General features: G+C 44.5%; 1 protein-coding gene and 2 long non-coding RNA genes across 3 annotated transcripts; 1 reads left to right on the forward strand and 2 right to left on the reverse strand.

The window, feature by feature from the left end:
- Nucleotides 1–10,693: 10,693 nt before the first annotated feature.
- LOC122465633 lies at nt 10,694–27,880 on the reverse strand. The gene is made up of 4 exons (XR_006290617.1): nt 27,811–27,880; nt 26,644–26,823; nt 14,768–15,018; nt 10,694–11,991 (listed from the first exon to the last, which is right to left on the reverse strand). It is a non-coding gene; the product is annotated as an uncharacterized LOC122465633 (long non-coding RNA).
- Nucleotides 27,881–28,855: 975 nt separating this feature from the next.
- Nucleotides 28,856–32,599, reverse strand: LOC122465384. Its single transcript, XR_006290187.1, has 3 exons — nt 32,511–32,599; nt 31,709–31,805; nt 28,856–28,974 (listed from the first exon to the last, which is right to left on the reverse strand). It is a non-coding gene; the product is annotated as an uncharacterized LOC122465384 (long non-coding RNA).
- A 7,167-nt stretch (nt 32,600–39,766) lies between these two features.
- NKX1-1 (NK1 homeobox 1) lies at nt 39,767–47,945 on the forward strand. The gene is made up of 2 exons (XM_037896441.2): nt 39,767–40,736; nt 45,997–47,945. The coding sequence occupies exons 1-2, from the start codon at nt 40,271–40,273 to the stop codon at nt 46,770–46,772; spliced, it is 1,242 nt and encodes a 413-aa protein (XP_037752369.1). The 5' UTR covers nt 39,767–40,270; the 3' UTR covers nt 46,773–47,945.
- The last annotated feature ends 9,440 nt before the right edge of the window (nt 47,946–57,385 follow it).

Below are 57,385 nucleotides of genomic sequence, written 5' to 3' on the forward strand. Positions count from 1 at the left end.
CTGGTTTCCAAAACAAGATAAGAAAGGAAGAAAACAACAGGTTAGGGAACTGGGACAAACTGATGGGTTGGGTTTTAGTGAGATGTAAAGAGATGTGTAACTTGTAAAATCATCATATAAATAATAGCAGCTGAAATGCATAACTTGGGGAGCACAACTTCTGCATCAAGTGAATGCAACATTTCTGCATCGGACCTTTTTCCTGTATCATATTAATATACCTGACTGACATTGGTTATTTGGTTTCTTGAGTGTATTTCAGAGCAAACCAAAGTGTGGTCGAGCAATTGACTCTACAATTTATAAACAGGCCTGATCCAAAGCCTATTGAAGTCACTTTCCATGTCTGTAAGGTACTTTGAGATCTACTGATGGAAAGGTCTATATAAGAGCTAGTATTATTAAAGTATTAATTCCTATGCATTACTATGACAGTAATAAACTATTTCATTATCATACTGCCACATTTCAGACTCTCCTCCACCACAATGCCTACAAAGCACTACCAGTTGACAATGGCTAGCTAGTAGTAGTAGTGAGTTCCCACTAGCACATATTCACCCACTACCAATCTATTTTATCTCGTGGTGCTACAACATTTACTGGTAATGGATACAGCTTTACATTGATAAGAAAATATGTTTTATTGCTGTAATTGGGTTTTCCCTTATTTCAGACTAAATAAATTAGTAATTTAAAATAATAATTTTATCATGACTTTTTAAACTAGTCTTTATATACTCTTCAACTTAAAGGAATTGCAGGTGAGATCTCTTAATTAAGGCATCATTTCAGCGAGATATGTACAGCCAAACAGCGAGGCTTTTACTCAGTTATTACTCCATTTTTACTCAGACCACAGACTCAGGCAGACTCTTATGGAGTGGGTAAAAAGGGAGTAAAAATGCAGACTCCGTACATTAGAAGTAGTATTTTCACAAGTGCCAAAGGGAAAGTCAATGGGAATTAGCAGCCTAACTCCCTTGGGTGCTCTTGGAAATCTTCTCTTAGTCCAGTTTCTGGTGCTCAATCCACTGACTAGAGAACTTGTTCCCCTTACATCTGTAATAGAAGGATGAGTTTTCAGGGAGTTAAGTGCACCTGGGAATGGTCCATGGAAACGTAATGGAATGTCCCTCCACAGGGGGTGCTCTCTGAGAAATTATCTTTGACTAATGGGGCTATTGACCTGATGAGTCCCTGTCATAAATATAAAGGGAAGGGTAAACCCCTTTAAAATCCCTCCTGGCCAGAGGAAAAATCCTCTCACCTGTAAAGGGTTAAGAAGCTAAAGGTAACCTCGCTGGCACCTGACCAAAATGACCAATGAGGAGACAAGATACTTTCAAAAGCTGGGAGGAGGGAGAGAAACAAAGAGTCTGTGTCTGTCTGTATGCTGCTTTTGCTAGGGACAGAACAGGAATGGAGTCTTAGAACTTTTAGTAAGTAATCTAGCTAGGTATGTGTTAGATTATGATTTCTTTAAATGGCTGAGAAAAGAACTGTGCTGAATAGAATGACTATCCCTGTCTGTGTGTCTTTTTGGTAACTTAAGGTTTTGCCTAGAGGGATTCTCTATGTTTTGAATCTAATTACCCTGTAAGGTATCTACCATCCTGATTTTACAGAGGTGATTCCTTTACTTCTATTAAAAGTCTTCTTGTAAGACAACTGAATGCTTTTTCATTGCCCTAAGATCCAAGGGTTTGGGTTTGTGGTCACCTATGCAAATTGGTGAGGATTTTTACCAAACCTTCCCCAGGAAGTGGTGTGCAAGGGTTGGGAGGATTTTGGGGGGAAAGACGTGTCCAAACTACGTTTCCCAGTAAACCCAGTTAAAGTTTGGTGGTGGCAGTGGAAATCCAGGGGCAAAGGATAAAATTAATTTGTACCTTGGGGAAGTTTTAACCTAAGCTGGTGAAAGTAAGCTTAGGAGGTTTTCATGCAGGTCCCCACATCTGTACCCTAGAGTTCAGAGTGGGGGAGGAACCTTGACAGTCCCTGATTAGAGGCTGCTTGAGTTCATGCTAATTGATCACATTGCTGCTTCTGAGCAACTTCCTGTTCTTTCAGCTACTTCCTTATGTTCCTTTAAGCACATTACTCCATCCCAATCCTCCTCTTCCTCCCCCACCTCACATTGGAAAGTGAAACCCTGAGTATACTTTAACAATCTGTTTTCACATTCGATAGCTGTGATTATAGGGTTTAGTTCTGTGGGCGCCTAACACTGATACTCAGAAAGAGAGAGGGCAAAATGTAAGTGTAATTAACGAAACACACGTGCAAAAGAATAGGTTTGATCTGTCTTATTTCTAACACTAAAACATAAAGACTCCTTCAATGATTTGCAAGAACTTTACAATGAATATTTGTTTCCTGATGACGGCAGCAATCTTGCTACAGGGCGGTTAGCTCTATCCATCTCTGACATTTTAGCAAAATTCCTGATACAGGCCCTGAGCCTGCCACTAGATCAGCACAGTCCTCCTGAAATCAGGGGGACACGGCGTGGATCAAGGGACTGCCTGTGAAGATCCAGTCGCTGAACAGGGGTCCACAGAGGGTGGGGATCGCATAACTCAGGCATATTTTTCACTACTTGAAGCCAGTTGCATTTCTTCGTCCTGCACCTTGATTTGTTTGTATTCATTTGTTCAGATTTGTAAAAAGCATCATCGCTTTCTTCTGCAGGAACAGTTAAAAAACCACAAAATCTGGAGTAACTCCAAATACAACGAAACACAAACAACCTGGACATCTAGGAAGCTCCACATCCTAAAGGGTCCAGAGTAGCAGCTGTGTTAGTCTGTATCCACAAAAAGAACAGGAGGACTTGTGGCACCTTAGAGACTAACACATTTATGTGAGCACAAGCTTTCATGAGCTACAGCTCACTTCATCGGATGCCTTCAGTGGAATCCTAAAGAGTCATCCAGAGGAATAACTCCATTTACCTGCCCTGCCCCTTCAGCTCCCCCCCCTGTATTAAGTGTGCAGAGGAAAGGATGGGCTTGGCAGAGAGGTTTAAAAAAAAACCTGACCTCTGTAGACTGAGGCAGACAGCAAACTCCACACCATAGGCCCTTTCTCGATACTACGCTGCTAATAGTCCCAACCCAATCAAATGCAGAGGAAAGAGGTCAGCTCACCTGTCTCCAAGGTCTACCCCTTCAGTTGTTATGCACATCAAGAGAGGTGTTTTCCCGTTGCCTTTGCATTTCATGCCCTAGCATGCCAGTAGTCCCCTCCCAATCATTTACATTATGCTCTCTAGCAACAGGTGAGGTTTATGGAACCAAGCAGCACTGGCACAGAACAGAGCTTTATGCAAGGACACAGCCCTGTAATGCACACAGGAAGAAATTAATCCCATAGGCTGTAAAAACACACAGGGCTACAAATTGTCTCCCTGACCCTTGTTTCATTAGTGAGAAGTGATGCTGGAGGCAGGCAAAGCCGTAGGATAGAAATCTTTATTAACCAGGGATAGAGCCCAGTGTTACTTGCTGAGAGACCCATGTTTGTTTGGTAATAGCCTAGCTCTGCCCCCGTTTCATTAGCCCTTGATGTAACATCAAAGTAGGTCCCTCTTGAAACCTGAACCCTGTTTCTGCAGTTCATCTCATCTTACTAGCCTCTTTATGATACTTAAGTAAATGTCACTCCTGGTTTCCTCTCTGCCTTTTTTTTTTTTTTAATTATCATTATTCCCTTCTCACTCCCTTATTTTATGCAAATACTTCCACAGACTGCTTATGTAGTTATGGCAAGTAACTTAGGAGTCTCATGTTGGGCACCCAAAGTTTCATGACCTACAGTAGAATCCGTTCAGAAAATACTAACCTTAACTATTCTATGGGTGGGCCTACATTGCAATAAAATACCTACGGCTAGCTCACAGGCTAGCCCAGCTCAAGCCTGAACATCTACACTGCAATTTTATAGCCCCATAGCCCAAGTCAGCCAACACGGGCCAGCCACAGTTGTTTTATTGCAGGGTAGATCTACCCAATGTCTCATTTCACCCATCTGTAACACTTATCCACAAGTTTCAGAGTAGCAGCCATGTTAGTCTGTATCCACAAAAAGAAAAGGAGGATTTGTGGCACCTTAGAGACTAACCAATTTATTTGAGCACAAGCTTTTGTGAGCTACAGCTCACTTCATCGGATGCATTCAGTGGAAAATACCACTGAAAATTTTCCACTGAATGCATCCGATGAAGTGAGCTGTAGCTCACGAAAGCTTGTGCTCAAATAAAGTGGTTAGTCTCTAAGGTGCCACAAGTCCTCCTTTTCTTTTTACTTATCCACAATACATCAAAGGGTGTTGTAAGGATCAGTTTGTTACTAAATATTTATACAGTGCTTTAAAAATATAAGTGCTACATATTTTTATCTGGGAGCAGATTTGAGAGCTACAGTAGGAAAACAGCTGATCTTACTCAAGTTCTCTTTTATTTCTGTACCACCACCCCCCAAGAAGAGACTAACCTAGGTACCTATATGACCCTCATCACCATAGCATGTGAGTTCCTCATATCATTAATAGATTTTATCATCACAATACGCCTGGATGGAAGGAAGGAAGGTATTAATCCCATTTTACAGATGGCGACCCAAGACACAGCTTAGCTTAAGTGATTTGTCCAGGGACACACAGGAGGTCCATGGCTGGACCACAAACTGAACTCAAGTCCCAGTGCATGTTCTAGCTGCTAGACCACCCGTCGTACTCCAAGGACCTAACTGAGCTACTGTTACCAAATGATAATATATCTATTGTACGCTCTTACCAAGGGAGCACTCTAGGGAAAAAAGAATCTTCATACATCAATATATGATGGACATTATGAGTTGCAATGGACTAATATTCCTGAGACGTTCTGGCCATTCATCCAAGAGAAACCAAAGGAAATGCGTTGTTTCGAGTTTTAGAAATTACCTTCGATTCTGAACTGCATGTAGCTTAAAAAAAAAAATCTTCCATGCATGAGTAGAGAGGAAACAACACAAATGTCATTTAATTTACATGACAAAGTACTGCCATTATTCCCGTATGACAGAATGCCACTAAGGGCAATTTCCGAAAATTATTTAAACAATGTAATGAGTTAAATGTCAGCGTTGGCTAATTATGTTTATGCTAATTGTTAATTAGCCCCATAATGGAGACAGTCTTAATTAACAATAGTTATGTGTGTGTGTGTGCGCGAACAGAGCGTGCGTGAGAGAAAGAGCTGTGCTGCAAAAGAATGTTGCAAGTAATTTAATTTCCTGTAATCATAAGTATTTCAGTTCACACATTAGCAGGAAATTTTCGATGTACTTTAGGAAAGATGTGATTACCGTACAACGTATCCGTAAGCAGTCCCTTTTGTATTACATCAGTTCTGTCACAGTAGCAGCGGCTTTTTTAAAAACCTAGGAATTGTGTCTTGCTGTATTTGTCTCTATTTTGCTTCGTGTTTGTTCTGCGAAAGGGAAGGCATACGCATCAGCGGCATAGGCAGGATTATGACAAAGAGGTCAGTATTACTGACAATCACACACTACAGAAGATCACTAATTTCCCAGATAAGAGGAGTCACTAGCTATACATTACAGAGCACAAAACCCATTAATATATTGATACTCGTTCCTAATAGAGAGAACGTGGATGACACGTGTATAATGCCCTAAATTATGAGAACAAACCACTCAATTTTAGAAAATTATATATTATTTGTTAAGTGCCAGCAATGTATCCAATATTCTACAGAACATATTAATACACACAGTCCATACCCCCAAAGAACTTACAGCCTAAGAGTGAAGGCCCTGTTCAGAAAAGCCTTCAGACACATGCTTAATTTTAATCCTATGCTTAAATCTGTCGTTATTCAGCAAAGCACGTGAGCACAAAAGTGCTGTGCTGAATCAGGGCCTAAAATCATAAGGTTCTTTCCCAGTGTTTACTGTGTTCATATTAGGGCAAACTCCCATCACTGTCAATAGGAATTTTGCATGAGTAAGTAGCTCAGGTGCTGGTCCTAAAAAAATTAATTTGCAAAATAAAATCAAATGGGCCATTTGCTCACTGCCCCTCACCCCTAGAGCCATTCAGGAATGAGAATGTCTGTGAATGGAGTTCCCCCTCCCATGTGTAACTGGGTATGTCTGCACTGCAGCTGGAAGGTATCATTCCCAGCTCCATTGCGGACATGCCCTCAGATCCTAATGGGATCTTGGGCAAGTCACTCAGCCTTTCTGTGCCTCACTTTACTCACAGATGAAATGAGGAGAGTGTTAGTTTTATTAATTAGGACGTTACTCTGCTGTCCTTGCGCAGAAAAAATCCCCACCCTTAGTGATTTCATTATGGGAGTTTTACTTGCATTAGAATGCAGGATCATGTTATTGGGGCCAGATCCTGAGCTGGTGTAATCTGGAAGAGCTCCACTGATGTTGATGGAGCTATGCTGATTTATGCCAGCTGAGGATCCGGCCCTTAATTTTAAAGACGCATTTTAATGTCAGATGAAAGATGCTTGTTAAATGGATATGATTGCTTAAAATATGTAATGATTACCATTGCCCGCAATTTACAAGTCAAAACTAATTACAGGTACGAACAATTCTCTAACAAGTTCAGGAATGCCTCATTGTCTTCATGTTTAGTTGGTTTTTGTGCCATTCCCCCCGCACGGGATTAATTCATTATTAAAGCTGCTGTGGAGAAAAAGGCTGTAAATCTTGTTTATTAATTACCCTGATCATTTGAAAAATATTGTAAAGCTGCATTTCTGATGGATGCCAGCTCGTGGGGTTAGCATGCCAGGCAGGGAGCTGTAAGAGGACTAAATTGCAACTTTGACAATACACCCATGCTAGGGAGAAAGGACACTGCTTTCACCCCTGCATGGGCCATTCAACTCCACTACATATGGATCTGGGAATAAGGGAGTAAGCAGGCGCTGGGAGCCCAATTAATCCCCTTCTCTGGAGCCAGTGGAGTGGGGAATGGGCAGAGTTTTTTACTTGACGCACTGACCCAGTACAGCTAAGCCAGGCTATGCCACTATTTGCCACTGGTATAGGCCAGTAGCAAATTACTACCTGTACCCCAGGGCAAGGGGAAGCAGAGAGGAAATTGTGTCTCAAAGGGCAATTCCCTGGGGATTGGTCCTGCTTTGAGCAGGGGGTTGGACTAGATGATCTCCTGAGGTCCCTTCCAACCCTGATATTCTATGATACCGCTGGGATGGTGCAATTTATGCACCACTGCCTACTCAGGACCGTGCCTAAAGTCTCAGTCCAGCTCAAAACACTTTTAAAGAGAACGCACCGCCACTGCAGCTGGATATAGGAAAATAAAAGTCCACGTATGCAATCCAAGTAGTTATTTTGTTGTAAAGAGTTAGTCACAAGTCACAGAAAGCTGGGGTAGATAGAAGAAATTGGTCTTAATTGGATACACATACAATATGTGCTATTGTTCCACATTTATGTTATTAAGGAAACATATGTCCAAGGAAACCATTTTGTTGTTGCTTCCTTTGTAGGTTAGTTTCTAAACTACTCAGTTATTGTTTTATTAAGGCAGTGTATTCCCTGATTGATGGCTTCATTCTCAGGATGACCTTGTCATTGTTTTCTCAAGTACTTGTAATTGTTACAGTGGAGAACATTGGGCTTTAATTATCTGTAGTAAAAGCTCATACACTCTGGTTACACTCTGCTGATCGTATTGGATACACTACAATATTTATTTGCCGAAGAGGGAAAAATGGCAATGGCAAGTCAGTCTAAGGACTCGCACACGAGAAAGTAATGGTGGATATTACAGGTTCCTAAAATACTGTAATAGCATACAGTAATTCAAGCAACCCTGGTAATCATTTGATGCTTGGGTTCAGTACAGATTACCTGCTATTACACTGGGCAGTCTCTCCATCTTGGGAATATATCTGTTAAATGTTTACACCTTAAGGTATAGAATGTAAAAACCATGGACTGGCAAATCGTGAGTGCTGCAGAAACATTAGGACTTCTGAATCTTATTTTAAAGTAATGGATTCAGGTCATATGTCCAGACAGAGGTGCTTATTACAAGACTTCAGTTGTCGTATATACTCAAATGATTCAATTCAGATAGCCATTCTATAGAGTTTAGCCCGCATGAGCCCCCAGTTAGTCCACCCTTCTGTACACCCAAATTTCCTGGTGACTACACTGGGAGTTATACAGGTTACAAAAGGGGGCACAGATCCATAAAAACTGAAAACATTATGTGGGGTGGGGGTGTGAGAGAGATACTGGATAAGTATGTGTGTGTGATGTCATATAGACAAAATTTATTTGTGCCCTGTCCAATCCTAATCCATTGAAATCAATGGAAAAACTCCTTATGCCTTCACTGGGAGTAATTTCAGGCTTGTGGGCCCAGATCCTCAAAAGGTATTTTGATTTCCGTATAAATTAGGAGCCTAAATACCTTTGAGGATCTGGGCATTAAGCCGGATATAGTTGGGCCCTAATCAGGTTACACAGTACCTTACCCCTGAGTAAGAACAACAGGATCTCATCCTTAGCAAACAGTGAAGATCATCATATGGTATTTGTTGAATGTTGGAATATTATAGAACACAGAAGAGCAAAAGCAATTTGATACGGACATGTGGGGAAGGGGGGATAATGAATGATAGCAGCAGAAGAGTGGGGTGCGGAAAAAGAGGATTCCCTCACTATTCCTTAAATATCTAGATGTTTATCTGCAACACATGAGCAATGTAAAAATCGGGACATCTGGTCACCCTAATAACAACAGTCTGACTGCATCAGCGTCTTTGGTAACCGAACACTATGGATGCTTATGGGTGAGAACTTAAGCCATGTTTTAAGCAGAAAATGTCACTTTATTTAAACCGAAACTGTTGGTAAGAAAGGGCGAGTCTCGCCAAATCTCCCACTCTTTTTATTCTTTTATGTATTTATTTTTTTAAAATAGTCCCAATTTTGTCAATGTCTCACTTTGACATTTTCAAAATGAAACTTTGTTTTATGGTTCAAGTGACTTTTGTTTGTAAATTTTAGTTAGTTTATACTAAAAGGTTAAAAATCAGCAGGTCAAAATCAAGACAATTTAGGAATTATTGATTGGTCTGATTGACAAAATTTTTGGATCATCAGTTCACTAAAATTTGAGATGGTCTCAAATCAGGATAAAAAAAATCAGAGGGAAAAAAACCCACAAACTCTCATAAAACAGGAAAACAATTCGCTGCCCAACTCTGCTTTTAAAGTGGTGTTAGAAAATAGAGGTAAGTGTGATGTGGTTTAGTACAGTCAGACGTGAAAATAAAGTGGTTTTATAGAGATTGTGTTTAAAGTAACTATACACAGGATAGACCACATTGAGATGGGAATCATAGTACCCATGGCTCTGCCCAAATTTGCTGTGTGACCTTGTCCAAGTCACTTAACCTCTCTGCACCTCAGTTTCCCTGCCTGTAGGAGGAAGATAACCAATTTCCAAAGAATACAGGGTGGTCTAATTCATCACTCTTACTAAAGCACTGCAAGATTGTCTGAAAGATTATTGTTATTCATGGGCTGGCTGTTAGCAGCACGGATCAAACCCAGGACCTCTGGTTCTAAAAGCAGGAGCCTCTCCTGCCTGTGCTAAGAGTCAGTAGTGTTATCTCAGAGCTAGTAACTAACTGATTAGTCTCCCTGTGTGGCCCAGCAATTAGAGGAGGACAGAGAGCCACATACTATAAGTGTGGTTACATTATAAAACTATATTAAACCCTTAGGGGTATGTTGTCAACAGAATGCATGCAGAGCTACGCAATTCCCCCAACATCCAGCTGAGACTACGTCCCTCAGGCTGCAATAGTTATGGCCTCATCCTGGACTCTTTGCACATACAAAACTCCCACTGACTTGGGGAAGGGTCAGTCTCTCAATGTTGTATTGCTTCAACTGAGATCAGTAATGGCACTCAAGCTGGAGCCCCTGAATTTGAAGAGAAGGGGCTGCCAGCAGAACATTCTTAAGGGCCCGCACCTTTGGCATTTACTTCCACAAATTGGCCTGAAAATAGCTGAATGTTGGCTCTCAAGCATGCTACAAAGTCCATCTATTGGCATTGGGAGTAGGAGAAGGGTTGCAAGGATTAGTGATTAGAGGAAAGGTGAAGTGGTTTTGTACATTTAAGATATGGTTGTTAAGTAAAGTAGGGGAGAAAATAATCAGACACTAAAGGTATCTTTAATCTAACGAAGACAGACAACACAAGAACCAATGGCTGGAAGCTGAAGGTAAATTCAAATTAGAAATGAGTTTTAACAGTGGGAGGGTGAGTAACTATTGGAACAAATCTTCAAGGGAAGTGATGGATTCTCCATCTCTTGATATCTTCAGCTCAAGACCAGATATGCTTCTAAAATATACTCTTTAGTCAAACACAAGTTATTGGGCTCAGTGCTGGAGTAACAGTGAAATTTAAGAGCCTCAGATAAACAGGAGGAGGTCAGACGAGATGTAGGGGTCCCTACTGATCTTCAAATTTATGAAAAGTATCAATTTCACAGAGTGAAGTGAGACTCCTGATTGATGTACATGTTTTCTTTAGGTTTCAGAGTAGCAGCCGTGTTAGTCTGTATTCGCAAAAAGAAAAGGAGTACTTGTGGCACCTTAGAGACTAACCAATTTATTTGAGCATAAGCTTTCGTGATGCAGCCGATGAAGTGAGCTGTAGCTCACGAAAGCTTATGCTCAAATAAATTGGTTAGTCTCTAAGGTGCCACAAGTACTCCTTATGTTTTCTTTACTAAATGTTTTGAATTTCAGGTAAAGGACCACAGAGCACAGGTGAGGCACTTTGGAATATTATTTAAAAAAAAAAAAAAGTATAGAGGACCCAATGAGAAGCCCAAAGGAGACAACTATTGTAGGACTTCTCACTTCTCGGAGGGCTTCATGGACACAATGAAGCCTTCAGAGGGATACATAACATGTCTATAAAATAAACTATGTCAAATTTAAACTCCAATAAAAGCACAATAAAGTGTCTCTGGCTGAAAGTGGTACAGAAGGAAACATGCTAAAGGTACATGTTCCTTTCTTTAATGTGTCACCATGCATGGTGTTCCTCCTGACAATGCTAATGCCAGAGATGTCCTGTGTTCAATGCAATTTCCAAGATCCAGATTCTCTTGCCTTTATTCAGTGAATAGTGCTTCACTCCACAAATAATCCCATTGAAAAATCAATCTGATTTTTCACAGAATAAGGTACTACTCTATTTGAATAAAGGTGATGGATTCTGCCCAAATATTTAAAATCCATAGCGACTACAGATTAGATTGATATAGAAACACAAACCATCCTTTGGGGAAGTCAGGATCCAGAGCGGGATTTCTTTATTCTATTCTAATTTTTGTATCACTTCCATCACTGGGCTCTCTGGGTCAGCCTCATCTCTACTCTAGATCGAGCTAGAAATCATATGGGCTTGTGGGTGCTTGGATTTTATATGTACTGTATTTATGCCAAGCAGCATATCTATTTTACAAAGCTATTTTAAAGTTGCCTCCCTCCTTAATTAAGCTGGTTAAGAGATACATGTATCTATTAGGCAGGCTTTATGATCCATCTCAACACTGCAGTTTAGAAAGAAATGTCTGACATTTAAAAAAATATGCAAACAAAGTTACTGTGTAGTTAGTTCATCTCAGTTCACAGAACACAAATTCGATAGTGAAAAGTGATTTGGGAGTCATTTCATTTGCTATTAAGTTTTACACAATGTGGCAGCATGAAATAAAGAACATGCGCGAAAGCCCCTTTTTTTGGTTCTTGTTTCAATTAAATCCAAATGGGATTGCAGTGTGAGTTGACCCAAGCAATAGCAAAATAGTTGTGCCAAATTCGGCACCAAAGCCAGCTGCACGATGCTGGTTTCCCTTTACATACCAATCATACCATCCTGCCAGCTGAGATTCTGAAAAGAAAGGAATATTAAAATGAAAAAGAGAGGGATAGTCATTGCCACAGTACACAGTGCGGGGTGGCCTGTATTTTTCTCCTAACGCGACAGACACTTAAAATGAAAGAAGTTAATTCACTGCTACAATAAACCAGTGGCCAAGCCTCCCTTACCCTTATTTTATTTCTAGCAACTGTAATAAAATGGCTGTTGGAGCTCTCTCTCGCTCTCTCTCTCTCACACGCACACACACCCACAAACACACTTTTTTCCCTTTTGCTTCACAGTCAAATGAAGTGTTAGGTATAGGAGAGTAAAATAATAGATATTAAACCATTGTTATTACACTTTTCAGAGTAGCAGCCGTGTTAGTCTGTATTTGCAAAAAGAAAAGGAGTACTTGTGGCACCTTAGAGACTAACCAATTTATTTGAGCATAAGCTTTCGTGAGCTACAGCTCACTTCATCGGATCTGATTCTTCTTACACTGATTCTTCAGGCAACAGGGGCAGAGTTTTAATATAGTAACAGTGTTGATGACAGTGTTCTGCTTTGAAAAAAAAAAAAAAGCTTGGAGCCACTTAAACAGTTGCTTTTTCACTCTTAGTGCTTGGGATGGGGGGAGGGGGAAGAGAGTCAGCAAATGATGAGAAGCAAAACCCAGTTCTGGCAAAGCCTAAGTCATTCAGTATATGGTAATGATGATGAGTCTGTGCTAATTGTTTGAATATGGCCATAAAACCTGGAAGGCTAACAGACTAATTCATAAATATAACATGTACTTATGCACAATATATGGTTTCACTATTGTTCCTCCAGCCTTGAGCAGAGACGCAGACGCTGCCAAAAGAAAGATTAAAGGCCAGCACAGAGACAGGGATGCACAGGCTGACCCTGTGCATTACTGAGCACCCACAACTCTCAAAGTCAACAGGTGATACAGCTGCTCAGTACCTTTCAGGCTCAGGTACTGAAGATGAACCAGCACCAGCTAATACACCTTAGGCTTCTATTAACTCCTTGCGGATTCCCCTATGCAGTTGCTAATGAAAAGCCACAGGGACTGCCCGTAGCAGCAGACCTCAAACAAACTGAGAGGGGGATACCAGAGCACCATGGAAGAAAGGTACTCAGCCTGCAAACAACTCCTGCCTCTTCAGATCTGAGAAGAGAAGGACCTCATTTGCACTTATCTCCAGTATCTTTCTTCCCTCTAAAGTTCACACCCCACCCACATACTCCCCCTCACTTGTAGGAATGCTCGATAGGCAATCCCACAAGGTCAGCCTATCAGATTCATCCTGGCCTTCTAGCCCCATGCCATGTATTAACCAGAGTGTTCCCTCTAACTGAGTAAGCCCAGCACATTCAGCTACTAGGCCAAATCTTGTTCCCCTCATTCATGCATGTGTTCCCTTTAATCCCATCAGCCAGTCATGCAGGATTTGGCCCATTCTCAGCAGCCCTCTTCAGTTAATCCTTCTGAAGAACCTGTCTCCTCAGATATTTGTTTCAATGAAGTTATTGATTTCATATCTTTACCACTTTTCCTACAGTATTTTGGGTCATGAGGTCACGTGACCCCACCTCATCCAATAGCTAGCTGGTCAATAGTTTAAGAAACCTCAGTATTGACTGCTGGGCAAATGGTCGTGCAAAGAAAATGACCAAATATCCATCAGTTGGATTGTGTTTGGCAACACAAGAGTGTTTGCAGTGAACCCATACAGATAACTGGGTCAGTCTACTACAGATACATGTGTCATCAGCTTTAAAGCAATTGATTCCTTTAAAAGTGAAATGAAGATGCAATTAGAACTGTCTTTGGTCCTTAGCCAAAGCCCTTTGAAGTCAAGAATCCCATCAGTTGCAATGGGCTTTAAATCAGGCCCTTTGTGTGTACGAACAACAGCCCTTCAGTCAGTCTCCCAAAATAAATCAAATAAGTGCAAAGACTTTTTTTGTAAATTATTTAAGTGCAACCAAGTTGCCAAAATGATTTAAACATGTCAGCTTCAGTGCTGATTTACTGCCTTGTGTAATCCCACGGACACCAGGATTATAATCTGTTAGTCAGCTAAGGATGCGGCTATTAGAAGTGAACTATTTCTGAGTGCCCAGAAGGCAGCTGGCCATGTCACATTAATGTGAAGTCATGGCCACTGCCCCAAACTGCGTGCAATCTAAATTCATAAAGGCACAAGAGCAGGTCAGAAGCAGATTGCAAAGGAGGAAGGGGAACTAATTACTGTAATGTGGTTACGCGGTAAGACACATACATGTCTTGGAGTTTGCATGGAACGCTTGTAACATGCAATCACGTATTAAAGACTGAATTATAATACATACGCACAAAGGGGCAGAATGAAGGTTGAACCTGCCAAGAACAGTTTCACTATTTCCACCTTCAGTGGTATTAATTTTAAGGGGCTCCTTCACCTCCCATGCAGACCGGTTCTAAATCTGATACCCCAAAAATCAGAAGGGACCATTAATTGAGAGATGATTGGAGCCATTTATTATTACTATTATTATTTATTATTATTATTATTGTTCTTTAGAACCTGTAGATGTTCATGGCACTTTGCAGACATTGGAAAGAGACAAAGTCCTTGCCCTGGGGAATTTACAATCAGATTTTAAAACAGTGCAGTGACACAAAGGAGAACACACTGAATTATAGTGTGGAATGTGGTACAGACGAGAGTTTTTGTCTGAAAGTTGGCTTAGTGTTTTGAGGACAAGGAGCTACAGAATTCTTCGGTGTTATGTTACAATAATTATAGTTTACCTGGATGAGCTGAAGAGGTTCCAAGTTTATACACATGATTTTTACACAGCCTGTGACTAGATAACACCTTGATCAATATGATTACAGCTTTCATCCATGCCTTGTGATATTTCCCAATCAAACTTCATCATCAGTAACAGCAGATAAGGTCTCAAACTCAGGAGTTTTGGTTTCCATCCCTAAGTCTAGCAGAGACTTCCTGCGTAACCTCACGGAAGACACTTCACCTGTCTGTGCATTCATTTCAACATCTGTAAAATAGGGGTGGTAATATTTAGGTCACAGGGCTGTTGTGGAGATTAAGCCTCTGTCTACGTAGCTTCGCTGTAGAGCGCCCATTAACTGTATTTAATGTTTGTAAAGCACTTTTGAGGGATCTGGGCCAATGTATTCAGGCTTCTAACTTTCATCTATTTCGATTGATCTGGGTCTTTGTGATCATCAGACAGAACTCACAATGGGAGTAAAAAGTTGTAGTGTGCAGTGATAAAAGCACAGGGCTAAACGATACCTTTACTGAAGGCCGTCCTCCCTAAAGAGATCAAGTATTGATTCAGCAAGAAAATAACCGAAGCTTGCCCAATGACTGCAGACTCCTCCACCACACCAGGTGATTTTTTAAATTTAATTTGTATTCTAGAAGTACCTAGAGTAGAGACCCCAGCAGACACTGGAGCCCCAGTGAGAGAGGCACTATAAAGTTACAGTCTATGTCGGCAAAATAGACCAAAGGGAAACAAGGGCACAGAGAAGAGATTGGCTTATAGTCATGCAGCATGTCAGCAGCAGAATCAAGATTAGAACCCAGGTCTACTGATTCCCAGTCCTGTGCACTCTCCACTGAGCCTATACAGCTGCTCTGCTTCGCAGTACAGTCTGGTGTTTGAGCCCTGGAAACACTAAATGATAGGGTCTATGTGGGAACTGAGTTCTCTTCTACAATACTGTTACTTTCCTCAGAGGCATCGCTGCCCTTTTCCAACTTCAATCATACTCACAGCAGAGGAGATCGAAGGCCCTTCCTAACCCAGGGCCAAATCATCCTCCCCTTACTCATGCTGGAGTGAAGTGCAGCAAGCAGGCCTCAGTGTGAACTGCATGCTTGTGGTCAAGTCTTGAGGGCCTGGCTCGGTCCCTAAAGCTAATGGGAGCTTTGGCTGAATAAGAACTAAATTAAAACTGAGCCTAGAGTCCCAGATTTGCCCAGAGATCTGTCTGGTACAGGATATTTTCTTCAAAGAGAAATAAAACTCAGCACAGTTATAGTTGGGTTTAAGGTATCATAGAATCATAAGACTGGAAGGGACCTCAAGAGGTCACCTAGTCTAGTCCCCTGCACTCATGGCAGGACTAAAGTATTATCTAGGTCATGTTTTGTTTTGCTCTTATTTTTATACTTGCAATTAAGATGGTGGTTGTGACTCTCAGAGCAGTTTGGGATCTCGACATCAATACTGAGCCATTGCTTTATTACAAAGGGTGATAAATAATAGTCCTCTAAGAACTCATTTCTCTTACAGCCAGGAACTGATGGAACAGAATTGGGGTCCTTGTTATTTTCATCAATCGCGAGGTCTTCCCACTCCTGTATACCACTAACCTGTCCGTAACTAGTTGCTAATTTTCCACAGCTATGAAATCAAAGGCATTTAATAGTAAAATCCCTCCATGCTAACATCTTCTATCCTATTACACCTCTCTAGAAGAGAGGTCCTTTGATGTCTCTGAAAAGACCAAGATTTTCATCCACACAGGAACACCATCTAAAAAGTGGTATTTGAACTAAATAATTATATTGTTCATTAAGGGCCATGTCCGTTTCCGCACTCCTTTCTCTCTCTCTCACATACACACACAAGTTCCGGTGACTTCAATGGGAATTCAATACAAAGACTTGTTATTACCACACAGCTTTTAGCATCTCGTTTTCCTTTTCCTATTTTCTTAGTTTAGGAGCCCTTCCCCTCTAGAGTAGTCTCAGCAGCAGTAGCATGTCAAGTCGCCCAATAGATTTCCCTGGAAATACATGCTAGGATGCACTTTGTGGACTTATTGCAGCAATCACTCTGCTTGAGAGATGCCCTGAAGATTGCTATTTAAATGATTCTGAAGTTAAACAACTGTTTCCAAGAAGTCATAAGAAACTGAAGTTTCGTATGAGTAAGCGTAGCCCAAAACCCAGGGTCCAGATGAGAATTCCCAGCTTGACTTTACAGCTAAAATTAAATTAGTCTCAACACCCCAGAGAGTTTGGATCTGGATTTCAGACCCGCAAATTAAGAAGTGTTGGGGCTTTGGTGTGACCCATTATAAAGATCATAGACCTGATTCCCCATCATAAATGAGTGCACAGGCTGAAAAACATCAGTGCTAGGTCAATAAAAGTGTGGTACGGTTCTGATTTTGTAGCATGTGACTCACTTTGCCCAACTGTAAATGGCTATAGAAGAAGACAGTGGGACAAAAAGGCCCAGATCCACAAAGGGACTTCAGTGTTGCGATGCTGAGCCAAGAAAAATCACGGGAACAACACTGTGATCCACAAAGACCTGAGCTAGACACCTAGGCTCCCTATACAGTGAATGGGGAGAGATAGGCACCTTAGAACGTGAGCCACAAAAGCCAGCACATTCGCTGGGGAGCTGCCTAAGCTAGCCAATGAGAGATGCTGACAACAGGGGTGTGTTCTAAGCCCTGCCCTTCTCACAGATACAGGCACCCAAGTCCCAGCTGCAGGGAGGTGCGGATCTCTGCTTAGCAATCCATGAACCATGAGCAATCCATGGAACCCCTCTCAGGTGACTTAGGTACCTAAGCTGTTTCTTGCAGGAACTAGTTAGGTACCTGCCTCATCCCACACAAAAGGGCCAAAGAAGGAAGAGAAGGTGCCCACCTTATAACTTTTAGCCCAGTGGCTAGAGTACGGACCTAGGAGACCCAGGTTCAATTCCCCACTCTGCTGGAGTGAAAAGAGGACCTGTAAGGAGGGGCCGGGAAGCTTGCCCACAAAGTCCCCCAACCATCCAAGGAAAACAGATGATCCTTGTCGTGTGTTCAGAAGAAGCACAAGAACATTCTGCAAGGGGCAAGAGAACAGCCGCAGAGTGCATTGCCTTCCCAGAGCCAAGGCATGAGATGTCACTCGGAGATTGGATAAGATTTGGAAGTTGGCAGACAAGGATCCACTGGTGATTGTTCATATAACTAATGACACTTTGAGGGAAATCTTGCACATAATAGATCACTGCAGGGAAAGTCAGAAGTGTGCAGAAGAGGAATACCCAAGTGATCTTCTCTGATCCTTCCTTTCCTGCGAGTAAAAGGCAAAAGATTCTGAAAGTGAACCACTAATTTGGTAAATGGTGGAAGGTTTTGGTTTGTAGAACATAGGTCCACCTTTTATGGTGAGAGGGAGCTGTACAGTCTAGCTGGCCTCCACCTCAGCAGAAATGGGGACCGTTCTCCTCAGGGACAGGCTGGCTAGAGTAGTCACAAGGATGTTAAACTAATAGCAAAAGAGGAGGGTGAAGAAAGGGAAGATAGGAGCACTCATTTAGCACAGCATCAAGATGATGAGAACAAAGTGAACCAAGTAGCCAAAAAGTACTTGGAGAAGAAACTTTTGAATTGCTGACACAGCAATACTAGGAGCCTAGATAACAAGAGAAACTGGAATTGCTCTTTTTAGAGCATAAATTCAATCTAGTTAGTATTATTGAAACTTGGTGGGATGAGTCCTGTGACTGGCAGGTTAAAAAAAAATCACCAGTGATTAGAACCTATTTAGGAAGGATCAAATGGGCAAAAGGGGAGGGGAGTGTCACTCTGTCAAAAAGGGTATTACTGGTTTCCAAGTCACTGATAACGCAGGAGAAAATGATCTTGAATGCTTATGGATCAATGTTTTAACAGATAAAGCACAAGATGGGGGATTGGTTGGTGTCTGCTACAGACTGCCATATCACAGTAGGGAACAGGAGGGCTGGCCCCTTACACACCTCTCTAATGTGTAGGAAAAAAGCTGCATGGTCATGGGGGACTTACAGCATGAGACCTCCAGCAGGGCACTCAAATTCCACTCCTAAAACATTTAGAATTTTTAAAAATTCTAGATGAAGTTTCCTAACTCAACAGTTGTTGCAACCAAGATGCGGGAATTCTAGATTAGATCTTGTCTTAATAAATGAAGAAGAACTAGTTAATGGTAGCCTTGGTACGAGCAATCCCCACATCTATAATGTGCAAGCAAAATAAAGTGCAGACCAGGAATGTGTATACTTGGTGCTTCAATTAGGCCAATTTCACAAGGCTATTGTTATGAGACAAAGCACCTTGGAGGAAGACTTTACTAACTATCAGTCACATTTTTTCTGATTAAAGTACTCTTAAACAATTCCCAGATACCCAAAAAGCCACAGTCAAGGCAGAAAGCTGTGGTGATTTAGAGGAGGAAATGAAGGCAGCTATGCAATGTTTTGGGGCTCACCCAAACCAATAAGGGGGCGTCTGTCACTTCCTGCCTTGTAACTTTGGGTATCTTAATGCTATGCTGCTGTGGCTCAGTGCTCAGACACCAGTAGGCAGCTTACAGGCTTCCATCTACCTAGTTACTTCTTGAAGGGTGATCTCAACAATCACTTCTGGTCCCAAGTCCCCCACCAAGTTCTTAACTACTAGACACTGACTGTTCCCCTCTGGTTCGCCACCGCCACAGGCATGAAACCTGCCCTTGGTCAGGAGTTCACTTTAGCACACACTCCACACAGATTGAACAACATTGGCCTGTGTCATAAATATAAAGGGAAGGGTAACCACCTTTCTGTATACAGTGCTATAAAATCCCTCCTGGCCAGAGGCAACATCCTGTTACCTGTAAAGGGTTAAGAAGCTCAGCTAACCTGGCTGGCACCTGATGCAAAGGACCAATAATGGGACAAGATACTTTCAAATCTTGGGGGCGGAGGGAAGGCTTTTTTTTGTGCTCTTTGTTTACGTGGTTGTTCTCTCTTGGGACTGAGAGAGGCCAGACAGAAATCCATCTTCTCCAACCCATCCTAATCCAAGTCTCCCATACTGCAACCAGTATAGGTAAGCCAGGCAAGGCAGATTAGTTTATCTTTTGTTTTATGTGAATTTTTCCTGTGTTAAGAGGGAGGTTTATTCCTGTTTTCTGTAACTTTAAGGTTTTACCCCGAGGGGGATCCTCTGTGTTTTGAATCTGAATACCCTGTAAAGTATTTTCCATCCTGATTTTACAGAGATGATTTTTTTTTTAAATAAAACCCTTCTTTTAAGAACCTGATGATTTTTCCATTGTTCCAAGATCCAGGGGTTTGGGTCTTTGATGATTTTGTAACCAATTGGTTAGGATATTATTCTCAAGCCTTCCCAGGAAAGGGGGTGTAGGGCTTGGGGGGATATTTTCCGGGGAAGACGTCTCCAAGTGGTCTCTTTCCCTGATCTTTGTTTAAAACGCTTGGTGGTGGCAGCATACTGTTCAAAACAAGGCAAAGTTTGTACCTTGGGGAAGTTTTTAACCTAAGCTGGTAAGAATAAGCTTAGGAGGTCTTTCATAGAGTTCAGGGTGGGGAAGGAACTCTGACAGCCTGCTTGAGGTAAAAAATTAACAAAAAGATTAATAGAAAAATCAAATTCAAAGATGAAATAGAAAGGAAAAGCAAATAAGTTACACAGAAAACAAAGATGCAATCTCAGGCTTTACGCTTCTATATTAGCCAAATTCCCTTTTCTAATACAAGTTACCTATCACCTCTGAATAGTTTCCCGGCATGCCCTCTGTACTAGAGGCGATCCAGTGCTTCATGAACCGCATCCTACTTCGATGAAGGACATCAAGAAACTGAGGCCTAGCATTTCAAATATCTTCCCTTTCAACAGAGTTTGCTGGGTTTTTTCCATGTTTTCTCAGACTATGGTAATTCATGGTTACATGGGGCGGGGGCGGGGGGGGGGTCCAGACTGTAGTTCTCTTTTCATTTTTGAGTTGTTTCAATGTTTTCCCATTAACTTTGGCTGACAATGCTAGGTGCCAGTTTCATGTGAACATCTGGCCTGAGATGTATGCTCCCTCCTGATCACCTCACAGCAGTGTGGTGAGGCAATGCTGTAGTTTCACTGACGTTACAGTTACTATTTCATTCACACGCACCCTATATAACATGGTCCTAATGACCAAGTTCAGGACATTACAGGCTTTCATAAAAGACATTACTTGACATTTTTATACACAGTAATATTGTCTATAACCAGATTATTCAATTGCTTATTTTGCTATTCTCCCCTTGGGGTGTCTGGACCCTGATTCTCTGTCACAAGCTATCAAAAAATAAATAATAATATGCAGCAAATGGAAGAAAGGGGAAGCTGATAGTAGTCACTATAAATACAAAGTTAGGAATTGTAGAAGATTGATAATGTAAGCAAAGGGACATAAGGAGAAGTGTCCATCCAGGAAAGCTGAGGACAATAAGGAGTTTTTAAAGTATATTGAGGGAGAAGGAATCCTGACAATAGTGTTGGTCCATTACTAAATGAAAATGGTAGAATTAACAATAATAATGAAGAAAAGGTAGGAGTGTTCAAAATAAATATTTCCTTTCTGTATTTGGGGAAAATGGATGATGTAGTCATATCAGAACATAACATCCTCCTGAGATACTAGTCAAATGGAAAGACAGCAACTACTAAAGTTAGAAATTTTTAAATCAGTAGGTCTAGATAGTTTGTATCCAAGAGTTTTAAGAGCTGGATAAGGCGCTCACGACACCATTGATGTTTATTTTCAATAAGTCTCGGAGTACTGGGGAAGCTTTCTTCCATTCTTCTGAAGCTAACATTGTGTCAAGATTTACATGGTCTAAACAGGATGACCTGGATAATTATAGGACTATCAGTCTGACATTGATCCTGGGCAAGATAATGGAGCAGCTAATATGGGGCTTGATTAATAAAGAATTAAAAGAGGGTAATATAATTAATGTAAATCAACATGGTTTATAGAGCTTGTCTAAATTAATATTTTTTTTTAAATGGAGATTACAAAAGTTTGGTTGATAAAGAACATAACAGCCATACTGGGTCAGACCAAAGGTCCATCTAGCCCAATATCCAGTCTACCGACAGTGGTCAATGCCAGGTGCCCCAGAGGGAATGAACAGAACAGGTAATCATCAAGTGATCCATTCCCTGTCACCCATTCCCAGCTTCTGGCAAACAGAGGTTAGGGACACCATCCCTGTCTATCTTGGCTAATTGCCATTGATGGACCTATCCTCCATGAATTTATCTAGTTATAGTGTTGATGTAATATACTTAGACTTCTGTAGGCATTTGACTTGGTACCACACAACATTTTAATTTAAAAAAACCTAGAATGATATAAAAGTAAAATGGCACATATTAAATGGATTAAGAGGGGATTGGTAGGTCTTAAAATGTAATTGTAAATGGGGATTATTGTTGAACAAGTGTGTTTCTAATAGGGGTGCCCCAGGGATCGGTCCTTGGCACTATGCTATTTAGAATTTTTATCAATGGCCTGGAAGAAAAACAGTCATCCCTGATCATGTTTGTGGATAACCCAAAAATTGGGGGAAGTGGTAAATAATGGAGAGGACAGGTCACTGATTCAGAGCACAAGCAAACAATGTGTTTTAATATGGCTAAATTTAAGTGTATACATCTAGGAACAAAGAATGCAGGCTACAGTTCCAGGATGGTCATGGTGGATAATCAGATGACCATGAGCGCCTGGTGGTGCTGGCCCAGGACACTGTGACCCAGTGGGCTAATGAGATCCTTAAATGCATAAACAGGGGGACCTTGAGTAGTAGGGATGTTATTTTACCTCTATTTTTGGTGACTGGTGTGACTACTGCTAGAATATTGTGTCCAGTTCTGGTGTCCATATTTCATGAAGAACATTGAACAATTGTTTCAGAGTAGCAGCCGGGTTAGTCTGTATTTGCAAAAAGAAAAGGAGTACTTGTGGCACCTTAGAGACTAACCAATTTATTTGAGCACAAGCTTTCGTGAGCTACAGCTCACTTCATCGGATGCATTCAGTGGAAAATACAGTGAGGAGATTTATATACACGCAGACAATGAAAAAATGGGTGTTACCATACACACTGTAAGGAGAGTGATCATTTAAGATGAGCTATTACCAGCAGGAGAGCGGAAGCCAGGGGGGGAGGGGGAAGAAAACCTTTTGTAGTGATAATCAAGGTGGGCTATTTCCAGCAGTTAACAAGAACGTCTGAGGAACAGTGGGGGTGGGGGGTGGGAATAAACATGGGGAAATAGTTTTACTTTGTGTAATGACCCATCCACTCCCAGTCTCTATTCAAGCCTAAGTTAATTGTATCCAGTTTGCAAATTAATTCCAATTCAGCAGTCTCTCCTTGGAGTCTGTTTTTGAAGTTTTTTTGTTGTAATATTGTGACTTTTAGGTCTGTAATTGAGTGACCACAGAGACTGAAGTGTTCTCCGATTGGTTTATGAATGTTATAATTCTTGACATCTGATTTGTGTCCATTTATTCTTTTACGTAGAGTCTGTCCAGTTTGACCAATGTACATGGCAGAGGGGCATTGCTGGCACATGATGGCATATATCACATTGGTGGATGTGCAGGTGAACGAGCCTCTGATAGCATGGCTGATGTGATTAGGCCCTAAGATGGTGTCCCCTGAATAGATATGTGGACACATTGGCAACGGGCTTTGTTGCAAGGATAGGTTCCTGGGTTAGTGGTTCTGTTGTGTGGTGTGTGGTTGCTGGTGAGTATTTGCTTCACGTTGGGGGGCTGTCTGTAGGCAAGGACTGGCCTGTCTCTCAAGATTTGTGAGAGAGTGATGGGATATGTTCTTCAGGATAGGTTGTAAATCCTTGATGATGCGGTGGAGAGGTTTTAGTTGGGAGCTGAAGGTGACGGCTAATGGCGTTCTGTTATTTTCTTTGTTGGGCCTGTCCTGTAGTAGGTGACTTCTGGGTACGCTTCTGGCTCTGTCAATTTGTTTCTTCACTTCAACAGGTGGGTATTGTAGTTGTAAGAATGCTTGATAGAGATCTTGTAGGTGTTTGTCTGAGGGGTTGGAGCAAATGCGGTTTTATTGTAGAGCTTGGCTGTAGACGATGGATCATGTGATGTGGTCTGGGTGAAAGCTGGAGGCATGTAGGTAGGAATAACAGTCAGTAGGTTTCCGGTATAGGGTGGTGTTTATGTGACCATCGCTTATTAGCACCGTAGCATCCAGGAAGTGGATCTCTTGTGTGGACTGCTCCAGGCTGAGGTTGATGGTGGGATGGAAATTGTTGAAATCATTGTGGAATTCCTCAAGGGCTTCTTTTCCAGATGATGAAGATGTCATCAATATAGCGCAAGTAGAGTAGGGGAGTTAGGGGACGAGAGCTGAGGAAGTGTTGTTCTAAGTCAGCCATAAAAATGTTGGCATACTGTGGGGCCATGCGGGTACCCATAGCAGTGCCGCTGATTTGAAGGTATACGTTGTCCCCAAATGTGAAATAGTTATGGGTGAGGACAAAGTCACAAAGTTCAGCCACCAGGTTTGCCGTGACATTATCGGAGATACTGTTCCTGACGGCTTGTAGTCGTTCAGAGAAGATCCCCAAGAATGCTTTTAAAAAAAAAAAGGGGGGGGGGGCAAGGCTTCAGAGTGAGACTCAAGGAACTCAGTCTGTTTATCTTAAACAGAATGTTAAGGGATGACTGGATTATAATCTATTAGTAACTACATGGGGAACAAATATTTAATAACGGCCTCTTCAATCTGGCAGAGAAAAGTATAACAAGATCCAGTGGTTGAAAGTTGAAGCAAGACAAATTCAGACTGGAAAGGAGAACATTTTTAAACAATGAGAGTAATTAACCAGTGGAACAGTTTATCCAGGGTCATGACAGATTCTCCATCACTGACCATTTTTAAATCAGGAGCAGATGTTTTTTTTCAAAAAAAGATATGGGGAATTATTGTGGGGAAGTTCTATGGCCTGTGTGATCATAGTGGTCACTTTCAGTGTTGGAATCTATGAAACAGGGGTCTCCCTCTTCTCAGAATGTTCTATCCTCTGAGCTATGGGATATTCTTTTGTGGGGCTTCCTCACTCTCTCCTCTCTATTGTATTCTAATTCTAATAACTATTCTAATCTGGACCAATTAAGAATGGCTGGACAAGGGAGACTATGCCTGGTCTCCCACTTCCCAGGTCGTTGACCTGACCAATGGACTACAGAGTCCTTCTCTCTCATCAAATGACAATTTAAATATTTACCCACAGTGGAACAGTCATTGGGCCAGAGTGAGAACAGGAGTAGGGCACCACCACCTCCTCCTGATGTTTTGGGGTGGAGAAAGTTGGCCAAGTTCATGAAACAGACATAATTATGTAAATACTTTGAAAGCATTTGCTGTAGCTCAGCACTCCGTTAATAGAGCCAGCCCAGAACAGTCTGTCAATAAGTGCAAATCAGGAACGTGGCAGTCTTCATTTAATTCACCCCATTTATTCTAGCAAAATAATTAATCCAATAGGGATAGAGTTTTGGCACCCTGGAGTGCTACTGAACTGAAAAACTTAGAGCCTCCTCCCCCCACTGCCCCAGCTCTGCTAGCATTGGGAATCGGTACACAGCAAAGAGACTGAGCCGTACTTCAACTAACCCACCACAAGCAATAAGTTATGTCAATTTTGTTAACCTTTATCAAACAATTGTAAATATTTAACTGTTGTGCTCCATACATTAATCAGCGTCTTCAGAAGTCAAAGCCATGACGGTAGCAACCACTGGTGGTGATCTCATAAACAGCAAGCTCTGCACCTCATAGACTGGAATGGAAGTCCTGAAATGCATTGATACATTAGAGCATGCAAGCTAGGAGGAAGGATGGTCCCATGATTAGTGAACATCAAAACAGGATGAAGCACCATGCTCATTAACAAGTCATAGGGCAGCACACCAGCTATGCCTCCAACAGGTGGTGGTGTTTTGAGAGGGAGCTGTTCCCTAAGCACAAAACACCCCAACAACCATTCAGAGATGTTGCCTATGAGGCAGACCACCTGGCCAGCCAAACCATGTTTGGGCAAACTAGATGCAGTGGGAAAACTTGATGTTCTGAGGTGCTAACTACACATGTTGCTACAGGAAACCCTCTGGTGAACTGGATCTGTAGTGACAATAGGCCTCCCCTACTCTTAGTGGCCAGTCACATCCCACAGATTCCACATGTATGTGACAAGTAACCAGTAGGAGCTGCAGTCTTCCCCAGTCAAGTGGTGGTATAGTAGTCAGGACATGCACTGCCACCAGCCCATACCCAGCCTTTGGGGAAAGACAGCAATGCAAGGTATCACTCTGGAAGGATTATCCCACCTATGGTACACACCAATAAATGACACCAGTGAGCTAGTATGTCTTATGCTTTACTAGAGTCAGGTCAGGACAGCTAAGCAATGAACTACGGCTGGCTAGCATGCCTATGTGCAAGCCACCAATGCACTTGTGCCAACCCAGCACCTTGCTGGGGGGGTCCCTGGTTTGGTATGTTTTCATAGTTCATTTTTGTCTGCATACCTGTTAAGTGACGTGTGGAAGCCTGAGCAAAGTCCTGATATCTCCATTGTATGGCTATCATTCTGGTTAAATACCCTTCACCTTTGCTGTGCAATGAATCTATTTCACCCTGCTCATGGTACATAAAGACTTCTGACTAGATACAATTGCCCCATGTGTCCTTTCATTTCAGATACTAGCCACAGTGCATGTATTCTGAGTTCTATAGTGACTCTCGGTGTGCTGTGCCCTCTGCCACATGAAGAGTGCAGATTGCTACCTTTGGGCTTGGTTTTCTTCTGTTTGGTTGCGTATGCAGCTTCCGGGCTGCTTTTTCTCCAGCTACCTCTCGAGTGGGAAGGCTTCCCTGACACCTACATGCTGGTGAATGTGCCTTAGTCCACGTCAGGGCTTGAAGTATTTTGCTGGCCTTCCTTCAACTTCTGCACTCCCCTTGAATCTGGTATGGAACATGGACATGTATCCTGGTGGCTTTGTCTTTTAAAAAAAAAAGTGCACACCTTTTCCTCATCTATTTCACCTTATGTGCAGCCTGGCATGCTTTGTAATGCACCAAGGCTGTATGAGAGGGTGCCCAGCCTACTTCTGTATCTGGAGGAGCAGCCCACTTGCCGAGAACTGAGCCCAGAAGCAGCATATTTAAGTTGCCTCTGAAGATGTGTGCATACTTCAACTAAACTGCTCTCTCAGTGTGACCAGTATCTTAGAATATTCCCAAATCCTGCCCTAGATACACAGGTGGTTTTCTTGTTTGCCTCCAGGAGCAGGTCGTTGCACAGCCCTCCTTAGCCAGATTCTGAAGTTGGGGGGTGTACACAATTGAAATTCAGGGCAGCGTTTGGCCACCAGGGAGCCAGCAAGCTACAGTAGAACAGCTGCTACCCCACATGCTGCACTGAGTTCCCAGGGCTGACCTACCCCTACTGCACCCCTCCCTCTCCCTAGCCCTAACACAACCGCTATTGTGGGACATAATAAGGCAGCATGTTGGAGTGGAATAAGGTCCTGGAAGCCTCTAAAGAAATATATTCCCATAAGATACATGCATAGCAGCCATTTTGTGCCTGCAGAGCAGCTGCACGCCATAGACGAGCAAGTGGCTTTTTAAGGTTGCTTCTAATAGGGGCCCAAAAATCAGGTTGTGCCTGTATATGAAAATCTATCATATGCTCCCTGAACACCAGGAACTCGTGATGACTTCTGTAAACAACTGGGTTGTCTCACTAACCCAGAAAGGACAAAAGCCATGGCAGAGCCTGTTTCACTCTCCCCTCAGGGCATAAGCTAGTTAAACAGAAACTTAGACAGGCAGAAAATAGTTCCACTGCTCAGCCGAGCCTACAGTTCCCAGAACCTTTCCCTCGCCTCCCCCAGCCAGTGCTCTTCCAGGCCCATTCCCTGACCTGGGACTCCTGTAGGAACCTACCTGCTTACTGCAGTTCTTATGCCCCCAGACCATCTGCCTCAAACTGCCCTAATAGCTAAATTACTTCCTCTGCAGCTTTCCAGCTCAGCTGAGCTCCTTCTGACCTTTGCAAAGACCAAGTACTGGTAGACAATCATCCAGACCACAGCCTCAGCTGAGAAACAGCTGATTGATCACAGGTGGTGCTAAGTCCCATCTCCCCTTAAATGGGCCAGTCATGCAGCAATGTCAACAGAAGATTGTGGAGCATACAGATTGGTGGGTTCAGTGCTTGTTCTGTGTTTGTATCGTGCCTACCACAATGGGATCCTGGTCTACGGCAAGGGCTCCTAGGTGTTACTGCAATACAAACACATACAACAACAACAGCAGCTAGCTAGATACATGAGTACATTATAGCCACAGTCTCTTTGAAGTTCACTGTCGGTTTTAGCTGTAATACACGGCACCTTACCTTTCTAGTCATTCTAGAGCAAAGGTGAGCATGAAATTTCACAAAGAAAAACTGAACAGGTGGTATCCGTACATAGGAAACCATTATATATGTGACACCCTCTTACACACAGCATCAGATAAGGGATTCACGACTGGTGTGAAATGCACAAGCTGAAAAGGAATTGTATGTCTCACCCTGCTGGGGCAGCATTCCTGATCACTTCCCACCACCAAATATGCATTTGCAGAGCTGCCTTTTCTATTACAAGTAAAGAATACGCTCTTGTCTCACCGGTCACTAATGTGCCTTACGTTTCTGTTGCCCAGTGGAGTAAAGCCCAAGTGTCAAGGGATTTTTTTCCTCAGGAGACTGCATAAGGGTAACCAAGGTCAAATTTGGCCTCAGCATTTTATAAAACCACAGGATGAGGCCTTTGAAGGGTAATTTTAACATCATTGATGCTGCCATAGTAGACAAGAGCAGAGATTTTAGCAGGCAGAAAAATATATACAGCACATGATGAATCTGTCTGCCTCGTGTGGCTTTCTTCCCCTTCAGTTTGCGTAAAAGATTCGTGTCTTCTGGTGTGTTTTTCAGGATATCCAAAATTCATTGAGTCATAAGCTTAAATTTCCTGTTCATTACAACCCCATAAAAAATTAGTATTTCATAATTCATTCTGTGCCATCAGAACTCAGCTCCTGTGGTGATGGGTGAAGTATAATTTCCTGGAATAAAATAAAAGATGTCGTATTTATTAGTTATTTGCTATGGGTGCAACTCAATGGGCTGCAGAGACTACTCTTGGCTTATGCACCACTTTAGTCCACTTACACCCGATTTTGGAGTAGTTCAATATCTTTGTGCTGGTTTTCAACCCAGGAGTGAATTTACCCTGAATTAAATCTTTCTGGACACTAATAAATATAAAGATTCTTCTCAAATATGCTAATGTACATGGTTGCTCAGTGGAAAAGCCTGTCTACCTAGGTACTTATAAAACTGTAGAAGCCATAGACATCTGTGCACTTCCCAAGTATTTAAAAAGAGAAATAGGAATAGCAATCTCTTTCTCGCTCTTCCTTCCTAGCTTGGTTTCAGAGTAACAGCCGTGTTAGTCTGTATTCGTAAAAAGAAAAGGAGTACTTGTGGCACCTTAGAGACTAACCAGTTTATTTGAGCATGAGCTTTCGTGAGCTACAGCTCTCTTCATCGGATGCATAGAAGGCGATGCATCCGATGAAGTGAGCTGTAGCTCACGAAAGCTCATGCTCAAATAAACTGGTTAGTCTCTAAGGTGCCACAAGTACTCCTTTTCTTCCTAGCTTGGTTGGTCCATAGGCTTTTGTTTGCTTGGGATGTGAGAAGTGTTCTGTATGAACCAGTTAATGAAGGAACGTTAAGCTGAAGAAATGAGTTTTGCATTTAGTTCTGAAACTGGTGATATCCAGGGTTATTTCTTTCTTGTACTATGGGGGCTTCCATAGTCTAAATCCAGTGCCTGTAAAAGTTCTGCCTCCCATCCTCATGAGCTTCCTCCTACTGGTCAACAGTTTCATTGCTGCAGTGGAATGTAGCTGTTGTGAGAGGTCAAGCTTGAGGCAGGAGAGGCAAATTATCAGGTGGCTAGAACCAGACCCCTGGAGAGTCTTGACTATCAGGACTCTGTTCAATAGGGAGTCAATGCAGTGGTGTGCTCCAGATGACCTATGTAGCGGTCGGATGGGCTGTTGCACTTTGAACTAGTTGGAGCTTTTTAGATATAATGAGTTGCAATGATCAAGGTCATGAGTATGTAGATCATTGTGGCCAAATCTGTTTCCGAAAAGATGCAGTGCAATCTTCTGGCAGATGGAAATTGGCTTTTTTGGTTTGGTTGGTTGTTTTGCGTCAACTGCTATTTGCCAATAGCATCGAGCAGACCAAAAGGACCCCAAAGCCATGGGCCAGCTGAACTATCAGAGGGCAGATCCCTTCAATTCTGGGAAATGTTAGAGAGGAGTCAAGTTCTTTGAGCACTTCCTTCTTCCCATCAGCATCACCTTAACTTTGCCTGAGTTCAGCTTTAGCCAGCTGCACTTTGTTCTGGTTCTGGTTTTGGCTAGACACTGAAAAAGCTGGGAGATGATGTATTAATATTCGATGCAAAGAAGATGTAGAGCTGGGTGTCATCTGCATGCTGTTGCCACTTCTATCCATGTTGCCTCACCAGCTCTCCCACTAACTTTGTATAGATGTGGAATAATACGGGGGAAGAGTACTGAGCCTTGAGAGACTCCACCAATCAGGGCTTCAGGAGTGGAGGAACAGTTACCCGTAAGAACCTACCACATTCAGTTTAAGAAGAAGAATCTGAGCGATCTCCTCCTGCAGTTTCCAGGAGACCTGATCAAGGAGCATCTTTTTATTAAAGTTGGTTTGGAAAAGTAGAGAGAGGCTATTTAGAAAGAAAATTCCCTGTCTAACCTAAGCAGAACAGGAAAATTTGGTTCCTTCATTATCTTGTATGACAGGGAAGTTGTTCAACACACCCACCTTGTTCAGCCTGTAACTAATAAGGGTGGAATTAATATGATAAATAATACCCCCCTGGAATAAGGATAATAAAAACAGTCTTTTATGGCTATAATTAATGTAACATGGGTGTCGTCCTGTGTGTCACACCTAGAATATTGGTTAATAACACTGAGGAAAGAGATGGTTTATAATTCATGCAGTCTGATAAAGTTAATTTGAAAAGAGGGAAATAAAGCCATTTTATGTGAGGGTACGCACAACACACATACATTATATATGTATAGCTATATACACACACACAGACACACACGTGTGTATAGCTATACATACATAAACTATATACACATGTGTCTGTTAGGAAACAGATGCCACTTGGTACAATCTGGGACACGCCAACAGCATTTCAAAGGCTCTTTAGGTGCCAGGGAAAATATTAAAAGTCTTACTTGTCAGGGATGGTTTAGCAGCATCCAGAGAGAGGGGCTGACCTCCACCAGTGGCTAGAGCAGGGGTTCTCAAATTTCATTGCACTGCGACCTCCTTCTGACAACAAAAGTTACTGCACAACCCCAGGAGGGGGACCAAAGCCTGAGCCCCACCACCCCAGGTGAGGGGGCCAAAGCCCAGGGGCTTCAACACCAGGCAGGGAGCCTGTAATCTGAGCCCCACCACTGACGGCTGAAGCCCCCAGGCTTCAGTTTTGACCCTGGGTGGTGGGGCTCGGGATTTGGGCCCAGGCCCCAGCAAGTCCAAGACAGCCCTGGTGACCCCATTAAAATGGGGTCGGGGCCCACTTTGGGGTCCTGACCCACAGTTTGAGAACCGCTGGGCTAGAGATTTCCTACCATATTCCCCCTTCCATAGGAACGCTCGCAAGGCTTATTTTTTAAAATGTCAATTAATCCCTTAGTACATGTTTAATCATTTTTACATTAAAATAACTACCTGCGGGTTGTAACATCTCAGTGCAAATCAGGCCTTTGTGCAAATAAAGGGACATCAGCATGAAAAGGAGAAGTGGAGATGTTCTTGCGATGAGACCCTGAGATGAAAGCAGAGGTGTGAGTACTGGGTCTGCTATAACCCTCCTCTCTCTCTCCCTCTCTATCTGAAGTCTGTTGTATATTTGTTCCTTCACGGCTCCTCGTCCTTAGATTAGATTTCTCCTTTCTCATTACCAACCTTAATAGACCCTTCAGACCTCATTCCAGCCCCAGATATTATCTGACCCGTATAATTAATTAATTATAGCCCAAATATTATAGATTATTAAAAATAGCATAACTAATAGTGTAATATCTCAAGCTGTCGACTTTAATAGTCAACATTGTCTTGGTCTCTCTTATCAGGCTGGGACACCCGGTGAGAATATTGATTTCTGGTAATTTTAACCATCATCTGCCATCCTGATGGGTAATTGTCAGATTTTCACCAGAGTCAGAGCTCATTTGAAATCGTTAAACCGTCGGCAGGGCTCACAGTTGATCTTAATGTTTCCTTTTTCTACCCCTTCAATATGTCTCAGCAACAGAGAAGAAAATAAATAGAGAGAGAACGAAAAAGAGAGAGAGATGCTTACGTGCAAACCATCGGATTTCTCTTTTATTTATTCCCGTTCCCCTTTTGTCCACAGTCTCTGAATCCCAGGAGGGGAGTAGGGCTGTTTTAAGGTTGTTTTTTTTACCACCCGCTTTCTGTCCTTAGCTTTTTTTTTTTCCCCCCTCCCCCCAGCTTCCCACATTCATACCTTCGCCAGCGAATCTTCTCCCGGTTCTAACCCCAAAGTTAACGTTCTCCCCGCAGGCCCCCGACAGAGGAACAGATGTCAATTTCAACCCACGTGCAAATAAAATAAATAAATAAATAATCAAACCAACTGCCTAATTTTCTGCTGCACCTCCCCATGGGAGGGGGGGGGTTGGCTCCCCCCTGCACACACACCCTCTCTCCCTCCTGATTATTGTCCAGGCTTAGGAAGTATTTACAAAGGGCTCGCAGGATAGAGAGGAAGGGATAAGGACAGACAGGGACACACAGAGAGGCTGGCTTTCCGCTCATCTTCATACCCACATGGGGTGTCTGCTGGAAAAGAAGTAATACCAACAATAGAAACGGACAGTGCATGGCTGGGACACCCCCTCCCTTTACAGGAAAACCACCTACATATTACAAAGGGGGGGGGGCTATAAAGGAGAACACTAAAGTATTTCTAGACTTGACCAGCCCTCCATTCCCCTTCTAAAGACTCCCAAAAGAATCACGGGCATTTTTTTCGTTGTGGGAGGGGGCGAGGGTGGTGAGTTTATAACGGACTCTGAGCAAAAGGGATCAGCTTTCACTAGGTGTATGAATAAGAGCTGCCGATGAGATCTTTCCCCGAGTCAAGTGGCAACAAGCCACTTTATTAGTATTTTATATATACTCCAGGGTATAGGGAGATAAGCGCCTAGATTAACGGAGGGGGGCTGGATTTAAACAGGAATTTGCTGAACTAAATCTTGAAAGGGAGCAAGGTAAGCTGCCTTTGAACCTCTCGCTGGGTGTCATTTCGGGAGCAAAAAGCCTCGTGTCGGGAGTGGATGTTTCTCTCTCCCAAGCGATCTTAATTTGCAACAGAATAAACATACCTCAATTCCACAGGGCCCCAGCACAGCCGGGCTCTCTCCCCCCCCCCGGCTGCTTTGAAACTCTCAGGGAACCGGTGAGAAAGAAGAGAACTGTTTTAATAGATCCTCCGAGGATTCCCCTGGAGCATTAGTTAAACTTCTAATTATGATTCATGTGTGTGATAATATTAATTTAATAATCAAGGAGCTGTGCAGGAAGCATTAACCTCAATTAAGCTCATTACTACCCTAACCTGGAATCCCCTGGGCTTTTAAATCTTCTGCTGTGAGGACCTGACATTGTATTGATAGAGGGCAAGATCTGCTTCATAATCTCTCTCTCTCTCTCTTTTTTTTTTTTTAATAATCATTTTCTTTCTTGGATGGAGTTAATTAATTCTTTGGCTTTAACTGGGTTAACATTAACCATCCTCCACCACCCCTTTCCTCCAGCATTACCGCTCACTCCTGAGACCTCTCATGGTTTCAGGGAAGGGGTGAAAAGACAAACCGTCTTTAAACTAATTATGGTTTATTCTGAAACAAGCGCACTGTTGTGGCTGGAGACCGATGGCCATAATAATAAATAAAATAATCATTAAAGCGACCAGACACCCCCCCACTTAATAGTTCCGGAACAGGTAGGATAGACGCTCGCTGTGAGCTGCCGATACAAATATGGCAGTGTAAGAAAGGTGGCAGTTTTAACATTCCTCAGTCTGGAGGTGCTCTTTCTCAGCAGAGGACCCTGATTGGGAAGATTTTTTTTGGAAACCAGCCATGTTTGAAATCGAAGAGAAAATGGTCGTGGTTAAAGGATATATCGATAGATCATCTCGCTATGAGCCCGAGGAGTAGGTGTCATTAGACCCTGCTTCTGATAAACGTACAATACACACACACACACACACACTCTTCCTTGTCCTGACTCCCAGTTTCAGTCCCCCCGTTTCCAGTTCTTCCAGGGGAGACAGACATTACAGATCTCCCTAACTGCCTAGTTCCCTTACTTCCGCTGTTCTTCCCCCTTTATTCTTCTTTCCTAGTCATTCTCGTGGGTCTGTCAGTACCCGGGCTCTGGTTTACAGTAGCTGTGAGATCAGGAAATGGGGTTAAAGCACATTTCTGCAAGGCGATATTTGTCTCCCTGCGTTTATTGTATTTGAATTAATATCCGCCGTAGGTAGGTAGGCAGCTTAGATCTTCGTTCTTAGAAAAACATGTATCTTGTTCTGAAAATTTCCTAATCAGGCAGATATTTTAAAGGACAGGACAAAACTCAGTCGGTTTCCAAAGTTCCTGGAGCCACCTTGGCCTCCTTTTGTAGGAAACCCTGTCGATAAGATTCCAGAGTAGCAGCCGCACACCACACAACAGAACCACTAACCCAGAACCTATCCTTGCAACAAAGCCCGTTAACAACAGTGTCCACATATCTATTCAGGGGACACCTTCCTAGGGCCTAATCACATCAGCCACACTGTCAGAGGCTCGTTCACCTGCACATCTACCAATGTGATATATGCCATCATGTGCCAGCAATGCCCCTCTGCCATGTACATTGGTCAAACTGGACAGTCTCTACTAAAAGAATAAATGGACACAAATCAGACGTCAAGAATTATAACATTCAAAAACCAGTTGGAAAACACTTCAATCTCTCTGGTCACCCGATTACAGACCTAAAAATTGCAATTCTTCAACAAAAAAACTTCAAAAACAGACTCCAACGAGAGACTGCTGAATTGGAATTAATTTGCAAACTGGATACAATTAACTTAGGCTTGAATAAAGACTGGGAGTGGATGGGTTATTACACAAAGTAAAACTATTTACCCATGTTTATTCTCACCCCCCCCCCCCCCAGACGTTCTTGTCAACTGCTGGAAATGGCCCACCTGGATTATCACTACAAAAGGTCCCCCCCCCCCCTTTGCTGGTAATACCTCACCTTAAGTGATCACTCTCCTTACTGTGTGAGTGGTAAGGCCCATTGTTTCATGTTCTCTATGTATATAAATCTCCCCACTGTATTTTCCACTGAATGCATCCCATGAAGTGAGCTGTAGCTCAGGAAAGCTTACGCTCAAATAAATTTGTTAGTCTCTAAGGTGCCACAAGTCCTCCTGTTCTTTTTGTCGATAAAATGCGCGGGTTTAAGGTTTAAATTAAAAGGTGGGATGTGAAAAGTCTTTCTTCTGCATGTGTTACTTTTGTGGAGGGGTAGGGGGGGCGTGGAAGGACCATCCAGGCTTCCTTCCCACTCGGTGTATCTGGATTGTACAGACGGGACTTGACTCCAGCGTGATGCTCCGCGTTGCAGGGAGGTTCCATCCACGCAGGAGAGGTACTGGGAACACTTTATCCTCAGTGACCTTCCATTGCTCCCAGGGCACATTTCCGATCAATGCAAACCGATCAAGAGTGCGGGGGAAGTGAGGCGGATTTCTCTTGCACCGCTTCCACCCCGAATCAGATAACCCCCGCTTTTCCCCCTCCCCCAGTTCCTCCTCTCCCAATCCTTTCCCCCATGGAAATCCATCAAAGTGACCTTCCCAATATAACAAGGGCTGCTAAACTGTTTTACCACCACGATAAATGCCCTTAATTACCCTGAGATCCGCGCTGCTGGAAGGGAATGATGAACGGCCAAAAAAGAAAAGCTTCAGGTTTTGACCGGAGTTGTAGAAATCTAATTTTTTTAAAAAGATGGAATTTGTTGCTTAAAGACTCCGGTGCTGGCTGCTGCAGCCGGTGCTCAGGGGGGTGTTCGTGGCCCCCACTCCGGCCGCGTCGAATGGAGCAGGGGGCTCCAGTCCCTTCTATAGAGCTGCAAAGCACATCCAGGCAGAAGGGGGCACCGGATGTAAAGGTTTATATTTACTAAATGCAAATGTTCTGGGCTGACAGATAACGAGCCGCATGTCCGTGCAGCCAGCCCCATGGACAGGGGGACAGGCCAGCAAGGGGGCTCTGATTTTAGGCAGCTCCCTTTGCTGTTTAGTGCCTAAGGATCATCTTCCCGTTGAAAATGCAACGAGGAGCCAGGCTGCATTGTCTGAGCCTAGACAACTTAGGGGTCAGGAGGAAGGAGCAGTTTTATCTCAGCTGGGCTCGCAAGGGGCTGGACAGAGGGCCTTGCCGAGGGGCCGCTCTCGCCGGCAGAGGTCATTGCGGCTGGCGGGAGGAAGGGGACGGAGCGTCCTCTGGATCCGAAAGCTATTTGAAAATGTCCCTGGGAGCTCGCTGCCTCTGCGGATCGGAGATAAGAGGAGCCTAGGGGCGTCTCTCTCCCTTCGTGGTGCTGCTGAGGACGGGGCAGGACAGACCCAGCTCGCCTCTGTCGGTGGCTGGGAGACTGTGGCTCTGTTGAGAGCGGCAGCCCTCCCACCCCGAAGTATTAGCCTCTCGCTCTCCCTTTAGCCAGCCTCACTCTGCCGCCAGCTGGCCTGGCCCCTGTGCCTTGCACGAGGGTGGAGGAGAGTAATGGGCTCCCCTGGCCAGCTGCTGGCACCAGGAGGGTGGAGCGAGCAGCTGCAGCCAGGGATTGTCTTAGCGGGGCTGTTTCATTCCCAGGCCCTCTTCCTCCCGGCCCTAAGCCCAGCAGCCAGGGCCTGGGATCCCCTAAAGGATCCCCCGCCCCTGGCACCGAGCTGTTCTGCTCTGTCTCCCCGCCTTCCCAAGAGCTGGGGCGTAAACGCGGTTTGAAAGGGCTCCGCGCTTACCTCCCTGTTCCCCGGGCACCCGCCCGCAGTGCAAACCCGCCCCAGCTGTCGGTGTTGTACCGGCAGCGTCCCCCAGGCAGGCTGCAGTGGGAGCGATCATCCTGCCAAAGGAGGAGGGAGTGTGTGTGTTGGGGGGGTCTCTGCGCACTGCATCTCACCCAAGCTGCCGTGGGAAGCAAATGCTGCCCAGTTCTGTGCTAACTAACCACAGGCACCTCCCGGCGTTAGAAATATCCCCTCCCTGCAGATATAATTCAGCCTAACTACAGAGATCGCTATCGGGAGAGTCGTAAAACCGCTAGGGTTGCTTTGTTGGGTTAGAGAAAGAACCATTTCCATCCCAGCCACTGTCCTGGGTGGTGGAGGGGCAGAGGTCTGATGACATGGCATTTAATTGGTGTTAATCTACCCCTCCTGCGAGTCCCCCGGCCCCACCTTCCCTTCCAAACCATGCGCCCCCCTCCCCGGGCTGTGATGCTGCCGGCGTCCCTTTGTGAGGGGCAGGAAAAGGACTGGCTCCGAGCAAAAGGGAAGTGGTCACCCGTCCCGATCATGAGCGCGATATTACATGTCACAACTCATCTCGTGCCCCATAATCAGCGCTAACTTTCCGGAGAACAGATAACCAGAGATGGCAGATGGATGGAGATTGCGCAAATGAGGCTCTAATTGACAATCAATTGTGATTAGGAGCAAAAGCACATCTTTATAACACTCGCTTTAGGAGCCAGGGGCGCGCGCGCACAAAGGCGTCTATCCGCTTCGGTTTATTCCTCTGGGGCGAAAGGGGGAATTCGGAGCAGAATTCCGCCCCGTTGACGGGCCCAGCTGTGTCCTCTACCCGCGCGCTAAAACTTTTCCCCGCGGTACACTGGTACCGAGCGAATCGCCGCCTTTTGTTTCCCAGCTTTGATTGGGTACATCAAAGAATAAACACACGGCATCGAGTATGGAAAGAGAGTCTCAGCAGTGTGCTAGGGAGAGAGATTTATTCCAGGCGACATCGGGGGCTCAGATTCACTTTCCTTCCTTCCTCGAAGTGTTCACGGTGCAGCCTTGGGCCTGTGTATGTTATTGAATTAATAATCATTTACCTGCTCTTGTCGTTTATATCAGTGCTGGTCGATGCCCCCCCCGTTGTATAGGCCCCGCTAGGACCTTCGAGCGCAGAGTTATAATTGCAATTTAGACCAGATATTGGGGGGGGGGGGGGGGGGCAGGCAGAAACTTACCAGGACGCCAATGTACTCGAGAGATAAGAATCCCCTGCCGCCCCCCCCCCCCAGAAAACCGGATTCCCTCCCGAAAAGGTACCAACGGAGAGGATGACAATAGGAAATCTGATCAAAGTCTACCTAAAACACCGTCGCCTTTCCATAAACAATATCCCCTGGCTGCCAGCAGAAGTATTGAAAGAGAAATTGCTCCAAAGACACAACCCCAGGAGAAGGGAAGAAAGAGCAGCTTTTAAAAAACCAACCCAATGGGTATTAAAACTTAGCTCTAGCTGTGTTTGTGTGGCAGTGAGGTCAGGGAAGTGAGGGAGGAGGTAATTATCTACACCGATCCGAGATTATACATACCATTTCCACCCAGAAGGTGATTTATAATTTAAAGATAAAGCATAACGAAGTAATAAAAGAGGAAGGACGCTGTTGTGGGGTCTGATTAAAATCTAAGGGCTGGTCTATAATATATCAGAGGGAGCTGTTGTGGGCTCCAGGAACTCCCCTGGGCCCAGCCCATTGATGGGCTAATCATGTCCAACCCCTACCAAAATTACAGCTGATTGTTTTACCCATTATTTCTCCCAACTTTTAATTTCTGCTTTCCAAAGGATCATTGCCCGCGGTAATTGCAAAGGACCTGTCCTTGTATGTGTCACCAGCCTGAAAGACAAAAAAAAAAATCTAATTTTCTTTTTATGTTTTCTCTATTTTCCTACCTTTTTTTTTGGCAGCTGGTTCAAACTAAGCAGCGATTTGGACACCCAAAGCAAGAATGAAATGGACATGGTCAAAGCGCGCGCACACAGAGAGAGAAACCTGGGTAGGAAAAGAAATTAGATTTTTGTAATTCAGAGGCAACTCTTTCCTAATTTCTTCCTTTTTTTTCCTGCATTCAAAACCCCTTGAATGAAGGAGTGTTTCTCAGAAATGAGAATGAGCTGTGTTTATTGCATTATTTCTAGGTGGGACAAGAATAAATCCCCCCCCCCCCAGTTATTTAGTATTGATCGTCGTGTTTTGCCTTGTGTTGCTTAAGCGGATTGTTTTGCTTTCGGTATTTCCAGGCACTTTCATCTGATGTGTAATTTTAATTAATGGGGTGGGGGGAAGGGACAACGTGTGTATGTGTGTGCCTTACACACCGTATAATCCAAAGCATTCAGCCTCGGACAACAGTTTTATTCTATTGTTCTAATTTAATAATGCACCGGGGGGGAGGGGGTGAAACAGGTGAGCTTGTTCACACTTCTAAGCACAAATACTATCCTTTTGATCCTATAACTAAACCATTAGGAGGGGCGATCCCATTCGGTGTGTATAATATCTTCTTTATATTGATCCCCGCAATTATTTCAAAGAAAGCGGTCTCCTCCCACTTCTCCAAATAAGGCTATTTAGATGCTTTCCAGCTGAGTGGAGGTGTGCTGAAACAGAGCTGACAGCTAAGTATATCACAGCCAACACCATCCTTCACTCTCTCCCCTCTCCCGCCCCCCTCCCCTTTCTCAGGCACACACACTTTCAGTGTCTCTCTCCTCCAGGGATGGAGATTACTGACTATTATGGGCAAGGGATTAATTTGTAGCCAATTACAACCCACTGCTAAATATGAATGCATAAATAAGATACAGCCTTGCCCGTGTGCGTGGGTGAGAGAGAGAGGGGTGTGGGGGACATAACTGTTTAGGTAGCTCCGTGAGGATGATGAGAAGAAAGAAGGAGCAACTGAGAGGAGCATCGCTCTCTGACTTCCTTTATCCACGGGAGACTCCAATCCAGGGTGGACCTAGCCCCGTGAAACCCTGCAGACCTAGAGGAACCAGCTCGCCTCTGTGCTAAACTGACGATAAACAAAGCAGCTCCCGAGCTGATTGCGAGGCAGGAGTTTCCAGCTGAAGTTCGTGGGAAGGGGAAGAGTTGCAAGTGGAAGGGGCTGTGGAAAGAGTCATGAATGCGAGCAGAGACAAGACTCAGGGGGGTGACATCTCTATCCCAGCAGCAGCGGCAAGCCAGGCTGGCATTGTAGTGGAGCCAGTGTCCGGCTGCCTTCACGGGGAAAGCATGGAAAGCCACGGGGACCAGAGACTTTCTTCCAGCAACGAGCTACCGGTCTATTCGTGTCCTGGAAATAGAGACAGGCCAGGCGACAATCAGAGCAACACCCCTGGACAAGAGGGGGCAGGGGCAGCCCTGCCAGTGGTCCACAGAACCACCTCTTTTTCGGTGCTGGACATCCTGGATCCCAACAAATTCAACAGCAAGAAGAGGCACTGTTCTGTGTTGTACAAATCCGCAGGGAGCGAATGCGCTCTAGGGGCAGAGGATAAACCCGAGGAGTCAGGAACGGAACTAGCAGATCCAAAGGCTCTGGCTGAAGATTTTGAAACGTGCAAAAAGTCCTCGGACTTACTCAGTAAGTACGTTGTGCGTGTTCACCTTCCGCAGAGTGTCTAACTCGTGTCTGGAGCAAATAGCCGGCTACGGGGGGGGATGATAAAGAGCGCCTGAAATTATTATGCAGTGTGATTACATGCTTCTAAAGGTGAGTCTCGGAGACACGCACCGCCACCACTGCCTTCTGTCAGATACAATAAAGGGCGCAACTGCACGTGTAGACACAGGGAGTCTGCTGTAAAGGGCAAATGTTCCTTACCTGTTGCTTCTACACCTGGCTAAGAATGTAGAGTGAGATAGGTGCATGCGGAGGGACTAACGTGTAACATTTTTATAAGCACCTCTTCCCACTTATTAAAGTGGATGGTTTCAGTGGTGTAGCGAGGTCTGCCTGGTTTAAGGTATGTGATGCCTGCTGGTTTATATGCCCTATGCAAGGTGAAACTTTTCTGGCCCGGCCCTCCTTTCAGTTGCGTAAAGTTTTATGCTGGGCACTACTTCCAAGGTGGCGACTCTGTGATGTGCATGTACTCTCAGTAATGCCCCCTCTGGGCCTTCCTTTCATTTTCCCGAACAGGTGTCTTGACGATTCAATCAGACACACGATAAATAACTGTAGCTGCCGTTCTGCAAACAAGGAAATACAAACGCAAATCTGGGGCAGGAACAGTTTGCAAAAGTCAAACGTCTTCCTCCTGGGCTCTGGTGCTTGCGATCTGGCTAGAAAGCGTTACATTTCAAGGGGTAATGTTGTATTAAATGTAGCTAGTCCATCACGCCTCACTGAGTTCATTTGATTACTGGGGGCGAATGGAACCGGACTCTGCATTATATCACCTAATAACAGCTTCCGTCCTGGTGTCTCACTTCTGTCCTCGAGGACAAACAGGCATGTGTAAGTTGCTGCTGAAGCAAACTTTGCAGGAAGAACTGAGGGGGCTGCAGGTCATTTGAATGCGCAGGCCCAACAGGATTTTAAATTAATTCTCAGATCATCAAATAAGTCCCACTTTGGCTGGATTTTCCAAGCATCAAAGTCGCTTTTACGACTTTTCTGTATTTCCTCTCCCCCCCCCGCTTTCAGAACCATCTCCCCCTCCACCCCACCCCCGGCCTGCTGAGCGTTGCTCTGGGCGACAGATTCAATTTTCTCTCTCCCCTTGGCTTTTTTAGGACAAATCAGACTAATTGTGACAAAATGCTGGTTATCTCTGGAAAAACAATTAAATTCCTTCGATTACATTTAAGGTAAAATGTGCTTAGCAGCGTAAAGAGGCTGGATAATGGGGGAAATCGCCCCAGAGTGGCATGTAGGACTCCCTGGGTCGATATCCTATTATCGAATTGTGCATATCTCTTTCAAGCACCTTGCAAACTCTCTCCTAACATCTAAATTATAGGGTCAAAATTCGGATAATTACTCGATTAAAACCTATTACACTTATTAGGGCTCGCTATTGATCGGGAATTGCATTCGACCCAAGCTCTAGATTGCTTTTTCTTTCCAGGTCCAAATATTCCAACTTTCTCACCTCTAAACGCTGTGACTCTGGAGATGTTAGAGCACTTCCGGGAAAAGATGGCACACATGAAAAATATCTCTAGATATTCTGTATTTTGACGGGTGGGATAGCAGTGGGTTGTGTCTGATACCGTAAAGACTGGAAAATAAATTTCTGGACTAGGATTACCAGAGAGAGCCGTGTCTTTACAATTCTGTGCTAGAATGTCCATATCAATTAAAATTAGGCCATAACAGGTTTTCGTCCTACCTGTTTCAACACAAGCCCCTTTACAGTAGAGCTGTTTTTAATCATCAAAGCAATAGCAGGAGCTAGACGTAAAGAAATCAAAGAGATTTTTAAAACTCCGAGTTCACCTAAAGTAAGTATTTGTCTAAACAGATCTATCTGACTTTTGTCGTATTAAATAGGTCTGTTCAATCAGAAAGACCGACGAGGTCAGCCTATCACCAATCTTATACTTTATCTCCAGGCAAGGAGAGAAATGCAATTCTATAATTCATTTCTCTAACAGTAAATATATTTAGAAACACATGCAACACTAAACTTTGCTTACTGACAAGCTGCCAGGGATTTTGCACGATTTATCTCTTCAGTCCTAACTATGCTAATATTTTGTAAAGCTAGAAACACCCAACAATAGATTTGTGAGTACTGAGAAATAATGAAAGTTAATCGCATTATGGTCCCATCATCACCATCACCTTGGGTAACAGTAGATCAGGCAGTTGGTTTAGTTCGGTGGGGGGGTGGGGAAAACTATCCGAAAATCATTATGATTCTCTACAACCAGAAAAAGAACAAGTACATTGAAAATAGAAAATATTTAAGTTCATCTTGCAAAACACATCTAGTTTTAGAAATAATTGAGAAACCTCCAGTTAATTTGTTTTGCATTAACAGTTGCAAAGCCAGAGTGATGTTGCCTTGGACAATTACTAGTGCAGTTGTTGTTTAGAAAAATATTTTAATATTCCCCTATTGGGGGAATATTTTATAATATTCCCTTATTGGGGAATGTTTACAAATTATTGGGGGGGGGGGGAACCCTCTACAGTAATCATCACATACATTCTGTGTCATCTGTATTGAACGTACGTACTGTATGTTGTTATATTTACCCCTACACATATAAACATTCCTATGTGTTTTCAACAAGAACATATGGAAAGGTGTGTGTACAAAATTATCATATACAATGGCATCCATCTATAATTTAATTTCTACTCGATGTAGATTATTTGAACTTTATTTCATCTTCATATACTATTTTAAATTTAGAAACCCCTTACCCATGTTGTTATATTTCTATATATCTGTCATAATTCCAGATTTCCATTTTCTAATTTTTAACACCAAGATGGAAAGTATTATTCGTTAAAAAGTCCCCAGATTACTAAACATTGGTTTTGCGGGTTAAGGTGACTATAATAAACTTCTCTCTCTCTTTTTCCCCGTGGGGAGCAAGCAATATCCAAGGTTCAGCCGAAATCAGCTTATTTCACAAACATAACCTTTTCACTTTTTAAAATTTCTCAATTAAAAATAATCACCTAATCGAATATACAGCATTTGGTTTTAAGATTTGGCAAAGTTTGAGATAGACGGTACAGCCTTAGTATTTATGGAATTTAAATGACTAAAGCAAACACATAATGGGTCATAATGATCAACTCACTGCTTAATTTGTGGGAAGGAGGGGGATTTACAGATAATAGCTATACTGGGTTATCTAGGTGTAAAACGCAGACCGATTCAGGAAGTTTAGGAGTATCTAAATGTGATAAGGACAAGGTATTTTATTTTATTTTACTCCAGCCTGAGGCCCGATCCTGCATTTGATGGATTCCTTTTTTACTTTACTGGGAATTTGGGATGGTCAAAGGAATATAGCATCCGGCCTTCAAGCTATCAGAAATGTCTAAGGCATGATCCAGAAAGTGAAGCGGCTTCTTTACGAATATTATTTCAGGTTTCATAACGACTTGATCTTCCCCAGAAGTACAACGGCCCTAACTATCGGATAATTACCTTGTTCTCATCTGCAGTCCCGTTAATTGGAGCATAATATAAACCCAAATAAATTAAATGACCGTTAACTAGTTTGTACATTACACAAAATGAGTTTAATTAAGTTTGTATCTGCTCTGCTAATCAATACAAGTATTTACTCTAGTTTAATACTTCTACCTTAGGAACAGCACGAGAACAAACAAGGCACAGAAACGGTTAGAAACAGGCCAACACAGAAGGCAGCAAATCTTCCATCAGTGCAGATAATTCAATAACTAAAATAAAAAGTCATATCAATGGTGTTCTCTTCTTCCTGCAGCAAACCCCCGTGTCATTCACAGACTTTCTTCCAAAATGTTCCATATTCGTTATTGCTCACTTCTCTAGCCCTAATTTTTCAAATCTCTATTCTGAAGACATTGCAGAAAGAGATGTCCAATTTTCTAAAATGTCAAATGATTTTAATATTAGCATTCCTGAGGCTTCTGGAAAGAAGTGCCATGGAAGATACTAACTGCGATTGCTTCTACAAACAATAATAATGAGATTAATTTTATTTCATAGCATTTCACAATCATTTTTAATTCGGAAGATGAACGAAGAATGATTACAAAGCAGGACTTCTCATTGTTGTCCACTAAATAATGTTCTATATTTGTAAAGCTTTTAGCTTGGTTAGTTAGGGTTTTAGGGTTGGAGGCTACTATACACGATGTCCCAGCTTTAGACAAAGGAGGTTTCTTACTAAAAAGCACTTCGGGACTTCCTATTTAGAGAACCTTTTGGATGGAAGATTCCTCCATGAGAGTGGTGATAATATAGACAGACCCCTAACGTTTTCGAAAGTTACCCTTACTGATATTTATTTTTCTGAATTTTTGCAATATTTGTGCCATCCGGATTACAGTGAAAAAGGAAAATATAAACCGTGACCTATAAAGCAACTGTTGCAAGCCTAGTATATCTTCTTCTCTCCCATGCCCATTTACCCTTTGCTTAAATCGTCTAAATACTCAGTACATATGTGTGGCGTCTACAAGGGATAGAAACCACCCACAATTCAAAGGAAAATCCTCTCCCAGAGAGCTTTACAACGCAATTCTTCCAGGTCAAGAGGGCACTCCTTAAACTTCCTCTTTGCAAAGGGCAAATCTGCTCCAGGCCTGCCACCTTTCCTTCCCTTGGGGAGGGGATATGGGAGACTCCCTCATGCTGGAAGAATGTGAGGGCAGGGTTTACAAAGTGCTTCTCTTAGGATGATGAATGGTTTTGCTGTGTATCAGTGGGTCTTTTCACAGATGCTCCCCTACCCCCCAAAAATGTAGGAAACCTCACATCACCTCCATTCCAAGTCCTCCCAATTTGAGGCCCAGCAGCAACCTTGAGGAAAGTAAACAAGGCAATTTACTGCCAACTTCCCAGTGCCCTCTAGCAATTCTGCTTCTCCTTTAGAGGATGGCCTGGCCTAAGGAGCTTGGACGGGAGGCTGGGAGGGCAGATTCGCATTCTGTGCCCACTGAAGCCTGGATTCTGCCCTCCCCCCCGCAGTTCCCAGTAGGTCTGTGTCTAAAGAGCCTAGATTTAGGGGCGGGGGGCCATCTTTTCCTACCCCTTTCAGCTTGGCTGTAGAGCTGGGAGCCCCACAGGGCCCTCTCCAGGCTGGCTGGGTAGGTGGGGGTATGGGTGCTGGGGCAGGGTGGGTTGGGAGCTGCTAAGCTAACCCCTCTCCTTGCTTGTGCGCAGAGGATGGGGAGCTGTACAAGGCCGAGGAGTGCGACCTGGACTACGGCAGCAGGCCCAGCCCCAGCCCGGAGAGCGAGCTGCAGGACGAGGAGGAGCTGTGCAGCGAGGAGAGCAGCAGCAGCAGCAGCAGCAGCCTGGGCGGCGTGGGGGGGTCCGGCGAGGCAGAGCCCGGCCACCACCCGGAGGACCGGGAGCCAGGCAGCCAGCAGCAGCAGCCGCAGCCGCCGGCCCAGCCTCCTGCCCCCGGCGGGGGCCCGCAGGCCAAGCCCAAGAGGAAGCGCACGGGCTCGGACTCCAAGTCGGGCAAGCCCCGGCGGGCGCGGACCGCTTTCACCTACGAGCAGCTGGTGGCGCTGGAGAACAAGTTCAAGTCCACGCGGTACCTGTCGGTGTGCGAGCGCCTCAACCTGGCGCTGTCGCTCAGCCTGACCGAGACCCAGGTCAAGATCTGGTTCCAGAACCGCCGCACCAAGTGGAAGAAGCAGAACCCGGGCGCCGACACCAGCGCCCCGACGGGCGGCGGGGCAGGCGGCGGCGGGGCCGGAGGAGGCCTGGGGGGAGGCGGCCTGGGCGGCGGGCTGAGCCCGCTCAGCCACTCGCCGCCCATGGGCAACCCGCTCTCCATGCACGGCCCCGGCGGCTACCCGGGGCACCCCACCGGGGGGCTGGTGTGCGCTGCCCAGCTGCCCTTCCTGCCCAGCCCCGCCGTCCTCTCGCCCTTTGTCCTGGGCTCGCAGACTTACGGGGCTCCGGCCTTCTACACCCCGCACCTATAAACCTACCTCCCCCCGCCCCGGGACTGCGAGCCCCTGGAGCCGCAGACCCTGGGAAGGATACTCCGCGCCGCGCCCTCTGAGTCCCCCCAGCGCGCTCGGAGCTCCCATTCGCCCCCGTGGGATGGATACTCCGCGCCGCGCCCGCTCCGAGTTCCCCAGGCGCGCCCCGAACTCGCAATCACCTTAACGGGGAAGAGACGCCTCTGAATTCTCTCTGCGCGCCTGGCTCCTACAGAAGCCAAGGGGCAGCCCCGCGGAGCGCAGGGAACTGAGGACTTCGCAAAGCAACACTACATGATTATTAATTAATCATAATAATTAATAGTAAATCCATCCCCCTCCCCCCAGCCCCGAAAACAGTCACCCACCTGAGATCAAACCCTGACGAACTCGCCGCTCTTTCTCTAGCCATTGAGTTTGGGGGGAAGGGGCTTTAGAGCGAAATGGGGACTGCGGGGGAGGAGAGAGTTGGTGAAATCGCATTTCCCAGACGGACAAACCTCTTGTTCGGCCCTTTGTTTTTAAAAGCCTACCCCCCCCCCCCCCCTGAGCTGAGTGGCTCCTTTCACCCCGGTTATCATTTAAAACGAGCAACGCTCCTGGGAGCGCGCGTGGCTTCAGCCTCAGAACCCGCTGGAAGTTTGGGCAAAGGAGCCTGGCCCCAGGCGAACACGGTGGGAACGCGGCCCCGCTCCCCGCCGCGGGACGGGACACTCGGTGGCCGGGGAAAGCCCCGAGTTGCAGTGTCCAAGGGCTGGCAACGGCTGGCGCCCATCTGAGCGCCCCAACGGCGAGCAAGATCCGGCTGTCCCCAGTCCCCAGCGCTTCCTCCCCACGGAGACACAGCAACTTTTCATCTGCCCTACAATCCTTTCGACGACCCTTTTTTATACACGCCGTGTCCGGACTTGGCTTCGGGAAGGTAGGAAGAGGAGAGAGAAGAAATCCTCCCGCCTTCCTATTTGTAAATAGAAGTAGCTGTAAATCATCGTTCGCTGTATTTTTTTCACGGTTCCTTGTTTTTTGTCTGGCCACTTGAAAAGATGATGTACCCATTGGACTCTCAGGGTAAAATGGAAAACTCTAGGCTTGTCACTCCGCCCCAGGGTTGGTAAGACAACGGGTTATTTTCTTTCGTGATCTCACGATTTGTACATACTTCGATTTTTTTTTTCCCTTTAAAAAAAAAGAACAGGGACAAATCAAATCAAGTCCACGGACGGCGGAAGGAGTCGTGTCTGGTCAGTCCCACGTGGAGAGAGACGTTTAGTGGTTGCAATTTTTTTTTTTAACATTAAGCATCTATGTATATTTCTGGTCGTTACGAAAGTTTTAACTTTATAATTAATGTATAAGGTCTGGGAAGAATGGGGATCCAAAATTCTAGAGAAAGAGAAAGCACTTTGTTTGCTAACCACTTTAAATCACTCAATAAACTTTAAGTAAACGGTGTCCTCCTGGGTCTGTGTGTGCCTCGTTTTTTAACGCTGATATCTGTGAGGCGGCAAGTTTCAGTTCACTTTGGAGGAGGAACAAATAACTAAACGGAATCACTTCCCTGCGGTAGCTTTCTAATAACTCACCTTCTGGTGCAATGCCTTTCGTGATCAGTGGTTTTTGTTCCCTTTGCCTTGAGACCCCCATTAAACGTGGCTAGTTTAGTTACTTATACACAAAGAAGCTTTCTTCCTCTTTGCTGTGAGAGGGAACTTTACCTTATTCGCTATTTTTGCCTGGTTTTTATTTTCTGAATTAGCTTGTTTGAGCTCAATAATGACCCCTCAACTCTGCGATATAAAATACAAACCGAAGTGCTGGGGCTGCAGGGTCCACGATTTGGCGGTAGACACGGCGGCGGTTGGGAAGCATTTATGTACATTTCATAAATGAACTGTTGAATTATGGGCGCACCTTTTAAAAATAGCGAAACGGCCATTGGATTTCTGTAAATTATCTTTTTATTGAACTGCAAAATTAATATTCCCTGCTTAAAAAAATCTGACCCTGTTTTATATTTTTTAAAATAAGGGCTGTTCTGTCATGGATCCAGGAAAATGAAAAGCAAAGCAAAGCAAAAGGCATGGACTATTAAAGATAGTTTGCCAGGTAAACTAAAGCTCATAAATCTCCCATTAAAGAGGAGACAAAGTTCTTATCTCGCTCCCAGCTCTCCTATCTGATGCTATACTTCACGCTGGGGAAGGGAACTGTATATGTCTCGAATCCCTTCACTCCAGAGAGCTGATCGCTGCCTTTCCAGGGCACGGAATAATGTTAAGAAACGCAGACGGGAGAGTGCGCTGTCGATTATTAATTTGTCCTCCTTTAATCAGCTCCCGTCCAGCCGATCCCAGACAGCAATGGACGGGCTCGCCCCATTTTCCAGGTGACCCCCCCACCATTCCCCCCTGCCTGCAGGCTCCCCCACCCCCACCAAGGGTGGCTTTTCTTCACCCACCACCTCTTCTGAAAGGTCCCAGCCCAGGGGGGAGAGGAGCCAGGCGGCGGAGAGAAGCAGCCCGCTGCCTTTGGAGGATGGGCTAGAAAAGGACTTTTAACAGTGAGCCACTCTCAGAAGAGGGCGAAATTAACGAAGGGAGCCCTCGAGGCCGCTCCCCTCTTCCCCGGCCCCACCCAGGGCTGCTCCCGGGCCAGGCTTCAGGGGCTCGGCTCCGCTCGGCCGCGGCCGGTCCCCAGCCGCCGCCCCCGCGGGGTGACAGTACGAAATGATCGCTTTCTAATCCCATTAGCGCCTTCCTCTTGTTTGCTTCCCCCCAGCGAGCGTTTCTGACAGCCTTTTACTGCCGCTGCTGGCACTTGAAGCGTGAGGAAGTTATAGTTTCTGACAGAGAAATTACATCTTCCCCCAGACGCGGCTGTCTCGAAACGTCCCGGGAGCGGGGCTGCGGGGCCGGCCGAGGGAGCCCGCAGCCCTTGCGGGAGCCGCTCTCCGCCCGCAGAGGGGGCCACCGACGGGGGAAAGCTCCCCCAGCCCTCAGGGGGAAGGGAGCAGACGGCAGGGCTCGTCCGTGCAAAGGAGAGCTCCCAGCAGGCAGCAGCAGGATCTAGTTTCATTATTTCAGGTCCACATTCAGGTCCAGCCTCCGCCAACACCGGACTAAAGGGAGACTCAAGCCCCCCATTTACACACACGCACATCCCAGGTGGATCCAAACTTTGCAGCTCCAGCTTGTTTCCTGTACAGAGCTTACTGCCCTCTACACAGATGTGTTAACAGACACATATGTAGCTGGCCTGCGCCCACAAAAGAATTTGCCAGTTAAGGACCAGACTCTACTGACCCCACTTTGTCCACAGGGAAGCCCCATGCCAACCACTGCAGAGCTTCCAGGAGGGAGTCCTATTAACAACGCTATTCATTTGAGTGTCTGATAAATCCTTAGTACCAAATACAGAGTAAAACACACCAACTCCTGGGTGAAAGATCTACAACAGCCTGAGCTAATAAACTTTTCCTCTGGACTTCCGTAAATTAAAAAATATCCAGACTGCTTCCCCCCCCGCCTCCCTACTGTTGTGAAAATAAAATATAAACCAATCTTTCTGCTCACAGGTTCCCAGGTGTAACCGTCCACAGAAGTAAAATAATTAGCACAGTAACAAATTACTGCAGAAGGTAACTTGGAGTAGAACTGAGTCCATATCCTTTCTTTGCAGGGTTGTTGTGGGCATGTTAGTCCCATGATATGAGAGAGACAAGGTGGGTGAGATATCTTTATCTTTTATTAGACCAACTTCAGTTGCTGAAAGAGACAAGCTCCAAGGAGCTTGAATTCTCTCTCTTTCACCAACAGAAGTTGGTCCCTTCTGTTGGTGAAAGAGAGAGAATTCAAGCTCCTTGGAGCTTGTCTCTTTCAGCAACTGAAGTTGGTCCCATAAAATATACTACCTCACCCACCTTGTCTCTCTATATTATTTAGCATTAATGTAGCTTGTTACAAACATTAATCAATGCTCACAACATATCTGGTGGACAGGTGTTATCATCTCTATTTTACAGATGGGGAAAGCAAGTCAGAGAAGGTGTGATTTGTCCAAGGTCAGGGTCTAGTATTCCATCTCCTCTCTCAACCACACCGTGTGGTGTTATATTCATCACCCCTGGTCTGAGAGGTTGTACGACAAGTATCAACAGTTGCCACCCCAGGCAAGTTTTCACGATCAAGAACAAGCCCTGGAATAAGAAACTGTGATGGTGAAATATGGTCTAAATTCACTTTTTCAGGGATAGCAAGTGAAGGACTGGATGGCTGAGGGGCTTTTCATAATAGAATCTGGAGCCGTTCAACTCTAGGGCACTGGTTTGAGTACGGCTCAGGTTGGTAGTGAGTGAAAGTCATTACCACTGATGGCTGTTCAATAGCCTAAATAAGGGTCAGGCCTGCTGATAATACTTTAATCCTTTTCTTAATTAGACTACATAGTCTGAAAACAAAGGTGGGTCAAACAATGAAATATGAAACTATTGTTTTGGCTCATCAGGCCTTCATCAGCAGTAGTACAGAGCAATCAGATAGATGCCCAGGTTCAGCATCTGCACTGTTCAGCGTGGGAACATGTCTGTCTATATACAGTGAGACTATGTGGGAGACAATAAAACAAGTGTTTGGCAGACTAATCATGAATGCTGCAGGTTTGAGTTCAACTCATGTTTCCACAGAACCAGATGGGGGAAAGCGGGCTACACCCATTTTGCAGGCCTCTGAAAATTTGGACTCGAATGTTTAAAAAGAATTTCAGGTGCCCATGCTCACAAATCTGTCAACAGCAAAATGTCTCCAATCAATTACTCTCTGATCACAAAAGCAGAGAGGAAAAAGCAAGAAGAAACACACAGATTAGTTCAGAAAGATCAGCAGGTGATATGTAGTGTTAAAATAACGATGTACAGTCTCTCACTGTTTATGCAAAACTGTCAAGTTGCACTCACTGAGTTCACATATAAAACTCCGTGTTACAAAAACTTGAGTAGTCAACCACTAATAAGAGATACATTTTCTTATTTAATTCAGTGGGATCTGTGCCAGTCTTAGTCCCAGGATGATTAGAAATCTCACTGGGTTCACTGGTTACAGTCTTGGTAGCTCAGTCATCAGCATTTTTCTTGGGAGTATTCAATGTTCAAAATCTGAGCTGTTTTGATTGGCTACTCAAGTCACATGACATGCATTGCCTCTCTTCCTGGTTTAAGGTGTATGAATCTGCAATCTGTTTTCTGAGAATACTCTGTGAAGCCTGCTCAAAATCTGCTGTGCTGGCAAATATCCTGGCTCAGGTACTCATGTACTAGGATAGCCACAGGGAGAAAACACCACAGGGGCTCAAACACCATCCATTTAATTAATCAAAGGATTGTTTTCAGACATTGTTTTTCAGTGACAGTCAGCTCTAGAATGTTCACACTGGGCCACCAGGGTGCTGGAACAATGTGTACAGTGGGGGTGCTGAGAGCCATTGAACCAAACTGTAAATCCTGTGTATGATGGAAACCACTGCAAGCCAGGGGGTGCGGGAGCACCCCCAGCACCCATAGTTTCACACCTATGCACTGGTCATGGAGCTAGAGCTCAGAAGGTAACGAGGCAGATGAGGTTGTTGTGGAGTCTCTCTGAAGACTGAACCACCACATAGAGAACTCATTACATTTCTGGGAAATCCAGCAAAGCCCTGGGATTTAAACCTATTCACAGATCATAACAGACACCAGTTAAGAAATACATAGGAAAGTATTCATTAAATTAGGAAAGATGGGGCTGGCAACAAGCACTGTAAAATGGATAAGGAATTGGCTAATGGGGAGAAGGCAATGGGTCATGCTGAAAGGAGAAATAGTGGACTGGAGCAAGGTTACTAGTGGAGTTCCTCAAGGATTGGTCTTGGGGCTATTCTTATTCAATGTTTGTATTAATGCCCTTGGCACAAAACGTAGAAAAGCGCTAATGAAATTTGCTGATGATATGAAGTTTGGTGGCATTGCCAATACAGAGAAGGATTGGAACGTTATACAGGAAGATCTGGATAACCTTGAGGAATGGAGTGACAGAACTGGGATGAAAGGTCATGCACATAATCATTAGAATTTCTTCTACAAGCTGTGAGTTCATCAGTTGGAAGCAACAGAGGAGGAGAGATACCTGGCTGTGTGGCTCAATCACAGGATGACTATGAGCCAACAAAGTGATGTGGCTCTGAAAAAGGCAAATGCGATTTTAGGATGTGCTAAGCAAGACATTTCCAGTAGAGATAAAGTATTAATGCCATTGTACCAGGCACTGGCAAGACCTCATTTGGAATACTGTGCACATTTCCGGTCACCCACGTTGAAGAAAGATTCATTTAAATTGAGCAGGTGCAGAGAAGAGCTACTAGGTTGATCAGGGGAATGGAGGGTTTAGCTTATGAGAGGAGACTGAGAAAACTTGGCTTGTTTAGTCTAGCAAAAAAAAGGCTGACAGGAGCTACAATTGCTCTTTGCAAATACGTTATGGGGTAAATACCAGGGTGCGTGAGGAGCTATTGGACAAAGGACAAAGTTGGCACAAGAACAAATGGATATAAACTGACACAAACAAATTCAGGCTGGAAATAGAAGAAGGTTTCAAGCCATCAGAGGAGTGTGGCTCTGGAACAGACTCCCAACTGGAGTTGTGGGGGCAAACAACTTAATTCGTTCTGAGAGAGAGCTGGACAAATGTATAAGTGCAGTTGTATGGCGGAGTTGCTTGTGAGGGAGGAAGATAGGGCGTAGCAGCCTGGGGCTCACTTCCACTTTATGTCCAAAGCTCATGCTGGGATGCAAGGGTAAAAGGACTATAGTGGGCCCAGCTAGCCCCGCCCCTCCAACCCTGAGGAATATGCTCTGACTGGAGACAGGATTGAAAAAGGAGCAACCCAGCTCAGAAGCAGGAGGAGTGCAGACCTACCCTGAAGACTCCTTCCACAAAGGGCTGGCAAAGCCTCCCTGAAGGAACAGGACTATATGCGGATCCCAGCTGGGGCTGGCGGTTTGGTTTCTTTTTTCCTTACCTGGGAGCAGAAGCTGAGGGAAGAAAGCAGTGGTAGGAAGTGAGCCATGGAAGGTAGCTCAGAGAGACCCTCCCAGAGGCCAAACGCTGCTGACCTTCCTATGGCCCTGGGTCAGAGCCCGGTGGAGTGGGCAGGCCCAGGCTCCCCTCCCACCACCCCATAATCGAGTGGACACTAACCGCTAGGTCCCATGGCCCACCAAGGACCCCATTACAGGGTCTCATTAACTTTGGTCTCATTTCAAGTGTGCGATTTAGTGTGTGGATTCTGGGTGGTGGTAGTGACCTGACATACAGGAGTCAGACCAGATCAGTGGGCCCTTCTAGCCTTAAACTCTATGACTCAAAGGAACTGGACCAAGATTCTTTGGTCCCAGTCTCTTGCCATAAACCAACTTTACAATAATAACATTCTTCTCTGTCTGAATATACCACGCTAATCAAAAGCTCATGATACGTAAATGCATAAGATGGCTAGCATGATTGCCTAGCACAACAAAAACCACACTGATCCAAAGCCCCTTTCTGCTTCCCTGATCCTGGGCCAGTTGGGGCACCAGTCCTGCAGTCAAAATAAGTCAGAGCAGCCTCAGGACTACTCTAACCTACCCTTGCTGCTAACAGTCCCAAGGGGTTATTATGGCAGCTGGGGGTGGCATCTGCCTGCAGGGATGCCCCAGCTACACCGATACATCAGCCACAGAAGGCAGAATATCACAAAGTCTCTTCAGAAGCCTGGGGTAGCAGCTGGATAACTGGAAATAAATCCAGAATAGGTGACAGACGACAACTGACAAACACCTAGCAGGGATATCCCTGAATACTGTGAGATGCTGGGCTAGGTCACCATTGAAAAAGTCCCCATCTTTAGATACGCTACCATTGTGATACAGGAAGTATAATCAGGTCAACTTAGCAGAGCTGTTTTCGCTCATGCGCCTGGGCAGCTCTAAGTCAAACTCAAATTCCACACACTGGGCCCAATTTTCAAACAAGGGCATTTTTACAGGACACCCAGCTCCTGCATTTAGATGTTCAAATCACCGCCGAGGCCTGTAAAACGAGTGTTTACATGCCTAAGTACCCATCTGAGCCTCCAAACGCAGGATTTCAACATGCTGTTTGGATGCCCGTCTTTCAAATGTGCCTCCCCACGGGAGGAAAAGCATCCAACTAATGTGAGCTTTTTGCTTTAATGAAGTTTTGTAGTTGTGAGCTCCCCATTTGCCTTTGACTCACAAGCGAGCAGCAGAAGAGGAGGAATGTACAGTTCACCATACTGGCTCTGACTACTGGTTTTTTGAACTGGGTCTTCTGGCTTCAACAGTAACCAATATCTGATCCCTCACGTGGTTGCAAGAAAAAAAAAGTCCTGGACCTATTGCGCAGCGCTGTCCATGGGATAGTTTCTTCTTCATCTCTCCAGAGAGCAGCACAAGGTTTGTTATCCTTAGATTTTTTTTCTCATATGTAACTATAATTATAATTGATAAAAAATTATCCAGCATTTCTAAAAATTCAGTGGCAGGAACCGAATCTATGACCTCCAGCAGCAGCAGCAGCCCTTCCCACAGGTTGAGCACACACTGTGTGAAACCAGGGTTAGATAAAATGGGTCTGAAGGAAGCAGTGTCCTTCTGTTTAATGTAAATGATGCAAAAGGGTTCTGTGAATGCAAGTTTGCCCCAGGAAACTTACTACCCAAGATCCATAAACCTGGAAATCCTGGGCGCCCCATCATCTCAGGCATTGGCACCCTGACAGCAGGATTGTCTGGCTATGTAGACTCCCTCCTCAGGCCCTACGCTACCAGCACTCCCAGCTACCTTCGAGACACCACTGACTTCCTGAGGAAACTACAGTCCATCGGTGATCTTCCTGATAACACTATGGATGTAGAAGCCCTCTACACCAACATTCCACACAAAGATGGACTACAAGCCATCAAGAACACTATCCCCGATAATGTCATGGCTAACCTGGTGGCTGAACTTTGTGACTTTGTCCTTACCCGTAACTATTTTACATTTGGGGACAATGTATACCTTCAAATCAGCGGCACTGCTATGGGTACCCGCATGGCCCCACAGTATGCCAACATTTTTATGGCTGACTTAGAACAACGCTTCCTCAGCTCTCGTCCCCTAACGCCCCTACTCTACTTGCACTATATTGATGACATCTTCATCATCTGGACCCATGGAAAAGAAGCCCTTGAGGAATTCCACCATGATTTCAACAATTTCCATCCCACCATCAACCTCAGCCTGGTCCAGTCCACACAAGAGATCCACTTCCTGGACACTACAGTGCTAATAAACGATGGTCACATAAACACCACCGTATACCGGAAACCTACTGACCGCTATTCCTACCTACATGCCTCCAGCTTTCACCCTGACCACACCACACGATCCATTGTCTACAGCCAAGCTCTGCAATACAACCGCATTTGCTCCAACCCCTCAGACAGAGACAAACACCTACAAGATCTCTATCAAGCATTCTTACAACTACAATACCCACCTCCTGAAGTGAAGAAACAGATTGATAGGGCCAGAAGAGTTCCCAGAAGTCACCTACTACAGGACAGGCCTAACAAAAAAAATAACAGAACGCCACTAGCCGTCACCTTCAGCCCCCAACTAAAACCCCTCCAACGCATTATTAAGGATCTACAACCTATCCTGAAGGATGACCCAACACTCTCACAAATCTTGGGAGACAGGCCAGTACTTGCTTACAGACAGCCCCCCAACCTGAAGCAAATACTCACCAGCAACCACATACCACACAACAGAACCACTAACCCAGGAACCTATCCTTGCAACAAAGCCCGTTGCCAACTGTGCCCACATATCTATTCAGGGGACACCTTCCTAGGGCCTAATCACATCAGCCACACTATCAGAGGCTCGTTCACCTGCACATCCACCAATGTGATATATGCCATCATGTGCAAGCAATGCCCCTCTGCCATGTACATTGGTCAAACTGGACAGTCCCTACGTAAAAGAATAAATGGACACAAATCAGATGTCAAGAATTATAACATCCATAAACCAGTCAGAGAACACTTCAATCTCTCTGGTCACACGATTACAGACATGAAAGTTGCGATATTACAACAAAAAAACTTCAAATCCAGACGCCAGCGAGAGACTGCTGAATTGGAATTCATTTGCAAATTGGATACAATTAACTTAGGCTTGAAGAGAGACTGGGAGTGGCTAAGTCATTATGCAAGGTAACCTATTTCCCCTTGTTTTTTCCTAGCCCCCCACCCCCTCCTCAGACGTTCTTGTTAAACCCTGGATTTGTGCTGGAAATGGCCCACCTTGATTATCTTACACATTGTAAGGAGAGTGGTCACTTTAGATAAGCTATTACCAACAGGAGAGTGGGTTTGTGTGTGGGGGGGGGGAGAAAACCTGGATTTGTGCTGGAAATGGTCCAACTTGATTATCATACACATTGTAAGGAGAGTGATCACTTTAGATAAGCTATTACCAGCAGGAGAGTGGGGTCGGGGGAGGTATTTTTTCATGCTTTGTGTGTATAAAAAGA

This window comes from Chelonia mydas, chromosome 4 (genome assembly GCF_015237465.2).
Source record: "Chelonia mydas isolate rCheMyd1 chromosome 4, rCheMyd1.pri.v2, whole genome shotgun sequence".
NCBI lineage: Eukaryota > Metazoa > Chordata > Testudines > Cheloniidae > Chelonia > Chelonia mydas.

Excerpts from the sequence above, each read along its gene's own strand:
- NKX1-1 (XM_037896441.2), top strand. The coding sequence starts at position 40,271 with ATGAATGCGAGCAGAGACAAGACTCAGGGGGGTGACATCTCTATCCCA. Across the intron at positions 40,737-45,996 it reads AAAGTCCTCGGACTTACTCA|AGGATGGGGAGCTGTACAAG; the intron begins GTAAGTACGTTG and ends GCTTGTGCGCAG.